At 35.9% G+C, this 72,089-nt stretch overlaps 2 protein-coding genes across 3 annotated transcripts; one reads left to right on the top strand and one right to left on the bottom strand.

The window, feature by feature from the left end:
* The first annotated feature begins 2,869 nt into the window (after positions 1–2,869).
* LOC130591514 (uncharacterized) lies at positions 2,870–5,620 on the top strand. Its single transcript, XM_057394839.1, has 2 exons — positions 2,870–3,184; positions 5,211–5,620. The coding sequence occupies exon 2, from the start codon at positions 5,221–5,223 to the stop codon at positions 5,611–5,613; it is 393 nt and encodes a 130-aa protein (XP_057250822.1). The 5' UTR covers positions 2,870–3,184; positions 5,211–5,220; the 3' UTR covers positions 5,614–5,620.
* Positions 5,621–24,338: 18,718 nt separating this feature from the next.
* LOC104893556 (DENN domain and WD repeat-containing protein SCD1) lies at positions 24,339–56,271 on the bottom strand. Of its 2 annotated transcripts, XM_010679675.4 has the most exons (24): positions 55,820–56,270; positions 52,465–52,558; positions 51,327–51,528; positions 50,971–51,112; positions 50,715–50,815; positions 47,814–47,877; positions 45,124–45,237; positions 43,856–44,076; positions 42,352–42,406; positions 42,114–42,197; positions 40,016–40,211; positions 39,803–39,912; positions 39,322–39,366; positions 38,394–38,469; positions 38,202–38,275; positions 38,069–38,119; positions 36,456–36,613; positions 31,561–31,608; positions 29,700–29,757; positions 29,530–29,613; positions 27,903–28,164; positions 27,546–27,739; positions 26,511–26,575; positions 24,339–25,474 (listed from the first exon to the last, which is right to left on the bottom strand). In XM_010679675.4, exons 1-24 carry the CDS (start codon positions 55,994–55,996, stop codon positions 24,622–24,624), a joined length of 3,528 nt encoding a protein of 1,175 aa, XP_010677977.2. In that variant the 5' UTR covers positions 55,997–56,270; the 3' UTR covers positions 24,339–24,621. The 2 variants fall into 2 exon arrangements, with proteins under 2 accessions (XP_010677977.2, XP_048500468.1); XM_048644511.2 differs by lacking the exon at positions 38,069–38,119 and having other exon boundaries at positions 55,820–56,271.
* Between the last annotated feature and the right edge of the window lie 15,818 nt (positions 56,272–72,089).

Raw genomic sequence — 72,089 nt, 5'->3', positions numbered from 1 at the left:
CTCATTGGACTTGATTGAAACTTATTAGACCTTATTGGACCTGATTGAAACTTATTTGACCTTATTAGACAAAAAAATTGACGAGTAATAACATAAATATTACCCCTAACGTAAATACTACCCCTTTGAAGTAATAAATATTAAAATTCGTCCAGAAAATAAATAATTATTATTAATTATCTCTTATGATAAATAATTTAACAAAAAAAATTACTATTTATATATTTCCCTATATATAACTTTTAGCACTAATATATCTAATAATCTTGTTTTGATTTCATAAAGCATTAGTAGAAATATTGTTATCTCTAGTTATTTCACCACATGTTATCTCTAGTTATTTAAAGACGAATTGTAAAATATTGTAATTATAATGATTATTATTGTTAACCTATTTGACCATGATTATAATATTTTTTAATAATAATATAATAAGCTAATAGTAATATGAATAATCAAATAATAAACAATAATACAAGTATTCAAAGGTGAGAGAAATAAGGGGTGGAAGAGGGTTGCTCGTGGTTTAATGGATGAAAAAGGTAGGAAAAATCAAGATATTGTGGATACTACTATGAGAGATGCAAAACGCTCGTTTGATTCTGTTGATATGGTTGATGATCAAGGTAAAGGTACTATGAAGCGGTCCAAGCCCAGTCCTTCTAGTGACTCTACTACCACTTTTTTGGCGGAGGTTGGTGGTGACAACCCCGCCTAGTATTATGAATCTCCTCTGTTGGAACTGCCAGGGGTTGTGTAATACTCTGTATTTTTGGAGTTATTTATTTATAATTAAGAAAATATAAAGAGTATAATTAAAAGGTATTTTAGTTTTATTAACAAAAAAATAATAATAGAATAATAATAATACAGTTTGAGTACATTTACAACTTTAACATAATTCTATTATAGTTTCGATTTAGTTTAATCTCGAAATTTGAAAGATTAAACTGAGTCCTACTAACCTAGATATGCCACACTATAAATAAAGAGAATAGGAATAAAAAAATCAGAAAAAAACCCTAACACTCTCTCTCCTCCCTCAGTCGTTTCTCTCTCTATTCTTTCTCTCACAGCCCTCATCCCTTCTCTCGCAAACTCCCTCTCTCAGATTTCCTCTCTCCCTCCCTCGCCTTCACTGTTTCTTTCACCGAAGTCTTGTCGACGTTGTGTGAGCGTTGCATCGAAGCATCGGTGCGACAAGCGGCGAGGGTTTTGTGCGGAGTTCGGTGGTCGTGGTTCGAGTGCTGCGACGAGGTCGCGTTCGAAGGTTTTGTGCGAGCGATGAGGATCGGACGAGGGTGTGCGAAGGTTGTGCGAGAAGCGCTCGAAGGTTTTGTGGTACAAACGAGGGTGTCGAGGGCAGGGTGTGTGCGAGACGTGCGTGCGAAGTCGAGCGTGAGATCAACAGTGGTGGTGCGAAGGCTTGTGCGAGGATTTGTGTGAGGTGCGGTGCGAACCAGTGGGTGGCTACGCGAGCGTGCTGTGCAGGACGTGCGTGCGAACTCGCAAGCGAGTGTGAGTGTTGTGGTCGCGCGAGTAGGCGACGTGTGGTGTGCGTCGTTGCCGGAAGTTGGTCGCCGAAATTCGGTTGTCGGCGAGATTCAGTGGTATAAAACCTAATATGTATAATATAATATTATATTAGTTTTAATGTGTATTATTCTGTTTTTATAATTAATTTAAGTTGTAAGTAATTAATTTGTAATTTGAGTAAATTAGTAACTAATTAAGTTGTATAATTAGTTTAAGTTATTAATCTGATTTAAGTTGTAAATCTGATTTAAGGGTTGTAACTAAATAAGATGGGAAGTAAAGAAAGTATATTATTGTTCATTAGTTGGAAGTATAACCTTTCTATTCGAACCTGATTTTGGAGTATTGGACAAAAGACTTGTTTGGACATATGACTTGAATGGACTTGGTGTAATCCCCCACATTTTTAAAGGATTTTCATAAATATATTAAGTTATTTATGTAATTATATTAAATCCAAATGAGTTTGGAAAATGATTTGACTTTTAAAAAGGGTTGACTATTTTAAAAGTCAACTAAAAATATTTTTCTAAGCTTAATAAAGTTTGTAATATTTTAATTAAGCGTGTTTTAAATAAGAGTTTAATTATTAAAAGTATATTTGAAAAGAAACTTAATGGAATCGAAAGCCCAAAAGAAATAAAAAGGGAAAGGATAATTTGATGACTAAAGTCCTAACAAGCCCATCTTGTTAGTCATCAAAGTTTTAATTATTGAATTCCTTTTCCTAAGCCCAATAGGATTAGCCTATTGTTTTAATTATTGAATTCCTTTTTCCTAAGCCCAATAGGATTAGCCTATTTAAATATCCTAAAACCCAAATATTTTGCCCTACACTTATTTTCTCTCTCCTCACTTGCACGTGATTCGAGCTCCTCTCCCCTCACTCGACATTTTCTCTCTCTTCTTCCTCTTGAGCGTGATTTCCATCTTTTCTCTCAAAAACCGTTTCTTCTTCGCTAAGTAACGTTTCTTGTTGAACAAGAAACGTCACAAACCTTTTCTTGAAGCCGAAAATCTGCTGCCGCCGGTCCTTGCTGCTGTCTCCAGTCCGGCGCCCCTTTCCTCCTCTTATTTTGGTTGTTTTCTTTACTTCTCCTTTAAGATTCCATTAAAGTTCTAATTTTTATTGTTATTTTATTATTATTTGCATGATTTCGATTTGAGTTATTATTTTTATTATGAAATATGTATTTTTCGGATCATATGTATAAAAGAAAATTTCAGATTTATTATTTTTAGTTTTAATCATGAAAGATGTGATTTTTAGGGTTTTAAATCACTAGAAATCGTATATTAAAGTATGAATATGAATTTTGATTGGAATACGATTTTTATATTCATTTAAAATATTTTCAGAAGGTTTAGAAAATTTTATAGTTGCTGGAAATTCAGAAAGTTAATATTTTAAGGTTTTTAATGGTTTTTAATCACTAGAATAGTTTATCTATACTAGGGATTAAAAATAATGAGAGTTTAAATTATAAAAACGATTTTTAAAGAAGTTTAGAAGGGTTTGGGACGTTTTAAAGTTGCTGTATTTTTTTTAGTACAAGTATTTACTCGATTTCTTGGTTGTTTTAGGCGGAGAATTCACTGTAGGGGACTTTTAGTGCTTAAAAGTGGCCTACCGTTACGTTTATACGAGGTACGTACATAGTCTACGTGCTAAATGGTTAGAAACATGCTCTAGGGATGTTTTTAATTTGTAGTATCATGTATAGGACCTTGTAGTTCATATATATGATTTACTGAGATGGCTTTACATGTTATTTGCTTGTATGCTACATGTAAACTAAGAATATGTTTAAGTATGACTTGTTTGTATGGAAGTTTGATGCAAGCAACTAAGTTTAGTTTGGTATTAATTCGTGAGTGAATTAATGTAAGTAAATTGGAATCATGGATTCTTTGAGTTTATATATTTATCTTATAAGAACCGAGGATCTTATTTGGTAATTTTGAGTTATACCTATATAAAGGTACAGTTTACTGTTGGCTAGGTTCAACAGGCAAGTTAGTAAAGAATAAAAGAAGTTAAAAGAGTCTTGGATGCTAAGTTGTGAACACTTATTAATTCTAAGATTAAAAAGGAGTTTTGTGATGTTATGTGATTAGTAGTTGTGAGTATTATGTGCTTGGTTGGTGTCAACACAAGTATAAAATGAATGCAACGTAAAGTGAAACGAGAATAGGTTATAGACTTTAGACTGGTGCACGTCTAGAGTTGGACACTAAGGGTTGGGTACATAGTCCGCCGTGATATGTATTTCGAGGTTGGATTGATCACCATTCCTCTTTAGTTCAAAGGTTCCTCGATATCGTAGGTCATTCTGGTTTACGGAGTCATGACCGTATTTCCTATTTCAGTATAGTCAACTCGTCCCAATAACTATTCCATTTAAAGAAGAAATAAAAGTTAGAGTCTAGTTCAGTAAGAGTCATCTGCAGTTGTTATGTTATTATTATTTATTCTACAAGTTGTGTTGTAGTATCATGTTTAGGATTATTGTTGTCTGATATGTAGTACTCAGCTTTGCTGATTACGTGCTTGTCTGTGTTTGTGATCATGGCTTTGCCTATTGATCCTGTGGTGATCCTTCGGGGGAGCAGAGTCAAGAAAGCATTGACATTACAGGTTCGAAGATGCATACCATTGGGGAATCTGGAATGGAGAGGCTTTTGTGATAGTAGTATTTAAGTTGTTTCTAGGATTTATATTTTCAGTCTTTAGCTTTTAGTTGGTGTGTTTCAGTTCAAACATTGTTTGACTCTTATTTCATAAGTTTAATAAAGTTGGTTTTGTTTTAGTAAGTTTTCCGCTGCAAAATTCTGAGTAAGCCGAAACGTTATCACACGGGCGATAATGCCTGGGTAATTCTCTAAGTTTTATATTATAAAGTATTTTCTAGAAAGAGAGAATTATCGGGGTGTTACAAAGTGGTATCTGGGAGCTTTAGGTTAGTTTAAGACTTATAGGCGCCTAACTAACTAGCTTATTAAGTGACTTTAGCTTCTTAAGTTACCTAGCTTATTGATTATTTGAAGGAAACCTTAGTATTGCTCCTACGTTTCATTTCGAAAGATGAACACAAATATTTTGAGGATCAAAATTTTTTTTAGAACCGAAATTTTTTCGGAAAGGTGTTCGAAAATTCGTTTCCGAAAGTCGAGGAGTTCGAAATTTTTTTTGTCGTTTTCGTTTTTCGGAAATTTTTTTTAGGAGCCGAATAAAAAAAAAAAAAAAAAAATTTGTGTCGAGTAAAATTTTTTTTTCGAATGTCTTGAGTTCGAAATTTTTTTTTAGAAAATTTATTTAGGCACAAAAGTAATGTTATTATAAAAAGTGCCTGCATTATTTTCATACCTTTAAGGGTTTACAGCATAACATTGTGAGAATGGGTAGTATAGGAAGGGCATATAGGAAAAAAATATTATATGCCTGCATTGAAAATTTAGTTCAGCATCATTATAAATTTTCTTCCCTGCAAATAAGTGCATTATTATTTTCTTCCCTACTAACGATGCATGAATGTTTTCTTTCCTGCTAATTGTTATATCCTTTTTGCCTATTAAAGTGTTATATTTTACATGCCTTTGTTTTCTTATCCTTTGATTCTTGGTGGGAATACGTTAAGGAAGAGTGCTAAACCTTTTGGGTTATTGTGATGTAGCTCTACTATTATGGCTGCAAATTTAGGAAACTACTTTAACCCTATCGTCCTGACTGACGATGAAGACGACGACCATCATCCACCCATTGACCATAGAGAATATGAAGAACTGCATTGGATAATGCGTCGCATCTTGAGGAGACACTATGCTAGGGATGATGAAGTCATCATAGAAATGGATCATGCTAGAGGAACTACCAGGGAAGACATATATGATGCATGTATGAGGGTGGAATCTGAACCTGAGGAAGATTTGGACACCATACCTACTAGGCAGTCTAAGATCAAGAGGAAATTCGTTGACTACTATGAGACTGACGAAGAGGACGAAGTTAGTGATGAAGACTTTGTACCTCAACAATATAAGGAAGATAAGGACAAGGATGGCAGTGTAGTGCCATAGGTTATAAACTTATAGATATTTATATATATATATATATATATATATATATATATATATATATATATATATATATATATATAAGAGGACATAAGGTTTTAGTTAAAAGAATAAGGTTGGGATATGCCAACAGACAAAGGTGTTTTATAGGATTAGCATTTTAGGAAATATATATATATATACTAGTGTGTTATTTTAGTTCACATTTTTTTTCCTTTTCCCTTCTATGGAAGAATAAATTTAGTTTGTTTATTCAAGGAGTAAAAATTTATTTTGGACACGTAATGGGGAATATTTTTTTTTATTTATTATTCATATGTGATTCAATTTTCTTGCCTAAATTCATGTGACTATGAATTTACTTACGTGAACAACTGTATGAATATTAGTGAACATTCCATGTTGAAACTTAGTGAAATTGTATGTGATGCGATCTTTAGTGATCAAATCAAGTATTGTCTTGCTTAGATGTCTATACTAGTTTTCTGGAGCCTGAGTAGAGTTATATTACTTTCAGGTCCCGAAGTAGAATGGCTAACAACACTGAACTAGCCGACGCTATTCGCCTCTTGGCGGAGAAACTGAACCAGGACAAGGTTGAACGTCCAGAGACTGCTGGAGAAATGTTTGAAAGACTGTCCAAAGTGAAACCACCTTACTTTAAGGGACAAGCTGACCCTACTTTCCTAGAAAACTGGATTAGGGAATTTGAAAAGTTGTTTGAGGTAGTGAATTGCCCTGCTGACATGAGAGTAGGACAAGCTGTTTTATACCTAAAAGATGAGGCTGACTTGTGGTGGAGAGAAAATGGGGCTAGATTGAGTGCTGCTGAGGGATTCAATTGGGAAGCCTTTGTGATTGTGCTGAGAGGAAAGTTTTACCCTGCCTTCATGAGGAAGCAGAAAGCCCAAGAGTTCATCAACCTTAGAATGGGTAGTATGACCATTTCTGAATACTATAGTAAGTTCATAGCCTTGTCTAGGTTTGCACCTGAGGTTGTAGCTACTGAAGAGCTTAAGGCTCAGAGGTTCGAACAGGGATTGACTGATGAGATCCAGCTGGGATTAGGGGGTGAGACCTTTACATCCTTAGATGTAGTGTATGGGAGAGCTTCTCATATTTATGGGTTGCAATCGAGAAGAGATAAGAAGGCTGGAATAGTTGGTGAGAAGAGAAAGGAGGTTAGTACTGGAGGAAACCAAGGTAACTTTAAGAAAAACCGGAATGGGAATGGGAACTTTCAAGGAAGGAACAACCAGGATAATCGTAGTCAGGGTAGACCTGAGAGGGTTCACATTTGTAAGTTCTGTGACAAAAACCATCCTGGGAAAGACTGTAAAGGAGAGCCAGTGACCTGTCATTACTGCCAGAAGAAGGGTCACAGAGAGTATGAGTGCTACACTAAGCACGGAAAAGGTTTGAGAATTCAGGGAAACGGTAATCAGGCTAGACCAGGGTCTAATCAAATAGGGAACCAGGGTCCTAAGCCTGGAGGTCAAAATAACCAAGGGAACCATAGTAGGCCTGCTGCTAATGATAATTCTCCCAGAACAAACCTGCAGGAAAAGTGTTCGTGATGAGTCATAACGAGGCAGAGAGATCTGCGGATGTGGTAACTGGTAATTTCTCTATCAACTCAGTTTTCGTTAAAACGTTATTCGATTCGGGGGCTACTTATTCTTTTATTTCGCCTTCTGTTTTAAAGAGTCTGGGATTGGTGGAGTATGAGTCAATTGACTTGTCTGTTAGTATTCCTACTGGGGAAGTCGTTAAGTGTACTAAGTTATTTAAGAACTTACCTTTGAAGATAGGAGGGAGTGTTTTTCCATCCGATTTGATCGAGTTTAACTTAGGGGATTTAGATGTGATTCTTGGGATGAACTGGTTGAGTCATTACAAGGCCAGGATCGATTGTGAAGTCCAGAAAGTAGTGTTGAGAAACCCTTCGGGAAAATTTACCTCATATAGACGATTTGGGAAACCTAAAAACTTTGGAGTGATCTCTGCTCTACAAGTGCAGAAGTTGATGAGAAAGGGGTGTGAGCTGTTTTTCTGTAGTGTGCAAGATGTGAGTAAAGAAGCTGAGTTAAAACTTGAGGATGTTCCAATAGTGAATGAGTTTATGGACGTATTTCCGAGTGAAATTTCAGGTTGCCGCCTGCAAGAGCTGTCGAGTTTACCATAGACTTAGTTCCTGGAACTGCACCTATATCTAAGGCACCTTATAGAATGGCACCTCCTGAGATGAGTGAGTTAAAGACACAATTGCAAGAACTTTTGGATAAGGGTTATATCAGACCTAGTGCATCGCCTTGGGGAGCTCCTGTTTTGTTCGTGAAGAAAAAGGATGGGAGTATGAGTTATGTATAGACTATAGGGAGTTGAATAATGTTACCATCAAGAACAAGTACCCTTTGCCTAGAATAGATGACCTATTCGATCAACTAACGGAGCTAGTGTGTTCTCGAAGATTGACTTACGTTCAGGATATCACCAGTTGAGGGTAGCTGATAAGGATGTACCTAAGACTGCCTTTAGAACGCGTTATGGTCACTACGAGTTCACTGTAATGCCATTTGGGTTAACCAATGCTCCTGCTATATTTATGGATTTGATGAATAGAATCTTTCATGAGTTTTTAGATAAGTTCGTAGTGGTTTTCATCGATGACATTTTGATTTATTCGAGGAATGAAACCGAACACGATGAACATTTGAGGATTATCTTAGAAACCTTGAGGAAGAACCAATTATATGCCAAGTTCTCTAAGTGTGAGTTTCGTTTGGAGAAAGTAGCATTCTTGGGTCATTTTGTGTCTAAGGAAGGAGTATCTGTAGATCCTGCTAAGATTCAAGCTGTGAGTGAGTGGCCAACTCCAAAGAGTGTGACTGACATTAGAAGTTTCTTGGGTTTAGCTGGCTATTATAGGAGATTTGTGAGGGATTTCTCGAAGATAGCGAGACCTATGACGAATTTAATGAAAAAGGAGACCAAGTTTGAGTGGAATGAGAAGTGTGAGGAAGCCTTCCAGATCTTGAAAGATCGTTTAACCACTGCACCTGTCTTAACCCTACCTGATGGGAATGAGGGATTTGAAGTCTATAGTGATGCTTCGAAGAATGGTTTGGGTTGTGTGTTGCAACAAAATGGGAAGGTAATAGCTTATGCATCGCGTCAACTGAAACCCTATGAGGCTAATTACCCTACCCATGATCTAGAGTTAGCTGCCATAGTATTTGCATTGAAGATTTGGAGACATTATCTTTATGGGGCAACCTGCAAGATATTCACAGACCATAAGAGCTTGAAATACATATTTACCCAAAAAGACTTGAATATGAGACAAAGGAGATGGCTAGAGTTGATTAAGGATTACGATCTAGACATCCAGTATCATGAAGGGAAAGCCAATGTGGTGGCTGACGCCTTGAGTAGGAAATCGAGTCATAGCCTGAGTACTTTGATAGTTCCTGAGGAGTTGTGTAGAGATATGCAAAGGTTGAACCTAGAAATTTTAAATCCTGGGGAAAGTGAGGCTAGACTCAGTAATCTTTCTTTGGGAGTGTCAATTTTCGATGAGATCATTGAGGGTCAAGTTGGGGATGAGCATCTAGATAAGATAAAAGAGAAAATGAAGCAAGGTAAGGAAATAGACTTCAAGATTCATGAGGATGGGAGTCTAAGGTTTAAGGGACGGTGGTGTGTACCACAGAAGTGTGACGACTAAAAAGACGTCTTATGGATGAGGGCATAATACTCCGTATTCTGTGCACCCTGGGGGTGACAAGTTGTATAAGGATCTTAAGGTGATATATTGGTGGCCGAACATGAAACGAGAGGTAGCCGAGTATGTGTCTAAGTGTCTAACCTGTCAGAAAGTGAAGATAGACCATAAGAGGCCCATGGGGACAGTCCAACCACTAGAGGTTCCTGGATGGAAGTGGGATTCGATTTCTATGGACTTTGTGACTGCCTTACCCAAGTCGAGGAGTGGAAATGATACCATTTGGGTTATAGTGGATAGACTGACCAAGTCCGCTATTTTCATACCTATTAAGGAGACATGGAAGAAGAAGCAACTCGCTACAACCTATATCAAGCATGTAGTGAGATTGCACGGAGTCCCAAAGGACATTATTTCAGACCGTGACTCTAGATTTCTATCTAAGTTTTGGAAGAAGGTACAAGCAAACCTTGGGACAACATTAAAGATGAGTACCGCCTTTCACCCTGCGACCGATGGTCAGACTGAGGGACTAACCAAACTATGGAAGATATGTTGCGAGCTTGTGCTATAGATTTTCAAGGAAGTTGGGAGGACCAATTAGATTTATTGAGTTCTCTTACAATAATAGTTACCATGCGAGTATCAAGATGGCACCTTTTGAGGCGTTATATGGACGGAAGTGTAGAAGTCCCATTTGCTGGAACGACTATAGTGAGAATGTAGTTTTGGGGACAGAATTCATTGAGGAGACCGTCAAGAACGTTAGATTGATTCAGGCTAGAATTCAAGCTGCGCAAGATAGGCAGAAGAGTTACGCAGACTTAAAGCGGCGCGAAGATGAGTTCGCTGTAGGTGATAAAGTATTCCTGAAAGTATCACCCACCAAAGGCGTTATGCGATTTGGGAAAAAGGGCAAGCTGAGTGCTAAATATGTAGGCCCATATGAAATTTTGGAGCGCATTGGGAAAGTAGCTTATAGATTGGCATTGCCAATGGAGTTTGAAAAGATGCATGATGTATACATATCCCAATTGAAGCGCTATATCCCTGATGAGCGCCATGTGTTAGAGCCTGAACGAGTGCAGATAGATAGTAGCCTCACTTATGAGGAAAGACCTGTCAAGATTCTCGACAGGAAAGTGCGTAGTACGCGTAACAAGGATGTGCATATTGTCAAAGTTCTTTGGTCTAACCACGAGTCAGAAGAGGCAACGTGGGAAGCCGAAGAGGATATGAAGAAAAAGTATCCAGACCTATTCCTTGAGGTGAGTTACGAGGGCGTAACTCGTTTTCTTTAAGGGGGGTAGAATGCGATAAATTTCGCGCTTTTTGTCTATTTTTATGAATTTTCATGTATATGTATGCCTATGTTGGGCAATTTGCACATGTTAGTGCAAAAGAAGTAGAGTCTCCGCATAAGAAAAGTGTTCATAAGTGACACAAGTGTTTAAAAATGGGAAAGTGCACGAGAGGCACTACCTTTTCCCCAAAAAGTTTCGAAATGTTTGGTTTAAACTTTTGAAAGTACGAGGGTTTTTGTGTTAAGTTTCGGGACGAAACTTCTTTTAAGGGGGTAGACTGTAATCCCCCACATTTTTAAAGGATTTTCATAAATATATTAAGTTATTTATGTAATTATATTAAATCCAAATGAGTTTGGAAAATGATTTGACTTTTAAAAAGGGTTGACTATTTTAAAAGTCAACTAAAAATATTTTTCTAAGCTTAATAAAGTTTGTAATATTTTAATTAAGCGTGTTTTAAATAAGATTTAATTATTAAAAGTATATTTGAAAAGAAACTTAATGGAATCGAAAGCCCAAAAGAAATAAAAAGGGAAAGGATAATTTGATGACTAAAGTCCTAACAAGCCCATCTTGTTAGTCATCAAAGTTTTAATTATTGAATTCCTTTTCCTAAGCCCAATAGGATTAGCCTATTGTTTTAATTATTGAATTCCTTTTTCCTAAGCCCAATAGGATTAGCCTATTTAAATATCCTAAAACCCAAATATTTTGCCCTACACTTATTTTCTCTCTCCTCACTTGCACGTGACTTCGAGCTTCCTCTCCCCTCACTCGACATTTTCTCTCTCTTCTTCCTCTTGAGCGTGACTTCCATCTTTTCTCTCAAAAATCGTTTCTTCTTCGCTAAGTAACGTTTCTTGTTGAACAAGAAACGTCACAAACTTTTCTTGAAGCCGAAAATTGCTGCCGCCGGTCCTTGCTGCTGTCTCCAGTCCGGCGCCCCTTTCCTCCTCTTATTTTGGTTGTTTTTCTTTACTTCTCCTTTAAGATTCCATTAAAGTTCTAATTTTTATTGTTATTTTATTATTATTTGCATGATTCGATTTGAGTTATTATTTTTATTATGAAATATATATTTTTCGGATCATATGTATAAAAGAAAAATTTCAGATTTATTATTTTTAGTTTTAATCATGAAAGATGTGATTTTTAGGGTTTTAAATCACTAGAAATCGTATATTTAAGTATGAATATGAATTTTGATTGGAATACGATTTTTATATTCATTTAAAATATTTTCAGAAGGTTTAGAAAATTTTATAGTTGCTGGAAATTCAGAAAGTTAATATTTTAAGGTTTTTAATGGTTTTTAATCACTAGAATAGTTTATCTATACTAGGGATTAAAAATAATGAGAGTTTAAATTATAAAAACGATTTTTAAAGAAGTTTAGAAGGGTTTGGGACGTTTTAAAGTTGCTGTATTTTTTTTAGTACAAGTATTTACTCGATTTCTTGGTTGTTTTAGGCGGAGAATTCACTGTAGGGGACTTTTAGTGCTTAAAAGTGGCCTACCGTTACGTTTATACGAGGTACGTACATAGTCTACGTGCTAAATGGTTAGAAACATGCTCTAGGGATGTTTTTAATTTGTAGTATCATGTATAGGACCTTGTAGTTCATATATATGATTTACTGAGATGGCTTTACATGTTATTTGCTTGTATGCTACATGTAAACTAAGAATATGTTTAAGTATGACTTGTTTGTATGGAAGTTTGATGCAAGCAACTAAGTTTAGTTTGGTATTAATTCGTGAGTGAATTAATGTAAGTAAATTGGAATCATGGATTCTTTGAGTTTATCTATTTATCTTATAAGAACCGAGGATCTTATTTGGTAATTTTGAGTTATACCTATATAAAGGTACAGTTACTGTTGGCTAGGTTCAACAGGCAAGTTAGTAAAGAATAAAAGAAGTTAAAAGAGTCTTGGATGCTAAGTTGTGAACACTTATTAATTCTAAGATTAAAAAGGAGTTTTGTGATGTTATGTGATTAGTAGTTGTGAGTATTATGTGCTTGGTTGGTGTCAACACAAGTATAAAATGAATGCAACGTAAAGTGAAACGAGAATAGGTTATAGACTTTAGACTGGTGCACGTCTAGAGTTGGACACTAAGGGTTGGGGTACATAGTCCGCCGTGATATGTATCTTCAGGTTGGATTGATCACCATTCCTCTTTAGTTCAAAGGTTCCTCGATATCGTAGGTCATTCTGGTTTACGGAGTTAACCGTATTTCCTATTTCAGTATAGTCAACTCGTCCCAATAACTATTCCATTTAAAGAAGAAATAAAAGTTAGAGTCTAGTTCAGTAAGAGTTATCTGCAATTGTTATGTTATTATTATTTTATTCTACAAGTTGTATTATAGTATCATGTTTAGGATTATTGTTGTCTGATATGTAGTACTCAGCTTTGCTGATTACGTGCTTGTCTGTGTTTGTGATCATGGCTTTGCCTATTGATCCTGTGGTGATCCTTCGGGGGAGCAGAGTCAAGAAAGCATTGACATTACAGGTTCGAAGATGCATACCATTGGGGAATCTGGAATGGAGAGGCTTTTGTGATAGTAGTATTTAAGTTGTTTCTAGGAATTTATATTTTCAGACTTTAGCTTTAAGTTGGTGTGTTTCAGTTCAAACATTGTTTGACTCTTATTTCATAAGTTTAATAAAGTTGGTTTTGTTTTAGTAAGTTTTCCGCTGCAAAATTCTGAGTAAGCCGAAACGTTATCACACGGGCGATAATGCCTGGGTAATTCTCTAAGTTTTATATTATAAGTATTTTCTAGAAAGAGAGAATTATCGGGGTGTTACACTTGGTAAAGGTAGTGGATTATTACACTAACTAAAATTCATTTTGCTCACTAACGTTGACTCCTAAAAGACGCTAAACTCAATAGAATAGAAAAGAAAAGGAAGTTAATAAATAATGAGATTAGCTATCGTTTATACTTCGAATTACTAAGTCGTTATAGTTAGTTACGTTTTAGTTGATAATATTATCAAGGACGTAGCACTGAAGTACTTACTTAATCGTTTAGGTCCCAATTTCACAAGCGGAACGTTTGGTTAAGACAGCGAAAATTCTCCATTAAAAGGTACGTACGCGTACCTGTTTAGTTGCAAGTACTAGTATCATGATTAGGTTGTGATTTATTCTATTGGAACCTAGAATCATGATAGGGAACGGTTTGATTGTTGAGATTGTTTGGTAACATGTTATGATTGGAAATCGATATGTGGCATTAAATGCGTAATTCTGTCGTATTATGAACATGAGCATTGTATTCGTATTATCTGATCCATGTGTAACAAGAGTGTTACAAGAGAAAAGATTTGAGTACTGTAACTAAGAGAACATGTTACATGATTCTATGTGATTGTGATATGAATGGACAGTATTTAGAATGAACTATGGCAATAAACTTGTAGTTGGACTCCCTACAAGTGATGAACAATAGGGGGGAGTGTGGGACTTGTCCTACACTCCTACGCACGCCAACTGTGACGACAGTAGTGTCCTTTTGATAACTCAAGTAGGCGGAAGGTTCCGTACGATCTTGGGGGTATGCATACTAAGGTGGTGGGTGTGAGACGGAACGAAACCGTATTTGCATTTCATCTAATAGACCAAGTTGTCTATTAAGGATTCAGTTGCCCGTATGATTCTAGTAAGATGATGGTGCCTGTTCGCTGTCGACTAAATAAAGAGTAAACGATGTAACGTTATTGTAGTATCATGATTAGGATTGTTCATTATTGCTTTGTTTATGTTTATATGCATTCAATGGTTTATTATGTACTCAACATAACTGATTGTGTGTTATTATGTGTTTGTTGACCTGTGATGAACCATTGATTCTACAATGGGGAGCAGGCTAGGTGTACTGGTACTGCTGCATGATACTGAGCATACGGGGGACAGTCATTAGTCTTTGAACTTTAAAGCACTTTAATTAAGTACTATAAGATTATTATGATTTACTTAATTGGTTTGTGGTTTGAATAAAAGGGGTCGTTGATGATTCCCGAGTTGTAGTTACATTTTCATTTCCGCTGCACTTCAGTTTTTGAGACAATGATTTGAATTAACGTTCTTTCTTATTAAGCCTTGCGTTTCATCGCGGCGGTAACACTCCCAAAGTCGATGCGACGTAGTCGTAGACGTGTAAGGATTTTGGGGGTGTTACAGGTTGGGCAACCCTTGGTCAGTTCGTCAACTCCGAAAATGGAGTACATTCTATGCCCCTGATATTGTTTTTGTTTCAGAAACAATGATTAATAAAATTAATGTTGAAGCTTTGAAGAGTCGTTTGGGTTTTCATAATGCTTTTGGTGTAGCTAGTCGAGGAAAAGCGGGTGGTTTATGTTTATATTGGAAAGAGGAAGTTTTTTTTTTCTCTTGTCGCATTTTCTCAACACGATATCTGTGGTGACTTGGAGGATGGTGTTAAAAATGGCGCTTTGTTAGAGTTTATGGTTGGGCAAAAGAGGAGGAGAAACATAAAAAACTTGGAACCTCATTTGCTTTTTATATGCTGATACCTCTTTCCCGATTTTGTTTGGAGGTGACTTTAATGAGATTTTGAGTTATGGTGAAAAGGAGGGAGGTGCTGATAGAGTGCGTAGAGAGATGGTCAATTTCCGTGCTACTATGGACGATCTCTCTTTAAGGGATCTTGGCTACGTTGGGACTTGGCACGCACACTTGGGAACGGGGTAACTCACCCTTGACTTGCATTCGCGAGAGACTTGATAGGTTTCTTTGTTCTCCTTCTTGGTTGGACTTATACCCATCTTCTACTGTTGAGCATACTATGAAATACAAGTCAGACCATTCTGCTATAGTTGTTCGACCCAGTAATTATGCTCGACCCAAAGAGCGGACTCGTAGATTTCATTTTGAAACTTCCTGACTCTTGGACGACAGTTGTGAAGAGGAAGTGATGACTACGTGGGCTGTTTCTGCAGGAGACACACTGGTGGGCCGAATTGCTTGGGTATCCCAGTCTTTAGTTCGTTGGAGTAGCATGAAGTTTGGTCAGTTAAGCAAGCAGATTGAAGCTGCCGAGAAAGAGCTTGAAAAAGCCCAATGTCAGGCCATTTCGGCTGAAAATTGTGCAGCCCGTATTTAATGTGAAACGAAGCTTGACGAATTACATTTAAAGCATGAAGCTTATTGGTATTTAAGGTCCAGAGTTGCTGAAGTACGTCATAGGGATCGAAATACAAAGTACTTTCATCATAAAGCTTCTCAAAGAAAAAAGAGGAATTTTGTAAAGGGTCTCTTTGATGATAACTCTCATTGGTGTGAGGATGGAAATGGAATTGAAAATATTTTTACTGCTTATTTTAATTCTATTTTTACCTCCACTAACCCTTCTGATTTGTAGCTTCAAGAGGTGTTGAATTTTATTGAGCCCATTGTTACTACTGACGTTAATCAAGCTCTCTTAAAACCTTTCAGAAAAGATGAGATTCATTTTGCTCTACAGCAAATGCACCCTTGCAAAGCCCCGAGCCCTGATGGTATGCATGCCATTTTCTACCAGCGTTTTTGGCATATTGTTGGTGATGATGTGACATCATTTATTAGTGGTACTTTGCATGGTTCACTTTCTCCCCAATGCGTTAATCATACAAATATTGCTTTAATTCCGAAAGTTAAAAATCCAACAAAGGCTGCAGAATTTCGTTATATTGCTTTGTGTAATGTTCTCTATAAGTTAGTCTCTAAGGCGCTTGTGATTAGGTTGAAGGAGTTTCTCCCTGAAATTGTGACTGAAAACTAGAGTGCATTTGTTCCTGATCGTCTCATTACATATAATGCTCTCATTGCCCTGGAGGTTTTTCACTTTATCAAGTACAGGAATCGCAGTCGGAAAGGGATTATTGCCATGAAGCTGGATATGAGCAAAGCATATGATAGAGTGGAGTGGGGCTTTCTTCGGAAGCTTCTTCTTACTATGGGTTTCCTCAGTTTCCTACTTTTCATCATCAATGGAGGACTTTGTGGTTCTGTTATTCCTGATCGAGGTTTCCGTCAAGGAGACCCTTTATCTCCGTATTTATTTATACTGATTGCTGATGTTTTCTAAAAAATGATTCAGCGAAAAGTACAGGATAAGCAGATTCATGGTGCTAAAACCAGCCGCAGTGGTCCGGATATTTCTCATCGCTTCTTTGCCGATGACAGTTTACTCTTCACTCGAGCTTCCCCTAAGGAATGCACCCCATTGTTGGCATGCTCAACCAATATGAATCAGCATCTGGGCAGAAAATTAACTATGAAAAGTCGGAAGTTTCTTTCAATTGAGGAGTTAGTATGGAAAGAAGAGAGGAATTGACGAGTATTCTGAACATGAGACAGCGGAAAAGCATGAAAAGTACCTTGGTATCCCTTTTATCTCTGGGAGATCAAAGAAAGTAATTTTTGATTCCCTCCTGGATAGAATTTGGAAGAAACTCCAGGGCTGGAAGGAGAAGCTACTTTCTAGAGCAGGAAAGGAAGTATTGTTGAAGTTTGTGATCCAAGATATCCCAACATATCTTATGGGTGTTTACAAAACCCCTACGGGGTTATCCAAAATATTCATTTAGCTATGGCTCGATTTTGGTGGGGTAGTTCGGATAATCATCGGAAGATTCACTGAAAAAATTGGGATTCTTTATGTACTTTAAAGTGTTTGGGGGGAATGGGATTCAAGGATCTTAGAGTTTTTAATGATGATTTGCTTGGCCGTCAAGCTTGGAGGTTAGTTCGTGAGCCATCATCCCTTTTTTCTCGAGTTATGAAAGCTAAGTACTACCCAAATTGTGCGTTTTTGGAAGCTCCCCTTGGTCTTTCTTGTAGGTATTCGTGGAGTAGTATTTGGAGTTCAAAAGCTTTGATTAAGGAAGGGGTAGTGTGGAGAGTTCGCAATGGCACTCAAGTCAATATTTAGGATGATCCTTGGGTTGTTGACGAAGAGGGACACTATCTCACTAGTCCACGCAGTATGGGTCTTGAAACAGTGAGTGATTTAATTGGTTTTGATAATATGATTTGGAAAGTGGAAACTGTGGAAGCAAATTTTAGTGGGAGGGATGTTCGATGTATCCTTGATACCCCTCTAAGTGCAACTCCTATAAGGTGACGAGATTACCTGGACCTTTACAAAGAATGCCAGTTATTCTGTTAAAATTGCATACATGCTTGGGAAAGGGGGGAATTTGGAAAATTTCCACCAATCTTGGGTCGACATTTGGAGTATGGAGGTAAGTCCCAAAGTAAGCCCTTTTTTATGGCGCATGTCTTCAAACTCTCTCCCGGTTCGAAGCTTACTTCACTACCGTCACTTGATTAATGATTGTCTCTGTCCATGGGGTTGTGGTGAGATCCAACACAACAACATGCCATTTTTGAATGCCCAACTGCGCGGGACGTGTGGTCGGATTGTGGTTGTGAGGCCATGCGCCAATTGTCTTCTTGCTCCTCTATGTGTGACATTCTTCAGTCCTGGCGAACTCTCCCCAACAACATCACTGTGAGGGGCGTTTTCCTCGCCTGGGTTTTATGGGCTGAACGAAATCACCTTGTTTTCAACAACAAGACCACCCCTCGTTCAGTTCTGCTAGCTCGAGTTGTGCGTTTGGTTGAGGAACATGGCAAGTATGTTTCGAAAATTTATCAGGCTCATGTGATAGTTGATCCCCCTCGGCCTCGGGTATGGTCTTCCCCCCATCTGGTACTATTAAAGTTAACGTTGACGCCTCTCTCGTTGTTGATGGTTGGGTAGGTTTAGGGGTAGTGGCTCGTGATTCGGTTGGTGAGGTTTTATTCCCAGCAACTCGACGTGTTCGCGCTCACTGGTCTGCTGAAGTTGCCGAGGCTATAGGGATTGAAATGGTTGTCCGACTGAGACGTCGGTATGAATTACAAAACGTGATTATTGAATCGGACTGCCAAATGGGGATTAATCGACTGTCTAAGCAAGCTATCTTCCTTTCGGATCTAGATATTGTTCTCCATAATATTTTTGCGCTTAGTTTAAACTTTACTTCTCTTATTTGGTCTCATGTTAAAAGAGACGGGAATGTAGTTGCCCACAATTTAGCTAAGTTAATCCCTTTTGGGACTAAACAAGTTTGGGAGAACCACTCTCCCCCGGAAGTGGCTCCTTACACTTTGATGGACACACTATCTATGGAGTAACATATCTTGCTTTCCCCTAAAAAAAAAAAGGTTCCTATACATGATACTACAAAACTTTCCTTCCTAAAATCATGATACTACATCAAACAACACATAGGTATATACATACCTTGTGTAGACAAATTGATAGGCCACTTTCACAACTTTATAAGTCGCCTACAGAGAAATCTCCGCCTAAAACAACCAAGAGAATTTATAATCAATACTCCAAATAAATTCTAGAAACTTTAAAATACTTTAAATTTCCTTTAAAAATATTTAAAAGTTGTTTTCATCGTTAAACTTCAATTATTTATATTCCCTAACATAGTATTACTATACTAGTCATTAAAATCCATAAAACTCCATTAATAACAACCTTTCTAAAATTTCAGAACTTATAATTTATTTAAACTCCCTTTAAACATACTTAAACATGCTTAAATTCATATGTTTAATCAATTTCATAGTTTATAACATGCTACTGTGATTTTCCATGCTTTAATAATTAAAAATCCAATTTAAACATAATAATCAAATGTGAATTTTTATTCTTTCAATACATAATTAATACAATAATAGATTCATCATTAAAACAGTAAATTAAAGCTTCTAATCATAATTAGTAGTAAAACGAAACATAAAAACACAATCTTTAATCAAAACTTGAGGAAGAAGAAAAGTAATCCAAATAGTATTTCAAATATTTTTCAAAGCATGTCATAACAAATATTTTAAGTTCCTTAAATCCTTAAAATAATTCATTTGACTTTCAAAATAGTCAACCTTGTAAATAAATAAATTATTTTAAACTAAATTATATATATATATATATATATATATATATATAATATATATATATATATATATATATATATATATATATATATACACACACATACATACATATTAAAACATATTTATAAAATCCATAAATTTATGGGGGATTACATCTTCGAGGGGAAAGTAAGGGGAAAGCATGTTGAACATAACAAACAAGTAAATCCATAATGTCTAAGTAGACAAGATTAGTATGCAATTCCAACCAAAAGTCAAGATCTATGATTGATACTATGGTTAGGCTTAGGTTAAGGCTGAAAAAGGTTCAAGACTAAGAGATTGATCCCATGTTTCGTATTTTTGCTTAAAATGATGGCGATGTATAGGATGCACTCCAGTCTCAAGTCAGGAGTAAGATGAAATACATGGTTGGATAGGTTTACTTATGACTAATATCTAACACTGTTGCTCATAGAGTTTTGAAGAAAGAAAGCATCAACCACCTCGAGGTGGCCTCACGCATAGAACATGCGCTAATGAGGCAATGATATATAACTTAGGGCCTGTTCTCCCCAACTTATTTTCAGTCCAGTTCAGCTCCATTCAGTTCAGTTCAGCTCCAATCAGTTCAGTTCAGCTCCGACGATCCAATCAGTTCAGTTCAGTTCAGTTCAACACCATTCTTTTATAACCATTTTGTTAAATATTATTATTATGTTGGTATAATTTATTTTACTAATTACTCTTATTATTGTTATTATTATTATTATTATTATTATTATTATTATTATTATTATTTATTTTTATATCATTACTATTAAGTATTATTATTATTATTATTATTATTGGCGTTGTTGTTGTTTCTATATATTATTTTGTTTATCATAACTTTACTCATTATTATTACTATTATTATTAGAAGGAACATGGTTTAGGTCAAAGCACAAATAAACCCACATTTTTTTAGCCCATAAACCAATCAAATCGTGTCAAGACGGTTTATGATGTAATTTTTGCGGTCCAACCCAACCATTATTTTTATTATTAAATATTATTATATTATTAAATCTAATTATTAAAATAATAATATTAATTTACTTCTTAGAAATTATTGTTATTATATATCATCATCAAGTATCAATATATTAATACAAATAATATAAAATAATAATTATTAATTATCATTATTATCATTAATTATTATTATTATTATTATTATTATTATTATTAATTTATGATTATTAATATTATTTATTTATAACTATCATTTAAAAATATCCAAAATACTATTATTATTATTATTCATTATTATTACTTATCATTATAATAATTATTTAATATTCATATTATTATTGTTTAATTTAAATATTATTTATATATTTATTTCATTAAATTTAATTCAATTTAATTTAATTCAATTCAATTCAATTCAATTCAATTCAGTTCAGTCCAGTTCAGTTCAGTTTAGTTCAGCTCCAATAAGTTCAATTCAGTTCAGTTGTTTTATGTCGAAGAAAACAGAAAAATGGCCATGCATATGCAAAACTGTAATGTCATTCAATGGCATAAAACTATTATGAATTGTATTTTCGAGTTTCACCACTCATTAAAATTAATTATAAATCCTCCCTAGTGAAGGCGCCACATTATAGTTGTGTTTTCATTGCGTACGTGGAATGAGCGCGTATTTATCTACCTCATTGTAAAGGTTTTTGTTTTGAAAATATTCTGAAGTAAAAAAAAGTCGCCAACAAGTCTTCAAAGGAAGACTCATAAGCCTAATTGGATTTTAGAAAACCATATCGACAACTTAGGGACTTACACAATGTAGATTTTTCCATCATGACTCATGACTCCCTAATTGATCAATGAACCAAAGATTGAGTTCTGAGGTAAAGGTACAAATATAATTAGATTGTTGGCCTCTACTTAAAATGATAAATTCGTGTTTGATATTTGTGCAATTAAATAACCAAGCAATATATTTGTGCAATGTAAAAGTTAATCTATCTTGGTTTGTCAAACACATAAAAGACTAATTTTTGATGACATGTAATTTGAGCAATCAGATTACTATAAATCTAATCCAATTGTCTAAATTATTTGAATTTAGCATTGGAACATTTATTCGGGTATTTGATTAGCAAAAATAAACATGTGAGGTAATGAAAATAATAAAGCATATAAGCATGGATATGAATATAATAATGTATAGAAAAATAATAAGAAAAGATGAGATATTTGAATATACAATAGAGCGTTAATTCCTTTAAGGATGTAAATTATGGCAAGCAAATTGTTGATAAAATAAGAATTACATGGAATTGACCCTCAAGAATTATACCTTTGTCACCTAGGTATTGTAGACCGATTTGCGGGAGGAGCAATCTTGAATCTTGAAATATGAAATCCGAATGGTGTTTGAATGTGTTTTGAATGAGTTTTTGTAGTATGAAAGTATGATGAAATATGAGTGATAATGTCGTGGATAAGTTCGTATTATAGTCTGAAAAAATATTTGTCGAAAGCGAGGCTATTTATAAGAGGATCAAGTCCAAGAATCACGCGGAGAAGAGCGAAGAAGTGGTGCACCTGGCGCATAGCTATTGCACGCCATGCGGAGCAAGGTTTCACGCTACACATCGTATTGTGTCGACGCAACTGCTGGTTGCGTTTCGGTGTTTTGTATACCGTCTATGTGTTGCGCGCTCGCATTCTGGTGCGTTTGAAGCAATGAAGATCTGAGAAGATTTTGACGCTTAAAGATTCCTTTTCATCTTTAATGAAATAATATATTTTACCCTTCGAAATCAGTTATCTTTTGGAATAAAAATCTAATTTTCATAATATCCTTTAGACAATAATTATCAAGAATAATTAATATTTACGAAAAATACAATTAATTATCAGGATTAATTAATTGCGTCTTATAAAAATGGACTTTAAAACACAATTCATGAATAATTAATTGGGGTTTTAAAAGTGGACTTGGAATAAATAAATAGACTTTATGTTCTTAAAACGATTTTGCGCTTAAGTTATTGGATTGCTCTTGATTGCTCTTCCTTTGCATCAGACCAATTAGGACGACAACATGTTTAATTATTGGGTGATAAATGAGGAGAAACAATTTTATATCTACAGTTATACATGCCAATTTAAACAAATGACTCTAGTAGTAGATATTGTTGATGGCTATCAGATTATTTATATTGCTTCGTCTTTTCTTCAAACTCCATTTTAAGAGCTTACTATAGTATCCAAATTCCATCCTATACTTTTCTCCCTAGGTCGAGGCAAAAGAGTGAAAGTGGGAATCGGCATAGGGCGCTGTAAAGGCCATTCTTTAAAAAAAAAGGTGAAGTCCGAGGGCTAGGTTCAAGGGTTGGTCGATCTATTGGAATTTTACCGATCAGTAATAATAATGCCAACTATTTTAATTTGGTATACACAAGAACATCACAATATCTTATTGATTCATTTTATCAAAGAAACATAATAAAGAAAATTATATTTAGTAATTTCTGGATATAACTGATACGTTATCGAATTAGTAAACTTTTATTTGTTAATGACATATGTTTATTTTTTCTTTTCTTTTGAGCATTTAAGTCTCAAATATTTGATGTGTTTTCCTTTGTTGTTACATTATAGATGCATGCTTTTTTTATTTTTTTTATTTTTTTATAGCACTAGTGTTTTTCTTGAATTTCAGTGTTGGTATCCACATGTCGCTAGTGTACCTTTTTTTATGGCGTTTTTTGTCAATGAATGTTAATGTATATCTTTAACCTAGAAAAATGACCAATCACTCAAATAAGGGGCGGAAAATATTGATGGTAAAAAAAGTCATGTGCGAGACATGTGATGGTTAATATCGGAAAACTTAGCAATTTATTGTAATTTGATAAGTACTTTCTTGTTGCAACAATAAAAAATAATAAAAGGTACTTTGTGAACAAATCTTTTTTATATAAGGTGATGTTTGTCAAATTTTCTTAATATTAATAATTTTTTTGCACTCATGACATTGATATAACACATAGCATTTACGTCCTGTTTGGTAGTTGGTCATAAATGGTGGTAATGGGAATGAATTTGTGTGTAAATTTGTGAAAAATATTATTGTCCATTCCCATGGTAATGCTAATTCATCCTAAAATGTTCACTTTCCTTGAATTTTCATTCCCATCCAATACTACCTTGTAGGTGGTAATGAGTGGTAATGAAAATTGCTTCCCCTTGGAGACAAAAACACAAGTTTAGGGGTGAAATTGTTTGCCCATGGAGAAAAAATGCCTCCCCATGTAGATTTTAAGGATGCCTCCCTAATAAAATTACACTTAAAATTCATTTCCATTACCGCAATTTATTAATGACTACCAAACGGGCCGTTAAAGGAATGCCAAAGACTTGCTTAAGAATCCTTTAGATATATTATATTACATATATAGATTTAGTGCTTGTTTGGTTGACATAAATTTATGTAGGCAATGAAAATTCTCATGATTTTCTCGTTTGGGAAATTGTTTGGTTGACAGGAACTTGAAAAGATGGGTGCAATGGAAATTCTTTTAGGAAATTGAAATTCCCACAAAATGTAGAAATTTAATTACCCACTGAATTCATGAAAACTGCAAATTTCTCGAAATTATATAAGGAAAGTAATTTCATAATAAATAAAACTTACTATAGGAATTAAATTTCAGTTGACGTGTATTTCTGAAGGCAGCAGCTTCACCAGAGCAAATAAATGGCGCGAGTGCATTTTATGAATTGACAGTTTTTCTTTTTTTTATTATTTACAATACTAAAACCAAATGATGGGAGGTTAGAACTTAGAAGTACTCCCACATCTGAAAGCAAAGCGTACAATCAGTCGATGATGCATTATAGCAGATTTCAGTGTAGCAAGGATATCATACTTTTTCTAAAGAAAAAAAATCAGTTTTCCTCCGTCATTCGATGCCTTATACAATAATGCAGATGAAGTGGCGAGATGCAGATTGATATATAGCATTAGATATTGATGGTAGCATCCCATAGCCTCAGTCGGCCATCACGACCACCACTGCAGATCCTCTTCCGTTCAAGATCTGAAGCCACACATCTTACCATAGTAGCTGAAAATTGTGGTGTTCTGTACAGCTTCCACCCACCAGATCTATCTTGAGGCCGATGAAATAGAAACATAGAATTATCTGCTGCCCCAATTCCCAACCAGTGCTCTCCAGCATTAATAGACAATATAGGATGATGCAGATTCATCTCTTTAGCACATTTGATGCTGTAAGCAGTATTTTCCCAGAACCTAACTGAGCCGTCATAAGATCCTGTTATAATTCCTCTATCTGAGGCTGAATAATCGACAGAGAGAACTGGGCCACCATGACTTGCCAAAACAGCATCGCAGGCACCTCTTGAAATTGACCAGAGTCTAGCAGTCCAATCATCACTTCCTGTAATTACAGTGTCTCCAACCATCCTAAGGCAACGGACCCATTTTCCGTGGCCAAGTAGTTTGTTGATTTGCTTACCTGCACGGATGTCCCATAGGTGCACAACAGAATCTCTACCAGCAGCAGCCAAGATTCCAGTAGCGTCATCATATTCCATGCAAAGCACAGAACCTGGGCAACGTGCAACAGTTGCTATGCAACCACCAGTTCTGGCATCCCACATTTTAACAGTCCCATCATGGGAAGAGCTAAGGACACTATCACCTGAGAGCATCCGCACACAACTAATTTGTCCTTCATGGCCCTTTAGTTCTTCTAGAGGAATAAACTGCTGTTTATCCCAGACCAAAATAGAATTATCATCAGACCCGGATACCACCTTCCATCGATCAGAACTTATTGCACGGACAGCCCTGGAAAAGGAGCATGCTGTTAAAAGCAGGCCATATAGACAACAATTTTGGACAGGATCAAGATATATAAAAAGAAAGAAAATTTTCATAAAACTACCTTTTATAACCAACTTTTTACAAAAAACTAACTTTTAAAAATTTTCTTTCAAAAAACTACTTTTTATAGCAAACTAGTATTTGGGCCCGGGCGTTGCCCCGGATTGGTATTGTTTTCCGAACTTGATATGCATTTTTTTTTTGCATTACCATTAAAATATATTAAGGAAAACTCAACATTTAAAAGGTACAAATATAATAATATGGACACTTAAAGCATGATTAAAAGTTGGTTGAGATGGTAATTGTTTTATGTATAATAGCAAGAGGTCATGGGTTCAAATCTTGTTTCAAGCTAATTTTACTTTTGTTAATTAACATGACTTATGTACACATTGGACAATTCTAGTGGAATAACAGGGGTGCCACGTGGCGTGTATACATTAGCACACACGCCTTTTAATATATTTGTATAGATTTCTTTCAATATACTACCATTAATTTTTTTTTCAGAACACTACCTTATATAACAAATTTCTTTCAATATACTACCATTTTATGTTTGTAGGTAATATTAATCATTAAATAACCGCCCCTTAAGTGCTCCTTTGGTTGACAGGAATTTATGTAGGCAATGAAAATTCTCATGATTTTCTCATTTGAAAAGTTGTTTGGTTGACAGAAAGTTGAGAAAATGGGTGCAATGAAAATTCCTTAGGAAATTGAAATTCCCACAAAATGTGGGAATTTAATTACCCACTTCCCTCTTGATCAATCAGAATTCCCACATGAATTGCAAATTCCTTGATATCAACCAAACAAATTTATCCGATTTCCTAGGAATTAATAAGGGAAGTAACTTCCTAGGAAACGAAACTTCCTACAGGAATTAAATTCCCATGTATACCAAACAAGCACTAAGGGTTGCTACTGGTGGAGTAGAATAGAATAAAGATGTAAAAGGCAAAAGAAATCAAAACATAGATCATTGAGTCAATACCCTGTATGACCTCGCAAAGTTGCCCGAAGTTCAGAACCACGACGACTTGGATCCCATATTCTAACCTGTACATTGAAAGATATTGTGGGTGTTAATGGAGACATAATTGGAAATCATAATGCACCATTTAATTTAATTTAATTTTGATCAATCCTAAATAATTTTGTGTGGATTGTTTTCTGAATATTCTATTCCATAGAATTATATGTTGCTCCAAAATCAATACTTTGTTTCACCTAATACAATATATTTAATCAATTTAGTATAGAGGTGCAGAACAACACCATAAAGGGTTTTGGTGATCTTATTGTTGCATATAATTTGTTAATTTTTTTTTTTCCCTCTCTCCAGTCTTCATATTTTGAGGGTGATATAAAGGAGCAGGCCTATCACGCCAGTAGTAAAACTGGATCTTAAGTACTCTATGAATGTCGAATAATGCCCCTGTAATAAGCAACTTCCAGTCTTGACATATAAATTCTCATTGCTCCCAAGTCCCTGCATTACATGAAAATCATATCCCAAGAAAGAACCTCTCACAGGAATGTTGGCTTAACTGAAAACCATAACAAAATCGCAGCCATCAAAAGGGAAGTCTTGGGTAAACAAAAATGCTCCCTCAAGCACTTAACCAACATTTCTCTCATCATAGTATCTATCTTTTACTTCCTCCGTAACAAAATAGATGTTACAATTTCTAAATATGGTTGTAACAAAATAGATGTTACACTTCCTTTTTAAGCAACATTCTCTCTCTATCTCTCTCCTATCACATGGGTCTCCTTTTCTCTCTCTCTATCTCTCTCCTCTTCAAAGAATTGCCTAGAAAAGTGTGTTTTTAAAAGTGTAACATCTATTTTGTTACGGAGGAAGTATAATATCAATGCACTTTCATTTGTTCATTTATAACAACAATGCACTTATACATTTCAATTCTAAATACAAATGCGTTAGTACTACCATTTTCTAAAAACTCTTGCTTAACTAAACACATTGTTTATAGAAAATGGAGGGGGTAATAATTATCTGGCATACCGAGCAGTCTGTACTTCCACTAATAAAGAAGCCTGTATCTTCACGGTCACCAACCACATCCCAAACCTCTCTTTTTGTAACACAATGCAAAGCAGTGATCGCGCTATGATGGCCCCTAAGAACTCGCACATTTGTTTGAATTTTATTCTGTCCTGCATTAGGTAAATTTTGTCTGCGAGGTGTCCCAATCTCATCTGCATGTAGCCAAATGAAGCATGATTATCACATATTGATAAATGCAGATTGATGCTATTAAAAAAAAATGTAAATTGATGAATAATAGACAACTACTGGATGCATGAACTAATCATAATAAAGGAGAGCATATACCAGCTGATAAATGTCACGACAAATTACCTGCTGTTTCAGTTTCCAATGCCCATCCATGAGCATGGCTGAAAGAGTTTGCTTTTAGCACTGATTCCCTCCCAAACATGTTCCTGACCCAATTTCTTGCAAGAGTAGATGCCTTGGGAGGTTTTTGACCGTCTCCCGCTGTTTCTTGAAAACGCGGGGATTGCAAACCAGAAGAAGCCAATGATTCAGTCTTCAGATCTGATATTCCCCAGTAAACCATTTGTAGTTGATGAATATATGGAAAGTATCCTCTGAGTTGTATCTGAGACCATTCAAACAAAGCTTTTTCTTTAATATACATAACCTTTCGTAAGATTCTGGATGACACAAATTTTTTTGGTTAAGAAAACCAATATTCAGAAGGTAGGCAATTAAGCATCCTAGTTTCCCTGCTTTACCCAAGCTATCAACTATGCAAAATGCAGTCGTTTCAATCATGTTGGCAAAAGGGAATAAAAAAGCGGAATTCACACAATTATGTATTCGCAAGCAATAATAACGCGGAATTTACACAAGAAACAACAATAAAGATCACACAAGAAAATTTAATGTGGAAACCCGAGAACCAGGAGAAAAACCACGAATCAATGCACTAGGACTTTCAATGATGTGTATGATACAGTGAATTACAAGGCTTCCAAGATCTCCCCGATCTAACCTAATCACCCTAGAACGTGTTTACCGAACACCTCACATCTTTGCTTTTTCTCTCTCAACCACCTTATACTTAGCATGGAATAACTAAACGGCTACAACAACATATTTATACTAGGGTAAAAATTAGAAATCCTGGTTGAACAAGGTCTCCCAATTGACAAGAAAACGTGCAAAAAACGCTGCAACAAAACTATCACCAGCACTGAAACCCGCGCCTGGCCGCGACTTCTCATGACACCCTGCAGGCGAGGGCTGGCAGTTTCTCCCACCCTTCGACCCACCTCGGCTGCGGGCGCGGGTAATGATGAGTCTCCAAGCTGCGGGCTGCTGCTTGGATAGTATTCCAATAGGACGCATTTTCTTGGTTTATTTCAAAAAATCCACTGTTGTTTTCAGTAAGCTTTGAAACTGCTAACATATATAGCAGTTTCTTCCTGTATGAAACCGCTGACCGCCTAATTGAGATAGCAGTTTCCTTTCTAAAAGAAAATAATAATTCACGAGCTCCTTTAGATCCTATGTGGACGGTATAATAAGTGTTCAAACCGATGCAAAGTGAGAATCTCTATTTGTGCATAGTTGATGAGTTCATCATCATCTGGAAGACTGAAACTTATGTTTAAATGCATGCAATGTGCAAGAAAGAAAAAAAAGAAAACCAAGGCAACATACTCTTTGTAGTGCTTCATACAATTAGATTAACACGACCATAGAGAGGCATCTTGAAGGTAAATCCGTTAGCAGAATGTTAGATATTCACTAAATAGAATAAGTTCACAATAATTTTGTATATTAACTACCATCGTGCTAAAGTCTTCCTAGATGCTCATGATCATAGCAGTTCTCCTTTAGCAACTTGAGAGCTATTTTACTGTTTCTACGAATGAGTTGATGAGAATGGCTCATTTTAAATGAATCCAACAATCTCTTTAAGGAATGGAAAGACGTTACAGAAACTGAAAATACTCACATAATGGTCATAACAGATATTGTTTATCTGGGCTATATTTTGTATTATTGGCCACGCATCTGTATCAGGCATTCCCAAGCCACCCTTCCAATCAGAAGAAAACAGAAAGCATTACTATTAGAGTGTGTTAGAATTTAAAGTTGCATTGCTAAGGTCATAAGATAGTTTACCATATGTGCTGCTACCATGATCAGTTGTGACATAAGGTGGCTCTCATTACTGGAAGACCTGGAACACATAAAAAGGGGAAGTTGGTATGTATAAACAACCAGAAAGAAATACCGGATTATTTGGGAAGTAGACGAAGGGTCTCTTGATATGTACTTGATTCTAAGTCTCTGGGGGTTCTCAAGAGTGAAAGTTCTGTAAGTTCTTACTGAAGGAAATATTTTCGTCTGTCTGTTGCAATAAGGCCATAAGGACAAAATTGCTGTCTGTCACTAAGTAGTGGAAGAGCTATTACAAGGATTTGGCATTCTCAAAATTGGTCTGTTGGCCAATAACTTTATCTAATCTGAGCTGTTTGGGATAAGTCATCGAGATTCTATTCTGGGGAAATAAAACAAGAAATAGTTTGTGTCTAATAGACTAAAGTCAATTCAGTCAGATCGTAGAGCAGTTGAAAATAATAGTGGATCTTCTATAACCAAGATTGTAGTCAAGATTCTCAGTGGAAGGTAGTGATTCTAGTCTTTTTGGGGAATTTGTAAGGATAATCGACGAGAAAGAAATTAGATTTCACATTCTCAAATCGGTCACTTGGCCAATAACTTTATCAAATTTGAGCTGTTTAGGATAAGTCATTAAGATTCTATTTCGGGGAAATAATACAAGAAATATTTTGTGTCTGATAGATGAAAATCAATTGTGTCAGATTGTAGAGCAGTTGAAAATAAAAATGGATCTTCTCCCTTCTCCATTTTCTTCTTTTTTCCAGGGTTCCTGGTCCTTGTACCCTACAGCTCTTATATTACATGTCAGTAAAATACTTGCTGAAATCTCAACAAATAATTGCTATGGATCTCATAGCTATAATAACATCTCCATACAGAATCACTATCAGAGAAGCTTATGATCAAATGCATCACGTAATTTGGATTATATACATAATGCAACTGATAGCAAACAAATGAAATACGGCAATTCACGTCTTTATGCATTGCATCCACATGCATAGACTTTCAGATTCCAACTGTATCCCTTTATAGTGTTGAACTTTATTTCCTAGATCACTAACTACTCAATTACACAAAATTTGACCCAAAATCTTTTTTTGTGAAGAAGCTAAGTTTGGTTCACAATTGAGTCAATTGTTTTATAGTTTTGATAATTGAATTCACCAATATATTTTACAAACTGACACTCCAATTTGCATGAAAGATATGCTGAAATGTCTTTCTGATAGTAACCAATTGATGCTGTACATTTTTGTTAAAACACAGTCCCTGACCAGGAAAATGCCACGCACGATCCTTTCTCTATAATAAGCTTAATCAAGCTGTGGTCACCTAGATTTTTTTAATCCCACCCGAAAAACCCATCCAGACCTGCCCTGCAAATTTATGGTCTTGCCTTTTGAACATCACCTTAAACCTAGAATCCAAAACAAGCAGTTAAACACAACTGCAAGATGGGTTGATCCAAAATCAACCTGAAAACCAGCTCAACCTTAACCCATTATCCAATCTGAGACTGAAACGCTTAATAGGTCTAGTTGTGTTATGTTCTTGAATGCTTACCAAATGAAGTTTTATTTCACAAGGCCACATCATCTAGCCCGTCATCACCATGAAGACAATTTTCCAAAGCATGTTGGAAGATAATTGTTAATTTTGAAATGTCAATAGGATAAAAGTCACCAAGAAAAATGAACAAAGGCAATTTTTGGTTATAGAGTTGACTGAACTGTTAGTAGAAGAACAAATCAGACAGCTCTGAATCAGTTTGCTTAGCTCAAAAATATTTTTTAGCTGTTAGCATATAAAAGAACCAACCGCAGTAGAAAAGAGTATAAGAAGATGTAGATGTTACTTGCTAGAAGACTGCTCCATCAGACTTTCAAAAAATGCTTCCCAGAACCTGCAATATGATCACAGAATTACCCGGAGGTCCCAGACAAACACAGAAGTGGATAGAGAGGCATAATTTCATCTCTAGTGGATAAATCATGATAAAGCCTCCCACAGGACCATCATGACACAGATACATATCTCATATATTTAAAAAAAAATTCCATTTCAGATAACATAGCAGCTATAATTAGAAAGGACGAGCAGTTATCCACAACGAGAAGTGGACAGAAGCCGAGCATTCAGATCTCATCATACATCATAAAATAGTTTCTGGATGAGCATGTCAGCATGTGACAAAGATGCAAGGTACACTAACTTTTCCCAAAAAAAAAAAAAAATCACACTCAACTGCAGAAGACGCTATCACTCCTAGCCAACCAGATAACACACATGATAGGGAAGAAACTGACTCAGTACCTTTTACTCCTTATTCCACCCAAAGCTCGTCTAAAGATTATCAGAGTTGCAGTAAGATAAATAGAAGACACAACCCAACAGCACCAGAGTCATAGAAGTTAGAACGATAAATAAAAAAAGCCAACTTACAGTGCCAAAGCAAGTGGCTGCCCTTCTAACCTTTAGTAAACACAAAGGCCTCGTTTGGCAATTAGCGGATAGCTGATAGGTGACTGTATTAGCTGGTTTAAATAGCTAAAGGCATTAGCTGTTTGTATAAAGGTGTTCGGTAAGTAGTTGATAGTTGATTGCTACTTCATTGTGTAGAATGACCAATAAGGATATGGGCATAATTCATAATTATACTTTTCATTGTTTATAAATGTAATTTTCAACGGCACAAATGTAATTTACCTCATTCATTCCTTAGCCTCTCTTTACGAAACACTTAAATTAGAGGATTGACTAGTCAAATCCTCTAATATGAGTTCGGATATCTAATTTTCCCTGAACGTGTCTTTACAAGACAAGGCCAAAGCCAAACCCACGCGCACTGTTTAGGTAATTATCCTTACTGGCTTTGTTACCTATATCGTCATACCATGAGTATCAGAATTCTTTATGAAAACTACTATTAAAGCTTTGACTTGCTTCGGAATCTTAGCCTTCTCTTCAGAAGTGGTTTAAAGAGAAGTCTGTGGTTGGGTTTCTTTGTAGGTATTTACTTTTTACAGGCAAGAGAGCACTTCTGTACAAAACGCAAACTGAACTCACCTATTTAGGAAATCACTGAAACAAACTAAAAATATTCAACAGGAAACATTCTCTTAACTCCTAAAAAATAAGAGGATCTTGAGATAAGAGATAGAAGTATAATTGCACACCCAAGATATAGTGACAAGTATACGCTTTACACAATAACAAGAGGCAAAACTGTGAAGAAAGGATACATTCCTGTACAATAAGCAAACTGAACTCACCTATTCAGGAAATCACTAAAACAAACTCAAAAAATTCAGCAGGAAACTTCTCTTAACTCCCAATACAAGAGGCTCTTGAGATTGAACTGAAAAATGACAAGAGATAGAAGTACTACTGCACACTCAAGATATAGTAACAAATTACTTGAGGGGTTTGTGTCGAATTAGAGTTTAAAGAAGCCGGGTAAGATTTAATTTGAAAAATTTAAGTCAGATTTATGCTTTTGTTCTCAAATTTGCTTCTCTCCCTCGCATTTTTACACAAAGCGGCCAAGAAAACGTTCTAGAACGCGGGGCGAATCCGTTATGTAACGGCAGAACTGCCGAGTTTGGTGTGAATTTCCTTGCACCGTTCTAGAACGGGTTTTCTCGGAACGACAACTCTCAAACCCGTAACAGAGCGCCCATTCTAGTTTTGTGAGTGGAGAGAAATTGTTATGGAGTGAATTCTATCAATTTCATGTAAGAGTGTTCTATCACTAAATATAAGTGTGTTTAGTATTTAGATGTGAGCAACAGTTTAATTCTTATATCCACTTATATGTTGTTTATCTTTCCACATTATTACCCCAAAATATCTTATAATTGTATCAAGAGCCATACGTTCCGTTAAATTTTTCGGGATCATATTTGGCAAACTTATCGGTCGAGGACCGATATATCGCAGTAGTATAGTCAAAAATATTTTTGGCTATCTTAACGGTCGGGACCGTATTACGAGGTGATTTTCCATTAGTGCAGAACCCGGGACTGTGAAGCTTATTGGTCGGGGACCAAGCTTACTTGTGTATTGCCCGGCGACACAAAGTTACAAATGGCGGATATTGCTAGTTCATCTAGTAATATTGAGAAACTCAACAATGGAAATTACAGTACGTGGAGTACATGTATGCAATTCTATTTGGTGGGACAAGATCTTTGGAGTATAGTCGGTGGTAGTGAAGTTACAATACCAATCGATCCAAAAGAGTTAAATAAGTGGAGGATTAGGGCCGGAAGAGCCATGTACGTGCTAGCAGCAACCGTTGAGGACGAGTTGCTATACCGCATCAAGGATGCGAAGACACCAAGGAGGCGTGGGACACCCTTGTAGCTTTGTTCTCTAAGAAAAACGATTCTCAACTTCACCTTTTCGAGAATGAGTTGTTGTCGGTCCAGCAAAACAACATGACGGTGAACCAGTATTTCACCAAAGTTAAAACTTTGTATGAGCAAATCACAAAGTTAGATCCCGAAAATTCCATCACAGACACGAGGATATGCATGTGCAGGATTATTGTCTACAGCTTAAAGCCTAGATATAGTAGTCTTGTCACGGCGATTCGAGGTTAGGCTACATAACCATCTCTAATTGAGTTCGAAAATGTGTTAGCTAACCAGGAGGCTCTATAAAATCAGATGTCTGGAGTTTCTGTCCACGATGAAGAGAAAGCTCTTTTTGGCAACAAGAAGTCAAACAAGGGAGGTGATAAGACATGTGAGTCGAGTAATCAACCTGATAAGTCAAACAGAGAGTCAAGGGGATTCAGAAAAGGACAACGTAGATGAGGCTTCCATCAAGGGGGAGCTCGACAAGATCGACAACAGGACGAGAAGAAAACGAAAAATCAAACACGGCGAGATGTCGTGTGTTATAACTGCAAGAAGAAGGGACACTATGCTCGAGACTGTTGAATGTTGCAACTTCAGTGGAGCATGAAAGCCGAAATGAAGTCGAGTGGGATGCACAAGCATCCTACGCAGTTGAAGAGGAACATATCTTTGACATGGAGGTAGTGTCACCCAGCGGCTGAAGCTAGAGGAAGCTGCACTTGTGGTAGTTAACTACAAGATGATCAATTACAAAGATGATTGGATCATCGCTTTTGGTTGCTCCAATCACATAACTGGAGACAAAGAGAAATTTTTAAGCATCTCCGAGTACAAGCATGGTCAAGTTGTGATAACAGCAAACAAAATAACCCATATTAGTGAGTGCACGATTTAGCAACAAGCAAGTTCAACTGAATAATGTCTACCATGTTCCTGGTATGACAAAGAATCTGTTGTCAGTTTCACAACTGACAACATCCGAAAACCATGTTGTTTTCGGTCCTCGTGACGTAAAGGTGTACAAGACGATGGAAGGAAATTCTTCTCCTACCACCACCCCTTACACGCATAGCTACAAAACTTTGACAAAAAAAACAAAAGCTAGTGTGAAAATTGTCAAATCAATAGCAATGTACTAGTATAAATAAGGTGCTTGTGTATGCATTGTTTGTGTGTTCAGCCAACTTTGAGTGTTAGTTACAAGTAGTAGTAGTACTACGATAGCTTATTAGTGAGTGGAGAGAAATTGTTAAGGAGTGAATTCTATCAATTTCATGTAAGAGTGTTCTATCGCTAAATAATATAAGTGTGTTTAGTGTTTATATGTGAGCAATACTTTAATTCTTATATCCACTTATTTGTTGTTAATCTTTCCACATTATTACCCCAAAATATCTTACATCCAATACCGTACAGACATACATATGGCAACCACAAAACCCTCCCTCCGCCAATAATGGGAGCAAAAAGAAAGGAAACTATTGATATTTGCAGAATAAGCTGATATACATACAAGATTGCTGTGTCAAAGTTCAGATTTATATCATATTGGTCTCATCTTTTTATGCAAAACTATGCCCTTAAATGTCCTATAATAAATCCCAGGCCTTAATTCTTTAATGGAAAAATTGATTTAATAACCAACCTTTGGCCGGTTAGCTAAATTCAATCCCACCCTTTGATTATTTTAGAATAATCCCAACTTTGGGGGGATAACTTCTCAAAAATAATCCGAACTCTTATTTTTCTTGCATACAATAGACTCAAAACGGATTGATGATGGTCTAAATTATTTTGAGAAGCTATTCCCAAAAGTTGGGATTATTAAATTATAGTCAATAAGTGGGAATAAACTCAGCGAACGACCAAAGGTTGGATCATTAGAATCAATTTTTCCTTCTTTAATTGAACTATTCCGAGAGCAACAAGTTCCCCAAGGTAATATTTTCTTCTATTGCAAATTACCTTAGATTTCCTATTTAAGACAATTATTTATATAGCAAATGTCAATATCCCATCATCATAAAGCCACAAAAGATTTGTCTTTTTTCCATTAAGAAAGGCCAAATACTGCTAGTACCTTGATGATTACCAGTTATTGTTGGATATGTTGTTTAGCCTTCATCAGAGCATAGTGTAAGATGAAAGAACACAGATCAAATATGTCATTTAAGGTTACAATTAGGTGCAGACCGTGCAGTCATATCAAAACGGAAGCATTCATGTTTAAAGTAGATTAAGGAGGACTGGAAAAACAAATCAATATGCTGTAGAAAAAAACCATTTTTCCACCATCTTAAATGCAATATACATTCTGCCAGCCTAACCTCAAACCAAATCGACATCACTACAACAAGAAGCTTATCAGGAGAAGTAAGAGGCATACCCTGGATCCTCCCAGATCGACTGAGAAAGGAGATGACGTTGTATATAGTCTGAAACATTATTGAAATCCTTCTTGTACATTTCAACCGACACTTCAAGTGCATCTTTCAAACTTGGTATGTCATTGTGATGAGTTGCAGATGTAACAAGTCTTTTGACCTTAGTTTCACAAATCACAAATAAAAGTAACCACCTTGAGCGAAAACATATAGAAAAGAAGAGACACAAGATAGAAAAACTAGCCAGAAAAAGGGCTAAGGATTTCCAAAGCATTCACCAATAAGCTTAAATACTATTTTTGCTAAGAATTATTTTTTGAGGTGTTGCTAATAACTTATATATATATATCTGTAAACTGCAACATAAATTGAGCAAAAGTCTGTGAAAATGAGCAAAACATTAAAATGAGCAAAAATATATAATGAGCAAAAAACATAAAATGAGCAAAGATTTGTAAAATGAGCAAAAAAAACATAATATAAACAAAAGTTTGTAAAATAAGCAAAAATTTCGTAAAATGAGCGAAAATTTACTGAAATGAGCAAAATTTTCTTATTAAAATGAGCAAAAAAGTCGGTTTTCAGTTTTCAGCTTAAAGTTAGTTTTGTGTGGAAAGATCACATGAGAAAAGAGGACTTAGAGTCACAACACTTCTTCATTAAAGTCACAACACAGCTACCCCTCCCCCCCCCCCCCCCCGCGAAAAAATTACTTTTTCATTACTTATGAAAGGTTAGAGTCACAACTCACGATACTTCTTCATTAGAGTCACATCAGATCTTCTTTAGAGTCACAAAAGTTTTCACTTAGGCTCCGTTTGGTTGGGTGTATAACCTTTTCAGTGTAAAATGATTTTCATGGAAAACAATTTACAACGGAAAACACAATTCTAAAATTAGTTTTCCGTTGTTTGGTTCCGTGTAAGAAAAACGATGAAACAAAAGCAAAATGAAAAGGAAAGTAAGGAAGTAGTGGGAGAAGTTACAAGAGAGGTAAGAAAGAGGAAGGAAAACAATTTTTCTTTATTTTGAAGGGGAAATGGTTTTCCATCATTATGAGAGCAAGTTTATTCCTAAGTAAAATTGTTTTACACTCATTTGCAAACCAAACAATGTAAAATTGGAAATAGAAGAAAACAGTTTTATAGGAAAATGTTTTACGCCCTACCAAACGGAGCCTTAGAGTCACACTACCTTTTAAAAAAAAAAGGTTGGAGTCACATCACTTATTCATTAGGGTCACAACTTTTCTCATTTCTCAGATAAAAATGTATTCTCACATGAAATATCTCCCTCCCCCCCCCCCCTTCAAAATAAAGGGTCGGATAACTTAAGAAATTAGAGCTGCAGATACTATATATAAGAGTCATGGTGTGACTCTAAAGTCTAACCTAAGTCTAACCTTCCCACTTCTCACCATACCTTGACTCTCACCTTACACACAGGCACACACACACACACACACACACACACACACACACACACACAGCAACGTCAACACATACATAATAAGGGGGAGCTGGAAAGATCTGTAACACAACTTGATGATCAATAATACACATTACTGTTTGAAAAATGCAAGTTACTTATTCAGGCAGTTAGTAGTATATATTACCAATTCGTTTACAGCAATAAACTGTTCCTCAGACAATTGACCATTCCATCCCTTGAGCACAGAACACCAAAAAAAGCATAAGCACGGTATATGGACAAAGAAATTCAAGCAAATCCAAAGAAAAAACACGTACAGAATTCAGTTGTTCCCTTATACACTCAATTAAGGCTCTACCAACAATTCCTTTCGCATCTGTCTCTATTAGAGCTGCAAAGACAGCAAAATCATACCCAATCACTCTTGGCATAAAAAATGAAACTATATACATGTATGTATGTCCCCCCCCCCCCAATCCCTTCCAGAACACTGTTAAATGGAAACATACCAAAAATTGTTTCGTATTCATCCGATGAAAGAATGACATCCCCATCTCCAAGTTTCAAAAGAGAGATCCAGAGTCCCTGAGTAACAAAACCAAAATATAGTTTGAGAATCAATATATTTAATTTCTGGTAAGCAGTAGAAATTTTGTTGCAACTCAAAACTGAGAGCCAAGATTACAATTCAGGTTTGTGGTGGATGGGTAATTAGTTTAAATGTCAATTACATCAACTAAAAAGCCCAGGATTCTCTTAGCTAACAGAACTAGGACTAAACAAATAGAGAACCTAAGAAAATGAGGCAATCATATAGATAATCACACATTCGTCTAGTCTACACCCTATTTACTTAGTGTACTAAATTTTGTCAATCTTTGGCAACAAAATGAGAAATGCAAGTAGAAAAACTACTATATCAATCTCTCACACATGCACTATGCATACACGCTATTCATTGATTAATATCATAAGAAGAGAGACTGTTATCTAATCATCCATTAAGGAAACATCCTTAAGACGACAATAGCCGCCTATAACCGCCATAGCAACCATTTTGACCACAGTAGAGAAAATATACACTCCCTCAGAGATAAAGACTTCCAACTATATAATCATCATTAGCGATTAGATGCATTCATACAATTAAAGAATTTTGTCACGTATTCCAGAAATATGACAGGGCCTTATTGTGCTTTGTGTAAACCTTAAACCCGTATTTTAATTGCAACCCTCAACAGTTTCTACTTCTTGTTCCTCACAGTTTTCGATTACTAGTTTTGAGTTACGAAGATCGCAAATAAGTGCTAAAAATTCACCTCAATTATCACCTATTTGATTAAAGGACAGAGAGGAGAATCATGCAGGAAACATGGCAAAATTGATAGGTTCCATATGAGCTTTACTTGACAAGAAACTTTCTAATATTTTCAATACCTGCAGCTTCACTTTCATGTCCAACATTATTCCTTTCTCCTCATCCTGTGAATAAAGAAGGATTAAGAGAAAAACAATTTATTAATTTATAAAATTTGGTATCTTGGGCACCAGACTACCATTCCCAAGACTACAGAAGCTAGTTGGCATCCACAGACAAATACAATACTTTAATCTTACATCTATTTACACAAACTGACTTCTTTTGGTGTATCCTTTATGATGTGCCACTTAGACTAATGAATTAGACTTATAAAATTACACCAGATCACAAAGAAAATGACAAAAAATTATGACGTATCTTATTATTTAACTAGCTAATAGCCCTTTTCATCTTAAAAGGTATAGCAGAACTCGGGTAACCATGTTGCCAAATAAGATGAACTAAGGGTGTTCCACACAGAATCAAAAGCATTAGATATCATAATCCTTAAAAGCTATAATTTTCAGTGCAATTGAACCCTTTACAAATGGATCTTACATCCTTGTCTTTTATGTACTTTAGGATCTGCTTCCTCTTATATTCTTCCTCTTCTGATCTGATTTTAGCTGGAAACTTGGCATAAATGTATTTAGCATCAGCATCGGTACCTGTACACTCAAAGGAAGAACATAATGACTTCAATAGTTCAACCTTAAGAATAGAACTTCAACGGCTAAGTAAATGCATTAATGATCAGCGTATATAAAGTACCTAAAACTCCATCTGTAGGGTCTGGTATGGTCACAATTGTTAAGTCTAAAAGAGGTGAAGGGAATACCGACGTAGGACTTTCACCTCTCCCAATTGCGTCAATCAACTTATCGAGCACGTCATCATTGCTTTCACCAGATGACATAACTCTTCCTATGTAGTTTGAGAATCCTTGAGATCCTAGAAATTGAGTTGTCTGCCATAAATGAAATATTATATGCGTAGAATACAGGGAAACAATTTATGACTTGACATTATGTGTGCCTGAAAGACTGAAACAACAGAAAGTGAACAAATATATAGAAGATCCAATACTATAGTCATTCTCATGGATTCCACATTACTACTACGTTCAGGTTGCAAACATAGTACAAATATTGCAATACATAGCTCATGGCGAATTTAGACCAATAGAATATCAGAGAGTATAGTATGCTTTCTTGAACATAGAATCCATTGTTAATAAGATTCATCAAATTGGGAGGTTGGTAGAGACGAGACTGGTTGGTCTCTTGGACTTGGTACACAGGCTGTCGAGCAAAGAGGTAGGAGTTGGTGAGTCGGGAACTAGTTGTTAGAGTGCACCCATGCCCAAATTTATGACAGCGTCCTGCTGTTCTAACATTGGAGCCAAGCCGAACTGAATATTTGGATATGGGCTTGTGTCCAATGTGAGTATCAAGGGCGAGTGACATAGAGGAGAACCAACAACAGCAAAATCACTCATTTCTGCCCCACAAATTTGCACACTCTTGACAACCACGATAGAGGTACAAGGAACAATAGAAAGATAAAATAAAACGGTTAAAACCATTAAAATAAAATAAAAACAAAATATCATGCACTTTTAGCTCTTGCTGTATAAAGGTAAATATACATAATCACCATGCCCGTAGAAGCCTGAACCTGGAGACTCACTTCATCAGTGACGCTTAGTAGAAGAGCAAGGTTTCTACAAATATTTTACTGCACCCTCATCAATCCATTAGAATCTTTCTTTGTCAGCATTGAAGTCATAAGAGGTACATGGAACAAGCAGAAAATGAAACTATAATTCTCTTAATCGTGCTCTGTTCTGTCATGAAGAATGAAGATCATTGGAAGCACTTTGAGCTTCATCTTTTAGACCAACTCACCCAGTCACTCGCCAAGTCCCCTACTCATATTCTGAGTGATTGTTTGGTTGAATGTAGAACTTCATAGGAAGTTCCAACTCCAGTGCCAAGGAAGTTTTGTTTCAGATGAAGTATAAAATGTTGTTTGGTTGAGTATGGTAAGTTCAAATTTCCCTTTTAATGTTGCACTTGCCAGAGGGGCCTAGACAGGTTTTAGTTGGAGGTAGGACTTACCAGAAAGTAGTGCCCACTTCCTGTGTTAAGTCAACCAAACAACTCTACAGTTTTCCACTTCCCATAAATTTCCACGTGTCATGTTTCATCATGTCAGCCAAACAAGCTCTACCAAATTACTCCCTCTCCCCCAAATTAGTTATAACATGTACTTTTTCATGGTCAGATTTAATCAACTTTTAACTGTAATTTTTTCCACTTATATAAAAGAAAAATATAATCACATGGTATCTAATTTGATTTGTTTCCATGTGTATATTCATAATATCAGCTTTATTATAATTGTTTTATACATGGTAGATGATATGAATGGTCAAAGATGTGGTCAGAGACCATAAAAAAGCCAATGTTGCAACTAAATTGGGACGGACACCCACCTTTTACAAATAGACATCAAAGCAGAAGCTTTAATTTGTTTTTAGCTGTCTTCCTATAGAAAAGAAGTCAGAGTGACATGACAAAATAGCTTATCACAAACCTGCTGAATAAAAAGATCAAAATCAAGTACAATATCTGCTCATCCACTTGCTAGTTGAAATATGCATTTCTAGCTTCTACTGCTACAGCAAGTACAGGATATTCTACATGCAACTCAAACAAATACTGTATTGAACTACTGCAACCTTGATAGATGTGATGTCATAAGGAAAAAAATTTCTGCAATTAAAGTAGCATTTGACAAAGATGGAAGGATAGCAGAACGGAAATGCGCTTTCAGAAAAATAAACTTTCAAAGCAGAACAACAAACCATCGGATCTGGCACTTGATTATTTGAACGGCAACGATGCATCATAAATGCTTGATCATCAAAAGAACATTCTTCACTATTTACCTGAGAAGAAACAAAAGCAATCTAAGTAGTGTAACTTGCAAAACTGAGAAAATTTTAAACCACTATAGGTTCATTGACCGACATACATATTCTAAAAGTAAAAACATGCTAATAAAGAAAAATGGATTAGCATGATTGGAGGAACAAAACATACGATGAAATTACGGTATCCTGATAAAATTGTAGCAAAGAACTTCAGGAATATAAGCCTGCACCAGCCAATACAAACACATAAGCAATGCACACTTCAACTTGAAGTCTGAGGTATTGCAACTCACTCTAACATCCCTGAAATCAACCTTTTCGCATGTATAGATCACTAACACGTCGGCCAGTTTTAAAGTACTAGAACAATACAAAGAGAACAACAATCAAGCTGAATTGCCACAGGACGCATCTTGAGCAGACAGAAATTTCTACAGCCTACTCCTAATCAGTACAATTCATGATTATGCCTTTTGTCCAATATTTATATTAAAATATCCAATTCTCAATTTATTTACTTATACATCAGGTGTCTAGTAGTATTATAGAACATCTAAAATGTAACAGAACTGGAGTGTTAATTGGATGGAAGTGATTGCGGAGACACTATGAATGATTTTTGCTTCTTTACCCCTTAGAAAAGAAACAAATAAGAGTAGATGGTGGAACTTGGGAGTACTAAGTAGTAAATACTAATAAACTCGGATTAATAATCACAGTTAGAAACATCCAGCCAGACTTGGAACCGCTGCAGCAGCGCCAGAAATATATTGAATGTAACTAGTGTTGCATCACTTCATGGTTCACACCATTGAGAGTTGTTCAAGATATGATGCACCAGTAATATCTCGCATACAGTCAGTCGCTTGTGAAAGTTCTTTTCTCGGGGGTAAAGATTTAGGAGAGCATGGAGAAACAAGATAGGACAAGACTTTCCAGGTAGGAATTTACAAAAGAACTGATACATATCTCACGAATTTTAGAACCTGAAAATCTAATTGCAGATTTGATTGTAAGAAATCTTGTCATCATCGTATTAGAAGTTTCTCAATCACGAAAGTATGGTACTCAGAGTGATAACATTTAATTTGACATTAGATTGAGCTAAGTCAACTAACAGAAACTGAAAAGCTGACATAATATCAACTAATGACAGCTAATATTTGGTACCATGAATCACTAGTTAGAGCTGCATTATCAGTTCAAACTAAAATATGTACCTGCTTAAAACTTCTGGATGAGTTTCGGCAGTTCTTGGGAGCTGCGGGAGGGGAAAGAAGGAGAGAGAGAGGAAGGAAAAGGGGGAGGGGGGATGAAGCTGGTGAATAATTCCTGGTACATAGTAACACAGTAGCAGAACAATAGAATTTAAAGGGTATCACGATTCCAGTCAGCTGAGGGAGGAAGAAAAAATTATCAATTTCAGATATACAATTTTCCCCAAAGATTTCCTCAAAGTCTCAAACAAGAAGCTATCAGCTGCTCAATGCACTTTTCAGCTAGATGATGATCCATTTACTAAATGAAGATAGAAATAAAAATAAAAAAAAGGCCTAAAGCCATCTCTTTACCAATGAAACAAAAGAAGCTCAGGAGTTCCAACCCAATCAAATCTGCAGTTTTTCCGGAGGCATCTTACTCAAAAAGCACCTAAGAGAGTATGACAAAATCACCTTAGTTGAAGGTCATGGCCCTTTCCCCAAGGCTTGGCAGCAACTTTAGAGCATCTCACATATAGTTCCCCAAATCCAGTATTAATCTCATCTATGTGCATCATATTTGGATACAGTAGCTTCATTATATCATCATGTAACAAGCTCAACTCCGGTTCTGGAACAGGAGGTATCTCCTCTGACGTGGAGATGCAGTTGTGATCAATATCAACAATAACAACCTATACAAAAAACTTCAATTCAATTTTCATTTCTCCAGTAAGAAAAGATTAAGTGCTGAAATGTTGAAACCGTCACACAAAAAATATGCGAGTAACTAAAAGTTCCATCACATAACATTCAACCTTCTTATTCACAAAGGCAACCCAAAACTAAACCTTCTGCTTATAAGCCAAGATAAAGAGAGGCATTGGGGAAATTTCTTGGATACACTCTTCAGGTTACCTGAAAGCCTGAAACACTGTTTCACAGGTTGCATTTATGAGAAGCTAAGAATAGGATTCCTGGACTGTAATACAAAAGATGGGGCTACATTTTGTATAAACACACTCAAGCGTTGCCAAACTTGGGTTGACACAGCCTCTAGAGAAGGAAATGGGTAAAGAGTGGAGTCTAGAGAGAAGAAAGGATCTTGGGTGAGAGTGTAGCTGACCGTTATACATCCACATTCAGGAGTACGAAGTACTGTAGACCTGACCTTATCTCTCCATCCTCTCTTCTCTTGTGCTAAATCTGTGGGCAACTACTCCTTCCATCCTGTTATGTTTGTCCATGTTATTCAATAATGTAAGGGAGTGTAACTGATAAGTTGATTTCAACCTATATAAGTTTGTGTGTATACTAAACGTCTATAGTATACGAATATGCAGACTATGTTTAAGAACAATTGATAGCAGAAGGTGGACAAAAAGTGATGAGGAAGTATATCTCACTGAAATTTCTTATCATTTAGCATACAACCATGTTGATCTTCACAATTTTAGGTGATTCTCGTATATTTAGTTGAAATGGTATGTTTGATCTAGTTATACAGTTAGAGAGACTTGAGACTCAATGTTAGCTTGAGAGGATTTTGTGGTGAGGTTCATCAAATTAGATGGCCAACTACAGAAACGAAACTTCATTCCATAATAATGCAATGGCAGCACTTTGATCAAAAAGCTGCATCTGGTATCACATGGACAAGAAAATACATGATAGAAATAAATATTTGAAACCACACGAAACACAATCGGGATGCACAATTATCAAAGAAAATAGCAGCTTACACCATCCATTGAAAGTCCAGATGTATCAACACTCGAATGAAGACCGATGATGTACGGAGTCGGAGCATCAACATAGTCCACTCCTTTGGAGAAGAGTAATGGAATGTAGACATGCTGTGGGAAAAGAGAATGAATTTGCTGATCAAGATTTTCTGAATTAGAGAGATGACATACAGTACAATGACAGCTAAAAGTACAAACAATTAACACTAATTATGAATCATTGAGTAACTCGAGCGAGGAATAGCTGTAAGGTATGGTTTTAGACTTTCCCTGATCCCAAGAGAGGAAAATTATTGGGTAGTTTCTGTCCATCTATGAAAGAAGATACATGTAACATAATTTTACAATACAAACATTACATCAACACCAAAATTCTCTCAATGCCTGTAAATACACTTGTGTATTAGACGAGATATTGGATTTAGGTTCTGCATTCTAACCCTTATGATAGCAGACAGAGATTGTTTCTAGTTGACCTTTCATTTGACTTGCAATCATCATCTACTACCTCAAAGTAATTATGAAACTCATACAATTTATTTAGTCCATTATAGTTTACATATCGAAGCGTAATGAATTTTAGAGACAATCAGAAAGGACATGAAGTATTAAAAAGGACACCTGGAACGTTCAACTCTGTTCCATCAATTATAAAGCTTCTGTTCCAATATTTTCTTTCCATAATAACAATGACGCATGCTTCAGGTCCAATCCAACCTCATCAAGCAGAGCATAAGCCAGAATATCACTTTTCTAGTCCAAGTGGGGGTCCAAACCAATCTACTCCCTCTGTTTTTTTAATTGCTACATTTTACTTAAATGGTTGTTTCTTTTTAATTGCTACATTGCTTAAACTTTCCTTATTTGGGGTATTGACACACCACAAAGTAAGACTATTATATATATTTTTTTCTCTTTTTACACCAAGAAGTACTCTTTTTTCACTTTTCCCCATTATTTTACATTCTAAAAGCATGTGTACAAGCTTGTAATGAGGGACGTGATCTTGCTACCAAGGGTAATGCACTTATTCACGAGGCTAGGAAATGGAGTTCTGAACTAGCTGCTGCTTGTGAGGTATGGAAGGAAATCAAATTTGAATATCCAGCAATGGATACAGTCTAGGCTAAGGGGTCAAAAAGTACCCTTCAAAAAGCGTGAAAGTGACATTGCCTAAACTCGTGTGCAAAACACAATGTAGGAATTACAAAAATACAGAGGGAATATCTGATAAGGATATAGTGTACGAAGGTGCCGATGGCGTCTAGATGTCTCTAGGTTTCAGCGATTCAGAATTCCAACTTGTCCTCTTAATCTTCTCGTAAATATATAGCCAACATTAGGATTCAGGCACTCAGACCAAATATTGGACTTCCTGTAACTTCAACCAGTGGCATGTTTGAAAAACACAAGGACTTTAGCTTCTCCTAAAGCAAGCTGCTATCAAAAGTTTACTTCACATCATCTCCCTGTTCTTGCTCTTGAACCTCATTATTACAATTCACAAAGAGAACCTGTTGTATAATATACAGTGTTCTACACTTTAGTTGAAGTAGTATTCAATGCAGAATTCCAAATTTGCTATAAGTAGCATGCAGAATTCCAGATTTGCTAGATTTAGCATTTTTTCTTGACCAATGATGACCTAACACCAGAAGATCTTGTTGCTAATTTATACAACCGAACTCTAGGCTTCAACACCCTTAACAAGGAAACATATAAATGGTGCCTCAATTGTTCATCATGATTCATGAGCACTATACGAGTTCCTATTCTCAAGCAATCCCCTAAATCCTAAATCATTAACGTACTGAGCACAGCCAGTCACTAAGTGTAGTAGATGAAAGGGAAATGACTCACTCAAGATCCAGCATAACATTGGTAGTGGATTCATTAGAAAAGTATCACGCACTGGAAAAATAACAGTAGGACAATTGCCTCTTGGTAGCTTGAAATGAGATGCCTTCACCACACCCTACATGACCTTTTGTGTTCAAGTGCATCAGGCCATCTATAAATCCTACTTACCATAGACACGTTACTGCCTTTTATGTTCAAGTGCATCAGGCCATCTTTAAATCCTACTTACCATAGACACGTTACTGCGAGCTAACATAAAACTTTTACCATGGCCAATGGTCTCCAACCACTTGACTTTGTAGCTGAATGGCCACTTCAAGTTGAATAGTTGAACATGATCCATATTGCACCTCGTAGGATTCACTAAATATTTTCCATGAAGAATACCACAACCACACTTTTAAACTCTTCCCCAAATTCCTTACAAAGAACTTATCATCAGCCTCCCGATATTAAAAAAAATATAGCCAGCTTCTCCTCCAAGAAAATCCTTGATCAGGAAACCTTCAGTCTTAGATGTAACCCTAAACCAGATATAATATGTAGAACTAAGGGAAGTCCAGGATTGGGGCCTTGGGGACAATGTATTAAGGGGGGTAATAGAAGAAAAAATAAAGAGTGGAGTTAAATGGAGGTTGTGGTAGATGATAAGGAGTATTGATTGTGTAAGGAGGGGGAATTAATTTCATTTTGGAGATAATAGTTACCCAAGACTCTCCTAGGGTAATGTATTAACCCCAAAATGAGGGTAACAGTTATCCCTTCCATCTCTCTCTCCTTGCATTATCTACATCATATCTTAACAAGGGAAGCACTGTTTAACTTACCTGCCACTGAAATGGGTAAATTAGACAGCATATAGCCTCCGAGACAAGTGTCAATAGTGTGTACCTGTTTCAGAAGACAAACAGAAAACATGATGCATGTGTCAAACTTGATAATGTCTATTAATATGTCAGCATTAAGAAGCCTGCCTTGAGGGCTTTCTCAACCCACAAGCAAACACAGTGAACTCTTCTGTATCATGATCATTTCTCGCATGAAGAGTTTGACTGAAAAATAGCACCACAGATTACGACAGATGATAAAAACACCCCTAGTTATATTGACAATGTCTTGCTCTTCCATTTTTTATCTATGCATATTCTATATTGTCTTCTGTCCACCCCGTACCAACCTCATCTTTTTTTGTTTCTATTTCATGTTTCAGCAGCTGCAGTTAAAGCTAACGTTGATACTTGACATAGTGACTAAATACTCTTCAATCAGCATTGAGGACGTCCTCTTTCCTTATCTTTCTTTTACTTTTTTTTTTCAAGAGTTAAATTTACATCATTGATCAGTTGCCGTATCTCAGGACATTCGTGAGGAGGGGGTATGTTGATTCAGCCCCAGGCCTCATGCCTGAAGATTGGGATGGGTACACAATTTATAGGATCTTCTAGCAAGATATACTTTCCCATTTGTCTCCACCAAAGACATAATCAAATTGGAGATCTCTACAAGAATGCTTATTCTTCATATTTAAGTCAGGACAGATTTAGATGGCACCAATACAGAGTACATCACATATGCAAAGTGGCAAACAACATCCTATGCACTAATTTCATTAATTTCACAAAAAAAAAGAAAGTTATGTAGAAAAATAAGAAACAGGCTAAAGCAAAGAAAAACTCAATAAACAAAATTTAGAGACCACGTGCTCACAATGCTAATGATCATGCAAAAATCCCATAAAAAGCTCCTCGTGCTGTGGACAGACCGCATCACCAAAAAGACAACACGAATATTTGACCATTATTCTAATGCTCAAGCATCAATAAATAATACGGAAATTTCATTATATACCCCCGAGTAATTTGTCTTTTTCACCATATACCCTCAAACTTTTCAATATTTATCATATACCCCTCAATGTCTCAGAAATACACCATGTTCCCTTAATAACTAACAACTAGCAACGTTTTTCATCATTAACCCTCGATTTCGTTACTACATCCTAAATAACTCTTATTTAATTATGACTAAGGAAGAGGGAAGAGAGTTATGGAGGAAGAGAGAGAAAGGAGCATATATATATATGGTGTTTTATTGTTGGTTAATTAAGATTAAATGGTCAAATAAAAATCTATTGAGGTTTAGTCACATAATCAGGGGCTTCTGACTAAAACACATGTGACATGACAATCGTTAGTTATTAAGGGCATGAGGTAGTCTAAAGAAATTGAGGGGTATATGGTGAATTTAGAAAAGTAGAGGGTATATTATGAAAAACCTAATTACTTAGGGGTATATGGTGAAAAATTTGAAAATAATACTACATTTGTTTCTTTTTTATCTACAAAGTATGACTTTCATGTTTGCCAATGCGAAACTTTGACCATTAATATTTTTAACGGTTTTTTCACCAGCATGTGGCTTTTCAAAATTCATGGAGTACCCCTTGTTTTTAAAAAATGCACCAAGTACCCTTTCTATTTCTACAAAATGCATGAAATGCCCTTAATGACTAACGGTGTCAAGTTTTCGTTAGTCATTAGGGTTAATTAGCCCTTTGAACCCTAATTAACCCCTCTAATCCTAATCCCAAAACCCTAAAACTTACCCTAACCCCCTAACACCTAACCCCCACCTTAAACCCTAACCCTAATCACCCAACCACCCCTTCCTCCACCCCCCCGTAGCCCACCCTCCGCCCACCCCCGTTGCCACCCCTTCACCACCCCCTCCCGCACCCGCCGCAACCCCTCCCCTGAACCCTTCGTAGCCCACCCACCCTCGTAGCCACCCCTTTTCCCTTCTCTCATCTCGCTGCTTCCTCTGAACCACCGCATCACCACCTTCGTTGTCTCCTCGCCTGTTGCCGCGTGTGTGTTTTTTGTTTTGGCTGAGAAGCGAAAGGTGGGGGAGGGGAATTCAACGGGATTCGACGGGGGGTGGGGGACTCTTACAGAAATCGACGGGCGTGGGGGGGGAGTTCGAGGGAAATCGATAAGGTGGGGGAGGGGAATTCAACGGGATTCGACGGGGGGTGGGGGACTTTAACCGAAATCGACGGGGGTGGGGGGAGTTTGACGGAAATCGATAAGGTGGGGGAAGGCGGCTGCTGGGGTAGGGGAAGGGAGTTGCGGGGGGTGGTGGGAGGGTGGGGCTGCTGGGGTGGTGGGAGGTGTGTGAGGGGTGGTGGACTGGTGGTTAAGGTTTAGGTTAGAATTTAGGATTAAGGTTAGGGGTAGGTGTTAGGATTAGGGTTTAAAATAGTTAATTAGGGTTAATGACTAATGGAAACTTGACACCGTTAGTCATTAAGGGCCTTTCATGCATTTTGTAGAAATAGAAAGGGTACCTGGTGCATTTTTTTAAAAACAAGGGGTACCCCATGAATTTTGAAACACAACAGGGGTACCTGGTGAAAAAACCCTATTTTTAATTATCAGTATATAAAATTTATGGAAGTCGATAATTTTGAAAATATATGCAAAGACGAATCTAAAAATATCCACATGACTTGTAGTTCTATTTTCAAAAAAATTGTCATTCCTCCATAATCTTATATAGATGAACCAAAAACACAAAAACAGAAAAAAAAATAAAAAACAAAAATGAAAAAGGGTGAGCAGACACCATTAATACTATAACTTTAGAACAAAAGAGGCAGCCAATAACCAACTTGGCGCAAAGAAAGATATAGAGAGAATAAATTTCAACTGTTGTAACGAGATACCTACTTATCTGATCGCAGCAAGATTCTTCTTTCAAGCAATGCAGCTGTAAAAAGTATAATTATGTTATGGGCGTCCAGGCACTGTAACAACGGCTCGAAGGATATCTGCATGCATTGATCAGACAGCTATCAAAAGATTGTTGACTAACTTGCCACTAAAAAACTATTGCTCTTAATTTAAGCAACAGAGGAACAAAGGTCATGCATAAGCCTACACAGGCACATAAGAGGAGATGGGGGGAAGTTCTATAGTATCATACATCAGCATGCGGGAGCCCATATTCTGGAGGAGCCTCAGCAGAGAACAAGCAATTATTAATTGCAAACAGGACCCTATTAATTCCTGGTATAGGCAGAGGAACATTGGAAACTGTGGCTGCTATAACCTCCCAAAGTGGCGTTCTGAAAAGAAAAGAAAAAAAGAGTAGCTCAAGTCAAATCTGACAAAAGATGTATAAAGAAGCCTTAAATTTTTTTATAAGCACCACAAAGCTACTCATCATATATGAAAGAACAATATTGTCGAAGCTACTCATCAAGTCCTATGCTACATATTTTCAACTAGAAATACATGAAGTCATAGCACCATAAATTTTATCCACCACAAACCACTCACCGACTTCCTCTAGTGGAAAAGCAAAGAGCAAATATCTCCTCTAGTGCATCACGAAGTACACAAAAGCAGGGTATTCGTGAGACAAGAGAAATGCACTTTCTCGTAAATGAGTTGGGTGGTATACCATATGCTTTACCAATATCTTCATCAACAGAGTCCCAGAAAGCAATACAGCTCACGTAAATTTTAGAACCATCTCCCGCTGAATGAAATGCAAAAGTGACTTAATAAGGGTCCGAATCACATAAAGGAATAAAAACATAGGAGTGAGTAAGAAATATATAGATAACCTGGAAAATATAAGAAATGACAGCAAGTTCTTTGGGAAATTTAGGTGTTCAAAGCACTAACTAGAAAAAATCATATACATAAATGGCCCATTTGATAGGTGGTAATAATGGAGCTAATGATAATGAACTTGCCGCTACTATTGTGAAAGAAACCTCATTCCGATGTCGATGATCATGCTCGTACATTTCCAAATACATCTTTTTCTTCATTAATTTTCATTCCCACCAATTAACACTCTAGAGGTGGTAATGAAATTTTTTGACAAAAAGCACATTCTGAAGATGATGTTTCATTACCATGGGAATTTGCACGAGACTTACCATTACAACTATTTATTATTGATTACCAAACTTGTTATTAGTAGTTTACATGAAAGCAACTAAGTGGATCCCTCGTCCAATCACCCACGTAAAAGTAGTAGTGGACAAACCAACTACAAGTGGTTCATTTCCACTAAACATTGAATAATTCAAAACATAGACAACAATGTGGTACAAATTACATCACTATATCCTCAAACACTAATATTCCAATATCTTCTAAGCAATGATTAAATTTTACTGTTTTCAACACGTTAAACGTAAGAGAAAGCACCTTATGACTTATACGTATTTTTTTGTGAGAAAGTAGTTTTTAAGACAAAATCTTCTATATACATAGAAAAAATATTATACTGATATTTGCATAATTTAGTATTATTGGCAAACAATACAAAAGCTCGTTCTCGTCATTGGTTTCATATGAAATTAGAACAGTGCAATTGAGAATATGGTTTGCCTTGTAAATCTCAAGAGTCACTAAAAGATAATCATCAAGTGCAATTGAGATATATAATTAACAACTTTACCGGTTAAAACAATTGGGTAGCTTCGAGGATAGCTTGAGGAATCCTTTGCATCAAAGCCTGACTTGCAGAACTCAACCCCTTCTGGCATAACACACTGCATTTTTAGGCAAAGAGAGGAATAAAAGTATGAGCATAGAATTTTAAAGGAAAAAGAACTCTAATTATTCTCCTCAATACTAGATGGTTAAACAAAAGTCAACAGCCAAGCAGGTGAGTTTGCAATTAGATCAGTGGCATAGAACTACTTATACACATTGACCTAAAATTAAGCCCAAACATGTAAGCCATTGATGATGATTATGGACTAGTAACCTAAGCTAAATGAAGCTCAATTATAATCTTGATGGTGCACATAATGAAGTTAACAAAGTTTAGAGGCAATACATTGGTCTTATGCAAAGGACATGTGAGTCTATGATTTGGAAAGTTGAAGTACAATATAAGTAAACCCCTGTAAGTTTCTAAAGTTTGAGAAACCAACCAAATATTTGATTTGTTTATTCACTAGCTCTTTCATTTGTCACTAATCCTAGATCTTCATTAAGATACCAAAAATCCTTACAAGTTAATCTCACATGAGTCTCCCAACACATTATCAATTCAAGAAGAAAAACAAAGCTTCAACTAAGCATCATGTGTATCAATATTTGTCATGACAATAGGAAAAAGCAGGCATATCTAACGAACCTCTAAGCTACAGGTAAACCAACAACAATAACAATCAAAGGTAGTTTACATGGATCCTCTACCTCCATTGTAAAGACCCCTGACGAAGTAGAGTTTATCATCAATGCGCATCTAAGACCAACAACTGTCATAAATATCGAACACAAGTTCTTCTAGTCCCAGCCAAACACCTTTAACTTTGGATTAACTTAGGAAATGAGCTTTCTAAAAGAAAAATGCATCTTGTTGGTATAAGTATTCTACTAAATCATGAGGGGTATTACATTTGTTCTCTCCTTTTAAGTGCTACATGCACCCATAAACCTAATTTCTCAAATTGTTTTTAGTACCCTCCATCCAATTCGTCTTCAGCCTCTCTCGACTTTTTCTAATATCTCTCGTATCTCAACCTTCCACTACCCTAACCAACATCCTTTAAACAATGTCTCTCATGCCTAAAACGAAATCAGTTATCTTTTATCTTACTCACACGATTCCAAGCCTCATTCATGTTGTGAATTTTATCTCTTAGTATGTTCCCACATAACCATCTGAAAATGCACATCTCTACTACCTTCATCTTTCGAATACTATTTTTCCTCAAATTCCATCACTCAGCCCAAAACATAGCCCAACATGTTGGTCCAATAGATGTCCTATAGAGTTTTCCTTTCAACCTTAGAGCTACACTACCATCTCCCAAATTGCCCTCTCCATATAAGCGACCCTGACTCCCTGAGTGAATCATATCAGTCACATCTTGTTTAATATCCCCATTCCTCAGTCAGATCGATCCAAGGTACTCAAAACACTCACTAATGGGGAAAATGTTGCCACATTCTCAATTGTCCCCCTCCCATTCTCAAAATTACACTCCATGAGTCCATGTACTCTATTTTGCTCTGACTTAGACTAATCCCTGAAGACACTAATGTTTATCTCAGTTACTCCAATTTAGCATTAACTTCATCCCTAATCTTATCCACCTATACAATAACATGTGCAAACAACATACACCATAGCATCTCATTCTGGAAGGGTTGTGTAATTTCATCTCTCAACCGTGAAGAGGAAAGGGCTCAGCCATGACGCAACCCTGATTTTATCTATCTCATCCTTGTTTATGAAATATTTTAATAATTTTAGAATGGGGCCTTAAAGATGGACACTAGCTTGGTTCCTTGTATAAAGAACCCCAAGAACACTTATTAATGTCGTCTATCAAGTCATTTGCCACACCACACTATGGCATGGGAACTAGCAGCCTTGTACAGGTTGCATGTCCTTCTAGGTGGACAATGTCCACATGTGATATTTATCCTTCTAGAAAGCCGATTACTTCTTTGGAAGTCTACACTAAAAGGATATCAACATTCAACAACTTAAGAAATATTTGACTCACTGTGTGCATTACATGTCAAGTTTAACAAAAGAAACTGATCACCCATATGCACCTTTTGTTGGTTGACTGCACACCTTTGGAATATTTAACACACTAATCTTTTGCGATTCTAACTCCATGCATCATTTCCTCAAGAGAAAGATAATAATACTATGTTCCATGCATATGTCTAAAGCCTTCCTCGTGCCATTAAGGGCAACCGCTGAAGAAATGAGTATACAAGCGAATAAGCGATCCTAAGGAAAATTGAATATTGGATTTTGATAATCATTACTAATGATGAAAGAGCTCTAAAATCATTTGCCGATGCTTTCCAGTTAGTAACTTCTAGTTTGGACATCAGACACTCAGTCCCAGTCACACAAATTCACGAGCACATTCAAAAACTGTGCAAAAAGAAAGATACTCCCCAATCCTAATTCAGTTTCTAATTAGTATTTAGTTACTGCGTTTTTCGTGTTATATGCCCAAGATCACAACCACAATGCAAATACATTATACAAAGTAGCAACATAATAATAAATAAGAAACAAGTGTTTATGAGGAAATTTTAATTTCCTCCCCTTAAAATAAATTGTATTATTAAGGTTCTCCAAAATAATATAACCCCTCACTCTCCACTCAAGGAGAATTATCTCACTTGATTGTTCCTTCCACTAAATGATGATAATCTTGTATTTTTCTAGTTAGGCCTAAACCCCTTACCCTCTTCTACTAGAATTATAATACTTTTTCCCTAAGACAATAATTCTAGAAGATATCACATACAAAAAAACCTATCTAGTTACCTAATTATAATTCTTACAGAATTAGGAAACTAGATAAAACAAATCAAATAAATATAATTTGCCAAGCAATAATATCTTCTAGAGCAAGAACTTGCCACAAACAAAGATACGGCATATGCTATACAAACCACTTCGAGGACCACCCCATGGACCAGTAACTGGATTCGTGTACAAAACTTTGTAGAACGGTAAACAAGGTTCCAACCTTCGTTCCTCTACTCCAAACAGTTTCAAATACCATAATAGATTACTGTATTGCACATATAATCCTAACAAGATTCCACTCCATCTTTATGGTATGAAAATCATAAATCAAGCATCATTTCATCTGTGCTAACACATAGAATTCTTTCAACTCATGCAATTGTACAAAAAGAAAAACATCAAAAAAAAAAAATTCAAAGCTAGCAAAACCAATACAAAACAAAACCCAAAAACATCCACACCCCAAAAATGAAAATTAATAAAAGAGACAAAGATTGTAGTAATGAAATTTTACCATAGGAAGCTCAGGTGGCAAAGGAGCATAAAGAGAGTGACCAAGAGGTGGGTATTGATCAATAAGAGAAGGCTCATAAGTGCAATCTATGCCATAATATCCGCTGCTGCTTTCATATAAAGTACGGATTTCAGGCCCAAGTCCACACACAACAAAGTACTCGAAAAGAGGTGCCATCTCTTTTTTCTCTGACCTCCAAACAAAATGAAGTGTTTTTGGAGAAATTGATAGTTGAATTTGGAATCAAACCAGATAGAATAGTTGAACATGGTGTGATTGATTGACTTGGTTGAATCTGTTGTTTAGTTTCAACTTGCAGGCTTAACTGCGTAAGGCGTTGAAGTTTTGTTAGTTGGAAAGAGAGTGACTTCGTCGTGCCACCAACGAGAATGATGTAAGCTTTTTCAAAGTGTGCATGATCATCAGAAAATGTCAGTTCATCTCATCGACTTGCATTTGCCTAAATAAAATGTAAATATTATTCAACCCGTACGACTTATTTATTAGTAACATTTTGGAAAAATTGTTTTAAATAAGTCAATTTTTGCGTGATCTTCCAATTTTAAGTCTAACTTTTGATTATCCCTAGTCAAGTCAACTTTGTAGCACCATTATCTTTAATTAGGCTAAATGACCGGTAACCTAATAAACTGGTAACTAAAAAAGTTTGACTTTACAAAAACCCATTGACCCACCCATTAACCTACCCAAAACTGGAAACCCACCCAAAACTAAACAAACCCATTGATCCACCCCTGCAAACACCCCTTCCCCAACTAGCGAACACCCATCCCCCTGCCCCACCCTTGCAAACACCCCTTCCCCACATTGCGAACACCCCTCCCCTGTCCCACACTCCCACCCCTGCAAACACCCTTCCACACTCTCTCCCCGCCCCTGCAAACACCCATTTTCCCACCCCACTATATTCATCACTGACCCACAGACCCAGTGACCCTTCTATGTCCTCCCTCCTCCATTATCATCTCTACCTTCCCCTCATCCATCATCATCATCAGACCACCGCCAAAACCCACCCGAAACCCCACACCACCACCAAATCCCACGCGAAACCACCACCGAAACCCACCCGAAACAATCACCCTACCACCAAAATCCATTCAAAATCGCCACCCCACCACCAAAACCCACCTGAAAACTCACTGTGATTGGGTGAAATGTGCTTTTAACGGCTTTGATTCGTCCTTCGTCTCATCAATAGAAAAGACGATTTCATCGAAAAAATGCAGGGGAAGGGGAGGGGTGTGGGTAGGGCTGCGGGGGGTAAGGGAAGGAGGGATGGGAATGGCGTGTGCTTCTGGGGAGGGGTGGAGTGGGGGGGGATGTTGTTGGTAGAAAATGCAGGGGCAGTGGAGGTGTGGAGGTGGGGCTGCGAGGGGTGGGAATGGGGTGTGCTTCTGGGGATGTAAGGGGGAGGGGAGGGGTGGCTTAAGGGAGAGGGAAGAGAAAGATGAGAGGAGGAGGGGAGTGCAAAGAAAATAAAACAAAAATAACAAAAAAAAAAATAGCAAACCAATCATATGGCGACACGTAACGCATATAACCTACTAAATAGGTCACAAACAGGTTAAAACTCAATAGAATAAAATAGCCCTACAAACCTAACTCAATCAGGGATAATCAAAAGTTAGGCTTGAAATTGGAAGATCACGCAAAGGTTGACTTATTTAAAACAATTTTTCCTAACATTTATTTATCAAAGTATTCAAAATTTATATATTTTCGAGATGAATTGACGCTCCCTCTAGTAAATTTATTTTGGGATTTTAACAATTCAAGTCTAATAATTTAAGCCTTGGTTCCTTACTCTATGTTTGTATTCTCTTGTTCCAATTTTTTAACCAACTTAGAACAAAGTAATTTGTCTTGATTTAGAGGTGTAAATCTAAGTTTTTTTCTTTTTTGTTTTTATTTTAAAAAAATCTATTAGATTTATATATTCATTTAGGAGTTTTTGTGCAAAACTACCTTTGTTAGTTATTGTTTCTTGATTTGTATCTAAAAACTTTTTCCGACGTTGACGGTAGTTTTTCGGTGAGTAAAACTCATGTACAGGTCATGTGACTTGTTATTTTCCTTACTTTATTCCCTCTTCATTCTATTTTGTACAAAACTCATGTGCATATCCAAAGTAAGGTAAGGGGAGAATGTGTTAGTTTAGAAAAGGGAGGGAAAAATAAAAGGAGACTAAGGGCCTGTTCTCCCCAGCTTATTTCCAGTTCAGTTCAGTTCAGCTCAGCTCCAATCAGTTCAGTTTAGTTCAGTTCAGTTCAGCTCCATTCTTTTTTAACCATTTTGTTAAATATTATTATTATGTTGGTATAATTTACTCTACTAATTACTCTTATTATTATTATTATTATTATTATTATTATTATTATTATTATTATTATTATTATTTTATTATCATTATTATTATTATTATTTAATATATATCATTACTATTAAGTATTATTATTATTATTGTTTTTATATATTATTTTTTTTATTTAGCTTTACTCATTATTATTACTATTATTATATAGGAGGAACATGGTTTAGGTCAAAGCACAAATAAACCCACTTTTTTTAGCCCATAAACCAATCAAATCGCGTCAAGACGGTTTATGATGTAATTTTCGCGGTCCAACCCAATCATTATTATTATTCATTATTATTACTTATCATTATAATTATTATTTAATATTCATATTATTATTGTTTAAAATATTATCTATATATTTATTACATTCAATTTAATTCAATTTAATTTAATTTAATTCAATTCAATTCAATTCAATTCAATTCAGTTCAGTTCAGTTCCGTTCCGTTCAGTTCAGTTCAGCTCCAATAAGTTCAGTTCAATTCAGTTCAGCTCCAATAAGTTCAGTTCAGTTCAGTTTAGTTCAGTTCAGTTGTTTTATGCTGAAGAGAACATGCCCTAAAATAAGGAAAATAACAAGTCACCTGACCTACATATGGGTTTTAGTCACCGGAAAACTACCGTCAACGTCGGAAAAAAAAATTAGGTTGTGGTCAGCAAACAATAACGTAACAAAGGTAATTTTTTGTTACAAAAGTTTGTACATAAGGTAGTTTCTCGCAAAAAAGAGCACAAGTAAGGTAGTTATGGACAAAAAAATCCATACAATTATTGTGAATTATATTTATGATCCATTTTTAATTTGATTTCATATACGTGACAAGTTTGTTATTTTGTTTAAGAATCTGATTTGTTTATGAACTTAGTCACATTTCTTATCTTTCATAAGTTAAACTCAATATTTAAAGGAAGAAATAAACTTGGAATGTTGCTGTTATTAATAATGCGATGGAGTGATAATGAGTTATTGAATTTTGACTGAAGTAATAGTTAGCCATGGATGAGAAAAATGTGAGTTACAGGTGAGTTGGCTCATCTTTATGAGAGATTGAATCGAAAATGCGTGTTAGGGAAAAATTAATAAAACTGGGTATTAATACCTTTTTTGTAATTGTTGTTAGATAAATCTCGGAGTTTAGATTAGGAGGGTTCAACATGTTGTAGCCTAAAGATATATCGACGGCTCTTAGTAGAATACATGGATTCATCTAGATCGACCACGTGTCCCAAGCTTATTGATGAAGGTACAGGGCCAAAAGGATAATATTGAAGTACAAATTCCAAAATTTGGAGAAGTACCAGCCCACCTTTTTGGCCTGCCTTGTACTTAGGCCCAGAGTCCCAAAAAAGGCACTTGCATAAGGTTGGATGATGAGTACTCTCCCATCGTTGCTTGCCACATGTCATGTTTTCATTGCTTAGTCAATCAGATGCCCCTAAATTAGGGTGACCTCAAGGCACGACAATTGTCCCAAACGCTATAAATAGTTCTTGAAATCAAGAGAAAGGTATGTTTTTCAATGCAGTGTACTGTTACTCTGTCATAATTCTCTTTTTCTCTCTACTTTCTTTCTCTAAAAGTTTCCCGTTCTACTTCTGATACCTGACTTAAGCTTTGGAGGGAGAAATACCACCCAAACCTCGTGGGTCCTTTTTTGCAGGTCCGAGAATGGAGCTCAGGTTCGGGATCTTTTGATCTAGGCATTGTTGCACAAGTCTCTAGTTGAAGAACCTGTTGTGGAAATAGACCTGGCAATCGGACCAATCGGATCGGATACGAACCGGACCAATTCAGATCGGACCGTTTTCGGATCAAGTTACATTCGGACTGTGATCGGACCGGATCGGACCGTTTCGGATTAGGTCATCATTCGGACTATTATTTCGGATCGGAATCGGACCGGACCAATTCAGGTCGGGCCGTTTTCGGATAAAGTTACATTCGGACCAGGATCGGACCGGATCGGATCGTTTCGGATTGGGTCATCGTTCGGACTATTATTTCAGATCGGAATCGGACTATGATGGAATGAATGGAATACTTATGTCAATGATATTTTTTTTATATAAAAAAACGGGTAAGTTTCGGGTATTTCGGATCAAAGTCTAATTGAAACCAATAATTTCGGATCGGTTTACCTTCGGGTCGGATCAGTTTTAGATCGCTTCGGATCGGGTAAGATTATGTCGGATCATTCGGATTTCGGATGAGTTTCGGATCAAGATTATTTCGGATCGGGACCGTTTCGGATCAAGGTTCGGACCGTCTCGTTCGGACCCAGATCGGACCACAGATCGGATATTTCGGACCGAATTTTCGGATCAGGACCAACTTTGTCAGGTCTATGTGGAAATAGGAGTATATTTGCGAGTTCAACACTACATAACGCAACCAAATCAGGGTACCAAGGTTATGTGGATCATTGGAGGTTAATTGTGGAGTTGAGAATTTGAGATGATATAAGTATACATTGTCCCTCCATCTTTTTAGTTACCAAGCTCGTGTAATTTATATGATCTGATAACTGTTTTGAGTGATTAAAAGTTTAAGATTCAATCTTAAATTTTATAAATAAAAGTTTAAGATGTTAATTAGTTTGTTGAACTATGTTATAGAACTTATCTTGATTGTAGAGCGTCAATACTTTAGATCATTTGGTATATAAGATGTTCACAGTTTGAAGGATTTTTTAATAAGAATGAAACAAATTTTTGCTCGTTCTCTTGCCATAGTATAAATTTTTGATTATTTTTTAATAATACAAATTTTTGATCAAAATTCTTCGAGTAAGGCAATACCAGTTATTAACTTGTTGTAGGAGGTAACAAATTAAGGTGGTTCAGGTGGATGGGGGTTGGGGAGGAGGGAGAAAGAAGAAAGATCATATATTTTGTAATTTTTTTTGACCTGTTTTACAGGTTACAAGTCAACTTGACCTACTGGAGGAATTTTGATGTAAAGTTTGTATTATTGAAAAATAATCAAAACTTTGTATTATTGCGAAAGAACGGACAAAAGTTTGTATTATTGTAGTTTAAAAAAATCCTATTTTGAACTATTATATAGTGGTCCTATTTGCATTGTGAACAAAGCTATCCCAAGTACGATTTTGTTTGGCTAGAAATCTTTCATTAGTTGACTAGATTTAATTATCTAAGTATATAGGTTCTAAATCTATATAAATATATTAAAAAGTATTCCTATTAAAATGGTGACACGTGACACTCTATTCCAACTTCTAATACACATAATATCAGTAAAAAAAAATTAAATGTGTAGCTACTAGTAATCTAACACATGACTTTTAAAATGAAATGTGAGAGTTTAACCACCAATCCACCATAATTTCAATGTCTATTGTTTCAAAGTAAAACATAATAAAGTCTTATAATTACATGTAAAAACTTTTTGATCTGTAAAAATTTTATTAAGGTAATATCATTCTCTTACCCCAATTTCATTGGCATTGTTATCTTTATCCCCAATTCCTTGGAAGGTTTTTTTTAAAACAATTTATCATGCCATAACGTTCTATTTCCAATTTCGCACTAGGAATTAAATACAAAAAGCTAATAAAATCAATTATGAAACTTATGAAATATAATATATTTGATAATTGTAACTACTTAGGGCCTCGCCTGAGCCAAAAAGTACTAGTTGGATTTATTGTACATCTAACATTATTTGGAGTAATACCTATTTTGAAAGATGTATGAGCAGCGGGTGATAGCCGAGTGGTGTTGGCATCACCTCTGATCCCATATATAGTGGGATCGAGTCCCATCCCATGTAACATCCCGGCAATTCTCTATTTTTTAAAATACATTTTTAATATAAAACTTAGAGAGTTATAAAAGTACTATCGCCTGTGTGATAACGTATCGGCTTATCCAGAATTTTGCATCAGAAATAATAATAAATAACTTTGAAAGTAAAACTTAGTCAACCAAAAGTCAACGCCAAAAGTCAAACCAACATAAAAGTCAACCTCAAATGTAAAAGTCAAAGTCAACTAATACAAAACAATAAAAGTCAACACAAGTTCTCCAATTTTCCGAACCCATGATGCATCATATTCAAACCAGTAGACGACGATGCTCCATTGATCCCGAGAAACTGCTCACCAATTGGGTCATCACAGGATCAATAAGACATAACCATCATCAACACATACACACAAAACACGTAATCAGCAAAGTTAAGTACTACATAGTAAATAAATAAATAAAACCCAAAATGATACTAATAAATATTAAGCTGAGATAAATAATAAAAAAATAACATCGCATACTACTTTTACTGAACTAAACTACACAACTAATAAGTTAATTTAATTTAGATGGAATAGTCAATGGAACGAGTTGTCTAACCCAAACCAGGCTTCAATCTAGAAGAAGTACGGGCGCGTTTACGTACTCCTCTGACCTACGATATCGAGTAACTTTTAAAATAAAAAATAGTACACAATGACTAATCCGGTCCCAAGAAAAGCCATGGGCTACCACCATGTATTCCAACTCATACTTGTCCAACACTTCAGACGTGCACAAGTCTAAAGCTATTGCTATTCACATTTCATTTTACCTGATTAATAATTTCTTCACTTGTTATGACTCACAAGTAGGACAAACAATCATCAAATAATCATAAACTTCCGTACTCCCATAACCTACGAAATCCGCAACCTTTATTTATTTGTTGAACCAAGTCAACAACCAACCAACTTTTCACAGGTGAAATAATCAACTTAACAAATAAGGGCCTCCGTCCTGATCCTAAAGTAATTAAGTAATCTAAATATTAATCCGTCATGTGAATTAATAAAATAAAGTTCTCATTCCAATATGCTTGTATCAATATTTCATATAAACATAATATCATCATCATAATCAACATGCTTCACACAACGACATAAAACATGCAAATTCACTTGAATATAAATCACATATGAACTATAAATAGTTCCCTATAAATGATGCTACATAAATCTCATCTTTTAGACATGATACTAATCCAACTAGCTAACACATAGGTATGTACTTACCTTGTGTAGACAAAACAAGAGGCCACTTTCACAAGCTTAAAAGTCCCCTAAAGAGAATTACCCGCCTAACAATAATCAACATATTGACAAATCAATCCTTTAGAAATTCCAACAATATTAAAATACTTCAAACCCTTTTTAAAAGTGTTTAAAAACCTATCCGATCATTAAAACTTAATTATTAAAGCCTCCTAGTAAAGTACTACTCACTGGTTGTTAAAAATCCTTTAAAGCTCATACTTTGATCATAAAAATCCATCATAAGCATCCTTATAAAATTCCCAGCAACTTATAATATAATAAAATCCTTTTTGAACATACTTAAACATAATTCAAATCACAAGAATACTCAATTTCAATAACTATAATATACTACTATGATTTTCCAACTTATAAAGCCATAAAAATCTATGATTTGATACTTAAAATTTTAATTTCAACATAATCAATAAATATGAAATTTAACTACTTCATTACAGAAACTACATAATCTTAGATTTATATTTAAATTATCATACTATAACTTTAAACATAAACATATTAAAAATGATCCTTAAAAATATAAACTTTGCATTAAATAAAACTTGAGGAGAAAGAAATAACCACAAAGAAAAGGAGGGAGAACCGGCGGCAAGGGGAAGCTTAGGGGGCTGCTGGCGTTTGCCGGCGGGGTCGGCAGTGGCGGCTGCCGTCGACGGGAGGAGAGGAGAGCCGAAGAAGAATCGAGAAAGGGATGAAGAAAAATCGGGAGAGAGAAAAGAAGGAGGAGGGTCGAAAAAATAGGGGAAGAAGAAATATAGAGAAAATAAGTGTGAAATTTTTTGGGATTTATAAAGTTACTCCCTTTTGGGCTTAGGAAAAGGTGTTGGGCTAAAATAATATTTGATGGTTGGGTGATTTGTGTAGTTGGGTTCCTCTAACCCAATTTAGAATACTTTTTGCTAAACTAAAAGGTGTTTTAGGTTATTTAAATAATTTTCAAAGTATGATGACTACATAAAACGTTTGACTACTTTAAATCATTAGATAATTCCTTTGACTTTCATATAGTCAACCTTTCAAGAAATAAAATATTTTAATACTAAAATATACTAAAATATATATAAATATACATTAAATATATTTATAAAATTACAGGGGATTACACCCCATGCAAGGAGGGGTCCTTAATTTCCCCCTACTTGCATGGGATTTCATATTACCTTGTCAAAAAGAAATCTGAAAGACATTTGATTTTGCACCTATTATACTTCTTGATGTCTTGTTTATTGCTTTACTTTTTAATAGCTTTTAGTTGGTATTATAATCATAATTGAGTTAGTTTAGGCTAGTTTGTTAGCTATTTTCTTGTGCAATTTTTCTCCTTGTATACACCTTCTTTGGGCGTTTTGTTTTGTTTCAGGACTTATGAGTGTGCAAATATTAAGATCGAAGAGTAAGGTCAACAAAACATCACTAAGATCATGGGGGAAATATAAGAAGTTTTGGAAGAGTTTGCGCATAAAGGTCAACTTCAAATGGCTATAACTTTCAGCACACAAAACATTTTTTAGCGAGCTAGTTGGAGATGAAAGATTAACTCAATAGTTTTCCAATGAGTGGTCACAATCCTAATTTTGATGTAAAACAAGTGAGATATGACCGTTTGAAAGTGATATGGCGAAACTAAAAAAGTGATCCGAGTTGTAACCCCCGTAAATTTATGAATTTTATAAATATATTTTAATGTATACTTTTTTATATTTAAATATAATTTAGCATTGAAATGATTCATTTCTTTAAAGGTTGACTATTTGAAAGTGAAAGGAATTATTTTAATGATTTAAAGAAGTTCAAATATTTTGTTTTAGGCATGCTTTGAAAAAATATTTGAAATACTTTTTGGATTTGGAAAAGGACTTTAATTGGACATGAGGAATCCAAACACTATTTGGATTAGGAAAGGACTCCTAGTTGGGTATGGGGACCCAAACATAAATTTCACTCATCATTAAACTCTATTTGAGCCCAATCACCTTTTTATAAGCCCAAAAGGAAAACATATATAAACCCCATATTTTTCCCACACAAGTATTTATACTCCTCGACAACTGCCGCCACCACCATCTGTCAGCCACGGCCGCCCCCTCGTCGGCGTGCCTCTTTCCCTCTCTTTCTTGGTTTGATTACTTTTCTTCCTCCTCGAGTTTTATTTAAAGTTTATGTTTTTTAAGATTTGTTTTGTTTGATTATGTTTAAAAGTTTTAGTTTGATGATTTAATTATGAATCTAAGATTATATAATTTATGTATTGAAGAAATAAAAATTCAGATTTATTTATTATGTTTAGATTGGATTACTAATCATCAAATTATGGATTTTTAAGGTTTAAAAGATTGGAAAATCATAGTAGTATAATATAGTTTATGAAATTTATTATTCGTATAAGTTTAAATATGTTTAAGCATGTAAAAAGAATTTTAATATATTATATGTTGCTGGAAATTTAAAAGGGTATTGTTGTTTGAGTTTTAAGGGTTTTTAATGATTAGTATAGTAATACTATACTAGGAAGTATTAATAATTGAAGTTTTAATGATGGGAAAGATTTTTGAATACTTTTAAGGAGGTTTAAAATATTTTAAAGTTGCTGGAAATTATTTAAATATTGATTATTCTTGGTTATGGTTATTATTATTAGGCGGAGAATTCGTTGTAGGCGATTTTTTAGGTTGTGAAAGTGGCCACCTGATTTTTATACACAAGGTACTTACCTACCTATGTGTTGATATGCTTAGTATCATAATCTTAAGGATGGAAATCATGTAATATCATGTATATGAACTATTTTGAGTTCTTATATGATTTCTATTGTATTGAATTCGCATGTTTTGTGCTGTTGTGTGAAACATGTTGATTATGAGATTATATTATGTTTGTATGGAAGATTGAGGCAAGCATATGGTTGGAAACTTTATTTTATTAATTCATATGGTATGGATCATGATTGAATCATGTTGTTCCCTTTTTATTATTTCACTACTAAAACACCCCCAAAATCCATACACGTCTATGACAATGTCGCATCGAGTTTGGACGTGTTACCGCCGCGGTGAAACACAAGGTTTATCGAAAAGAAGTGTTAACTTAAATCATTGTCACGAAAACTGAACTGCAGCGGAAATAAAGATGTACAACAACTCGGGAATCATCAACGACCCCTTTTTATTCAAACCACAAACTAAGTAAATCAATGGTTCATCACAGGTCAACAAACAACACAACAACCCACAATCAGCTATGCTGAGTACGTAGTAAAGCATTGAGTATATACTAAGCATAAACAAAGCAATAAGGATCATTCCTAGACATGATACTACAATAGCATTACGTTCTTTACTTTTTATTTAGTTGGCAGCGAACGGACACCGTCATCTTACTAGAGTTACACGGGCTACTTAATCCTTAATAAGCAACTTGGTCTATTAGATGAAATGCATATATAGTTGTGTTCCATCGCACATCCATCACCTTAGTATGCATACCCCCAAGATCGTACGCAACCTCCCGCCTAATTGAGTTATCAAAAATTATAAGGACACTATTGTCGTCACAGTAGGCCTGCGTAGGAGTGTAGAACAAGTCCCACATTTCCCCCATTGTTCATCACTTGTAGGGAGTCCAACTACAAGTTTATTGCCAAAATCCTTTCTTACTATTGTCCATTCATACCACATTAAACATAGAATCATTTAATGTTCTTTCTTAGATACAATAATCAAATCTTTACTTCTTGTAACATCCTTGTTACACCATAGATCAAAGAATACAAATCCAATACTTTTATGCTTATGATACGATAGAATTACGCATAACAATGCTACATATCGATTTCCAATCACAATCATGTTACCAAACAATCTCAACCATCACAATCGTTCCTTATCATGATTCTAGGTTCCAATAGAATGCTTCACAACCTAACATGATACTAGTAATTGCAACTGAACTGGTACGCGTACGTACCTTTTAGCGAAGAATTTTCGCTGCCTAATTAAGCGTTCCGCTTATGAAATTAGGACCTAAACGAAAAAGGAAGTACTTCAGTGCTACGTCCTTGATATTATTAACATATAACACGTGACTAACTATATCAACTTAGTATTTCGAAGTATAAAAATTGTTAATCTTGTTGTTTATTAACTTTCTTTTCTTTCATAACTCTATTGAATTTAACGTCTTTTAAGAACACATAACAGTGAGCCAAGCCGATTTTAGTTAGTTTAATAACATAATACTTTTACCAACTCCATTTAAATCCTTATGTCCAATACTAATAAAATTAGATTTGAATAACAAGGCCATGATAACCTTCTAACTCTAACTAATAATTTGGTTTCTTAACTTTACACCTTATATTACTTACTTACAAAATCTTGAATCAAATTTACAACTTAAATCAATTTTACAAACTTAATCAATTAATAATTTATTCTAATTACAGCTTAAATAAATTACAACTTAATTATAAGAAAATAGATTATACAATATTAAGTACTTAAAAGGAAAATCATATTATATACATATTTTTTTTTATACCATTACGTCTCGCCGGCGTCAAACACCGGCAACAAAATTCCGGCATCCCTTGCTCGCCTCGACCCGTCGACGACTCACACAGCAGCTGCGACGATTTGTCGCTTGTCGCACCACCACAGCGTTGCACCAACACAAATCCTTCTCGCACAACCCTCCAACAAATCGCGCACAATCCAATCCTCGTCGAAGGCTCGCATAAGCCCTTCGACGCCTCTTGCACACTCGCACGTCTCGCGCAACCTCCCGCACAAGACCCTCGGACGCGTCGACTTCACAACCTTGCTCGTACAACCTTCGTCGCACGAACCCTCGACCCTTGCTCTCGATCTGCCGGCTCACCTCGAACATCGCACGCGCACATGACACACAACACACTCGAGCCACAAGCCTCGCTCGTCGCACAAATTGCTCTCTCTCACACAACCCTCGAATAAATCGCACCCTCGACTTAACTATCGTTCCTCACGTCGCACACCACACACCACACGCACACAATCCAACCTCGTCGAAGGTGATGAGCTTCAGAGGGGGGACGAAGAGGGAGAAGGAGAGAGAAATCGTGAGTGAAGAAGATAGCTGCTAAGAGGGAGAGAGATACTAGGGTTTCATATTTTTTTCTTCTTTTCTTTTTCTTCTTTCCTATTTATAGTGTGGCCTTCCTAAGTCTAATAGCATTTAGTTTATTTTATTTATTCCGAAATTAAAATAACCCAAACTATAATATAATTACGTTATAGTTGTAAGCGTACCCAAACTGTATTATAGTTATATTTTTTTTGTAAATAGTACTAAAATACTTTTTGATTCTATTCTTTGGATTTTCTTATTTATAAAGAATAACTCCAAAAATACGGAGTATAACAGGCTTTCCCCCTTAAAGGAAGTTTCGTCCCGAAACTTTGAGGTAGCCAGTCTTAACGACGATCTTTTGCACTTCTAAGTCCCAATATTTCACTAGTGTTTTCTAACTTTCGCACGTCATGTAAGCAATAAATACACATAATTAACATACTTTATGGTGGAAGCGCGAAATTCTATCGCATTCTCCCCCCCTTAAAAGAAAAGTTACATCCCCGTAACTCACCTACCTCTTGAAAAAGCTTAGGGTATTTCAGACGCATCGCATCTTCGGCTTCCCAGGTGACTTCCTTAGTATTTTGATTCCTCCACAACACCTTGACAATTTTTACGTCCTTATTTCTTGTATTACGCACCTTGTGGTCTAGGATCTTGATAGGTTTCTCCTCATAGGACAAGGTTTCATCTAACTCGACGTTTTCATGTGACTCATCAGGTACGTATATCCGGAGTTGGTATGTGAAACACGTTATGGACCCTTTCTAACTCGTTGGGAAATTCCAAGCGATAAGCGACATTGCCTACTCTTGCCAAAATCTCATATGGTCCTATGAACTTAGGCGTAGCTTCCCCTTTTTCCCAAATTGCATCACTCCTTTCATTGGGGACACCTTAAGCAATACCTTTTCCCCAACTTCATAATTCTCTTCCCTTCGCTTCTGATCCGCATAGGATTTTTGCATGTCCTGTGCAGCCTTACACTAGTGGAAAAAACCTTATATGTCACTTGGTATCATATGCGGTTTTATAAAACTGCATCCGAATCAACCCAAAAATTGGTGGGAAATTTGGCAAAGAAAATCGGATGCGGTCCCAAAAAAACGCATCAGATTTAACATCGGATGTGGTTTTTTTTTTAACCTGATGCGGTTCAGGGGACTGCATCTGAAAATGAGGTCCTAAATGACTTCCCTCCCAATAAAAAACCCGCCCGCCTCTAAACACAAATTTTTTCGCTCAAAAAAACTCACTGCACTTCCTTTTGCGCCACTACCACTGCGACTTCCCCATCTCCACACCACTGCCCACGCCGGCGACTTGCCACCACTACCAATGCCGGCGACTGCCCAGCTCCACACCTCAGTCTTGCGCACCATCAACAACGCCGGCGACTTGTGCACCTGAGGATTCGCCACCACCAGCTGGGCTTTCATCACTTCTCCCCTAGTTTCGCGCCACCACTGCTGCTCCCTAGCTTCGTTCCTCCTCCTCCCCTCCCTAAACAACTACATTACCACCTTTTCCTAGATAGGTAACTAGAATTTCATAACTTTTATTGTAATCTCATAAATTTATAATTCATTGTAATTTTATGAATAATTGTTAGTGAAATGAGGTTGTATAATAGTTTAAGGGTTTGAATTTTATTCATTTGAGTTAATTTAATTTTAATTTGAGTATTTAGTTTGATTTAAAGGTTAAAAAAACTAGGTCTTTGTGGTAGGATGAGTATGATTGTTATTTTTGTAGTTTAGTTTAGTTTAGTATGGGAATTTATACTAATTTGAACTTTAAACTTTGTTATTGATTATTGAAGCTAGCTAGTGACGGAGTGCTGAGTTCTATTTCCCTATTTACAACCTTGATATTGGTATGTTATCGCTCATAATTAACTTTCTTTAATTTCATATTAGTAAATTGGTTTATATGTGTAAATTGGTTTATATGTGCAAATATGTATATATGTATTGTTGAATTAAGATTAGATGTAAAATGCTTTGTTGTTCAAAAACCTATGTATATATGCATCATCATATCATATGCCTAGATACCCGTTTGAGACTTACTCACACTAGGGGAAAAAAAACGGAAGGGCTGCGATGCAAGGGCTGCGCATTTTAAAAAAACGCAACCTTTTATGGGCTTTTTTTTTAAAAAAAATTGAAATGAATTTGCGGGCTTCAAATGTTAAGCGGGCTAGCTAGGGTTTCCTCTCCCTCCTTTTCTCTCACGTCCACAACAAACAGAAGAATGCAGCCCCCTTTTAATCTTTCTCCTCAACAAACCCCTCTTCATCTCTCTCACCCTCCTCTCTCACGTCCACAACAAACAGAAGAATGGGGTTCAAACAAACTTATTCTCGTCTTTGCCTCGCTCCTCGCAACTCCAACAACAACACAAACAACAACAACAACAACAACAACAACAACAACAACTCCGACAACACAAACAACAACACCAACAACGGCGGACATAAAACGCGCCCTACTCTCCTCTAGACGTAGATAATTCGCGAATCGATCTCTCTCTTTAAGTCATTGTTTAACGGTGGTGAGGGGGAGGATGTTGATTTCCACCTCAGTTCGTCAAGCGCTAGATCCTACAACCATGGCCTTGACGCCAACCACCAACGCACGACACCACCAAATGTCAAACACCAGTCCAGCCACCAACAACTCGAGTTTAGCCATAAACGAACAATGGGGTTTGAGTATTTGGATGTAGATTGTAATTTTTGAGTTTTTTTTTCAGATCGAGGTTTGAGTTTGAGTGTTGTTTAATTTTCATTTTCGTTTTTGTTCCTTTTTTTTTCATTTTCTGTCATTCTGAATTTGTGTGTTTGTAATTTTTGAGTTTAATATTCATTTTCGTTTGAGTATTATGTATTTCTGTCATTCTGAATTTGTGTGTTTGATTTTTTTTTTCATTTTCGTTCCCTTTTTTTCATTTTCTGTTCCCTTTTTTTTCATTTTGGTTCATTTTTTCATTTTCGTTATTTTTTTTCATTTTCGTTCCTTTTTTTTCATTTTCGTTATTTTTTTTTTTCATTTTTAGATCTATAAATTTCGACTGTTCTTGTTGATTTTCCCTGTTGTAAATTTCTGGATATATTTAAGAGTAAAAAAATGTCAAAAAAAAACATTTTTTTTATGGGTCGAAAGGGCTGCAGTTCTTGAATAGTCTTGAATAGTCCTTGGTTTGGGATTGTTCTTAGATGTTTAATCTCACTTAGATGGGGAATGTATGTCTTTATTTCGATTCTATAGAGGAAAATCTTGGCTCGTCGTTTCCCTACTTTTGTTCTCTGGGTACATATGTAGATATGAGTAACTATATATCTACATCGTGTATTTGGAGAACGATAGGGAAATGCTGCCGGATTTTCCGTAGAATCGAAAAAAAGACATACATTCACTGGTGAGATTAGACATCTAAGGATGGGTTGGGTTGGAGTGATAAGGACCCTTGGAAAGCATGCCTAATTTCATTGAATGTATATCGTTCATATATAAACTCTAATCATGTAATGAAGTTCGTTATTGACATGAGGTACTTGTTGCTTGTGTGTTATTAAAGGTCTGATTGAAATGAATCGTGCATGGATGTATGGTAGTCGTGACACTAGTGAATTCGTGGATGGGGTATTTGAATTTTGTGATGCTGCATTAAGTCATCAGGCTGCAAC

The sequence above is a fragment of the Beta vulgaris genome, chromosome 5 (genome assembly GCF_026745355.1).
Source record: "Beta vulgaris subsp. vulgaris cultivar EL10 chromosome 5, EL10.2, whole genome shotgun sequence".
Classification (NCBI taxonomy): Eukaryota; Viridiplantae; Streptophyta; class Magnoliopsida; order Caryophyllales; family Amaranthaceae; genus Beta; species Beta vulgaris.
Note: the sequence above shows the minus strand (reverse complement) of the source record. Positions and strands in the feature narration are given on the sequence as shown.

Bases quoted from the DNA above. Each gene is read 5' to 3' on its own strand.
- LOC130591514 (XM_057394839.1), top strand. From the start codon at position 5,221: ATGGCTGCAAATTTAGGAAACTACTTTAACCCTATCGTCCTGACTGAC.
- LOC104893556 (XM_010679675.4), bottom strand. From the start codon at position 55,996: ATGGCACCTCTTTTCGAGTACTTTGTTGTGTGTGGACTTGGGCCTGAA. The intron at 40,212-42,113 runs GTTTGTTGTTCT...CATTTATGGCAG, and splicing joins ATCAAGTGCCAGATCCGATG to ACAACTCAATTTCTAGGATC. The intron at 26,576-27,545 runs GTATGCCAGATA...TTCAATGTACAG, and splicing joins GTGGAAGTACAGACTGCTCG to GTTAGAATATGGGATCCAAG.